Genomic DNA, 72,089 nt, shown 5'->3' with positions numbered 1-72,089 from the left:
GAGGTGTTGTTTATAAATTACTTTACTATTGCTTTAGGCCTGGTTCACATGTATGCGGGTTGGCGGTTGGCGGTTCGGTGACCCACATTTGCACAGGCATAGCAGCCCATTGATGTGAATGGGCTTGAGCTGCTATGCCTGCGTTTTCAGCTGAAAAAAGGTGCATGCAGAATTTAAAAAAATGCAGTGGCCAAGAAATCCATCCTTCTTTTGCACCATGCGACTTACCTGCCGTTGCTGCACACGCAAACTGTTTTTAAATGCCGTGCCCACGTATACAAAAAATGCAGAAAGCTTGCCAGAGCAGGAACTGCAGGTTAGTCGCATGGTGCAAAAGCAGGATGGATTTCAAGGCCACTGAATTTTAAAAAAATGCTGCATGCACCTTTTTTCTGCGGAAAATGAGGGCATAGCAGCCCGTTCAAATCAATGGGCTGCTATGCCTGTGCAAATGTGGGCCGCCAACCCGCATACATGTGAACCGCCAACCCGCATACATGTGAACCAGGCCTAAAGCAATAGTAAAGTCATTAATAGATAAAAACACCGGTCCTCCTGCAGGTTTAACCACTTCTGGATCGCAAGGATTTGCCCCTTTAAAGACCAGGCCATCGGATCAGAGCGCCAGGACCAGTCATCACCAGGTAGGCCAGACACTGCTTGATGGCTATATAATAATGTAATGTGGGCTGCTATGCGTGTGTGTGTGTATATATATATATATATATATATATATATATATATATATATATATATATATATATATATATATATATATATATATATATATATATATATATATATATATATATATATATATTAGAGCTGCACGATTCTGGCTAAAAAGAGAATCACGATTTTTTAGCTTGGAATAAAGATCACGATTCTCTGTGTAACAAAAAAAAAAAATTGGGATAACTTTACTGTTACGTTTTTTTTTTTTTTTTATTCATTAAAGTCTATTAATTGCGTTTGAAAGACTGCTGCGCAAATACAGTGTGACATAAAATATTACAACAATCGCCATTTTATTCTGTAGGGTCTCTGCTAAAAAAAATATATAAAATGTTTGGGGGTTCTAAGTACTTTTCTAGCAAAAAAAAAAAAACTGATTTTAACTTGCAAGCAACAAGTGTCAGAAAAAGATCCAGTCTTTAAGAGGTTAAACTTCCTTTCCCCCTGGCAGAGGGAAGGAAAAGATACAATGTAAACATTTTTGTTTATAGTTACTGGGAGAGCTGTGTGAGCCCCCATTCACACTAGGGCGACTCACGAGGCGACTTGTGTCGCCCCAGGTCGCCCCAGGTCGCTTGACATGACCAAACCAATGTAAATGAATCAGTGCCGTCTTAATTGCCGCTATTAAGGTCGCTCCGACTTCAGAAAAGGGTCCTGTACTACTTTCAGGCGACCAGTGATCCGACCTGTCCCATATACTTCAATGGGAGTCGCCTCCTTATCTTAATTGAAGCGACCTGTAATCCGACTTGTCATCCGACTTTGCTAAAAAATGGCAGTGAACAAGAAAAGAGCATAATTTTCTTGCAGGCATTAGCGGTCATTTTTTTAGGCAGGCATGTCATTTTTTGGATTTCGTTTCTGGGGGGTCTAAAAAGTGTCCCTGTCAAGTTTCAGCTCTGTAGCATGTCCAGAACCCCTAAAAAAAAAACATTTTTCTTTTAATTTTTTGTAGTGTCTTTACCAGCTGTCTTTTATACTTGCAGGCATTCATCAGCGGTCATTTTTTTAGGCAGGCATGTCATTTTTTGGATTTCGTTTCTGGGGGGTCTACAAAGTGTCCCTGTCAAGTTTCAGCTCTGTAGCATGTCCAGAACCCCTAAAAAAAATCATTTTTCTTTTAATTTTTTGTAGTGTCTTACCAGCTGTCTTTTTTTCTTGCAGGCATTTAGCGGGCATTTTTTTAAGCAGGCATGTCATTTTTGGGATTTCGTTTCTGGGGGGTCTAAAAAGTGTCCCTGTCAAGTTTCAGCTCTGTAGCATGTCCAGAACCCCTAAAAAACAGCATTTTTACTATATTTTCAGGAATACGGCTTCTCTGCGGCTGGCTTTTTTTCTTGCAGGCATTTAGCGGGCATTTTTTTAGGCAGGCATGTCATTTTTTGGATTTCGTTTCTGGGGGGTCTACAAAGTGTCCCTGTCAAGTTTCAGCTCTGTAGCATGTCCAGAACCCTTAAAAAAAATCATTTTTCTTTTAATTTTTTGTAGTGTCTTACCAGCTGTCTTTTTTTCTTGCAGGCATTTAGCGGGCATTTTTTTAGGCAGGCATGTCATTTTTTTTATTTAGTGTCTGGGGGGTCTAAAAAGTGTACCTGTCAATTTTCAGCTCTGTAGCATGTCCAGAACCCCTAAAAAACAGCATTTTTACTATATTTTCAGGAATACGGCTTCTCTGCGGCTGGCTTTTTTTCTTGCAGACATTTAGCGGGCATTTTTTTAGGCAGGCATGTCATTTTCTGGATTTAGTGTCTGGGGGGTCAAAAAAGTGTCCCTGTCAAGTTTCAGCTATGTAGCATGTCCAGAACCCCTAAAAAAAAATCATTTTTCTTATAATTTTTTGTAGTGTCTTACCAGCTGTCTTTTTTTCTTGCAGGCATTTAGCGGGCATTTTTTTAGGCAGGCATGTCATTTTTTTTATTTAGTGTCTGGGGGGTCTAAAAAGTGTACCTGTCAATTTTCAGCTCTGTAGCATGTCCAGAACCCCTAAAAAACAGCATTTTTACTATATTTTCAGGAATACGGCTTCTCTGCGGCTGGCTTTTTTTCTTGCAGACTTTTTACGGGCATTTTTTGGGTGTCTTTGGAGGCATGTGCTTCTTAAAAATTATAGGAAAAAAGCTCTTTTTTTTTTTTTACGTTTCTGGACAGACAAACAAAGCTATGTGAGACACACAACACTGCACACATGGGAAAAAGGAAATATATAAAAAAAAAAACACAGGAAAAGGAAATTAGGTCACAAGACATCAGATTGTGATTGGCCAAATAAAAAGTTGCCTCGCGATTAGGTCGCGTCAAAGTCGCGCTAAGTCGCGCCAAAGTCGCGTCAAAGTCGCGCCAAAGTCGCGTCAAAATCGCGTCAAAGTCGCGCTGGAAGCGACGCTACTTTAGTGGTAGCGGCAGTGTGAACCAGCACTGAGTGAATGAGTCATCCAGCTCACTGAAATGTATCAATTCACAAGTCAGACCCAGGAGCAGAGAAACTCGGTATTTTAAAAATGCCACAATAACAATACCGTGGCTATGCAATACCGCGATATATAGAATTACCGAAAACCGGCATATGTCTAGTCGTCACTAGTGTCCGCATATCATGCATTTTCATTATTATATATACTTTATGAGCCATATGTTTGGTTTAGTATGTTTGTCACCACACTATAATAACATACCTATGTGTCTAAACTTGAATTCATTATATAATATATATTCCTTTTTGTGGTTTTAGAACATACTCCAAATATGCGTGCATATACTATAGTTACATGCATGTGTCTTCATCCATTATTTTTCAATTTAACTTCTATTTTCAATTCACTGCATATGCATGTTCTCTTGTAGTTTTAGAACATACCTCATGCAAGTGCACATACACATATGTGTCCCTCTGCTACTTATATGCACACACATATGGTTCATACACATACACATTTTCTCTCCACTCACACGTATAATTTTCCTTTGTGGATATTTATTCGGATAAAAATGAAGGTCTACAATTTTATTTGACTTTATATATACTTTATTCTGAAACTTAATGTATATGCATATGGGAATACATAAGGATTGTGTGTACGCAAGTTATACATTCTTGTATTGCATTTCACTCCCTTTATGCATTTTGCCGATTTGGTTTTTCCTTGCCCTTACATGATTTTATTACAATGTTTATTTTATCATGTTCCTCCATCAATGTATTGTTGTTTAATTATGCACTGTCATGTTTTTTGTGTTGTGCTTCTGTATGAAGCGATTTCCAAATGTACTCCCAATAGTCTCAGGTGTTGGATTACGGAATAATTGGTTCCCCATTGAGGATAATGAAGTTAACAACATAAACCTGCGAGTAATCGCATCAATCAGTCAAGAATTTTTGTCTGTTAAAAGCAACCGATTTCCGTCATCCTTCACTATGGTTATGAGTAAGCGGCCGTGTGTGCCGTGAAACGCGTAAACCTGGACTACCTGTTCCCTGCACTGTCTGTCTACTTATGATTTTGAAGAATAAAGAGACCTTATTGTTTTCATTCACCTGAGTGCGGTTCCACTACTTCTCTTGGAGTGTCATAGCTGCACCATCTGGATAAAATGAGAATCACGATTTTTTTGCTTAGAATAAAGATCTCGATTCTCAGCGTAACATCATCTTTCACATTCTATGAAAAATTGGGTTAACTTTTACTGTTTATTTTTTTTTATTTTTTTTTTATTTACATTCACTAAAGTGTATTTTTTTCCCCAAAAAAAACAGTGTTTGAAAGACTTCTGCGCAAATACATTGCGACATAAAAGATTGCAACGATCTCCATTTTATTCTCTGCTAAAAATATATATATATATATATATGTGTGTTTGGGGGTTCTAAGTAGGGATCGATATCAAAGGCCGATATGCACATTCCCTGATATATCAGAATCGGCCCCGGAGGTTACCAATATTGCCGATATTTCGGGAAAGTGCTGTACTGGAGTGATGCCTGCAGCTAGAGGCATCACCCCGGTACCGGCGTCCATAGCCGACGATCGGCTGTCTTGTAATGACAACCAATGCGGCTGAGAAGCCGCTCGGCTGTCATTACAAGGAGGGGGAGGGGACATACCCCCCCCCCCCCACGCGGCTTGCCCGGGTCTCCCGTGGCAACCAGCCTGCACGAGCCGAAGACCCGACCAAAGCCGCATTCAGCTCTGATTGGGTCTCAATGCATAAACCCCTGAAGTGATGTTTCCGGGTACTCGGCACCAGATTAAAAAAAAATGACTGCATTTAAAACAGCCAAACTTGGCGTTTTGAATGCTTTTAAGTGCAGAGGAGGGGTTTGGTGTCTTTTTAAACCCCCAGATCCCTCCACAAGAGTACCTGTCAATTTAAAAAAAAAAAATTTAAATGTACGAAAATATCAGCCAATACCGATACTCAATGACCAAAATATCGGTATCGGCAATGAAAAAACGATATCTGTCGATCACTAGTTCTAAGTAATTTTCTAGCAAAAAATACTGATTTAACTTGTAAGCAACAAGTGTCAGAAAAAAGGCTTAAGCCCCTTTCACACATGTGTGACTTGTCCTGCGATTTGGGACTGCAAAGTCTCATGAAAATTGTACCCCATGATCTCCAATGAGTACCGTTCATATCTGTGCGACTTCAAGTTGCAACGACTTCAAAGTAGTCCCTGCACTACTTTGGTCTGACTTTAATGCGCTTCAAGTCCAGTCAAAATCACGGCAATAAAATTGCGGCAAAATCGCATGACTTTTAGGTCGCACAAGTGTGAACGGGGCATTAGTCTTTAAGAGGGTAAACTGCCCCCACTTAGTCCAGGTTCACATATATGCGATGACAAACATTGCATGTGATTCGGAGCGCACTGCTCTGCAAATCACATGGACATACACAGATTGTATGGCTGAATTTGCATCGGATTTGGACACAACTCGCACAGCACCAGAATCGGATCGCATGGGTGTTCACACCTATCGGATCCGATTCATGTCCGAACTGACAGTTCGCACTGCGATATGTGAACAGATCAGGGGTTTCAGTAACTTTGTATTCACACCTCCAGCGATTCGCATATGGCAGTGTGAACTGCCTGCGAGTTGATTGCAATGCGGGAACCCGCAGTGGATTCGCAGGATTCCCGCATCGCATATGTGTGAACCGGGACTTAGTGCCGGTTCACACATGTGCGGCTGCGGCGATCGCATGTAATGTCGGAGCGCACTGCTCCTTCATTACATGCGATTGGCTGTGCAGTGCGAGTTTAGCCATACACTTTGTATGGCTGAATTTGCACCGCACCCGCAGCAAAGACGCACATGACCCTTTTTTTCAGCCGCATCAGGATCGGATCGCACAGCGGTTCACACTTGTGCGATCCGATCCTGTGCGAACTGTAAGATCGCACTGCGATATGCGATCAAACTGGGGGTGTCGTTAAGATTTCATTGACACCCCCAGCGTATCGCATATGGCAGTGTGAACTGCCAGGGGTGCGTTTGCGATGCGGGAACAGGCTGCGAATTCGCAGCCTTCCCGCATCGCATAAGTGTGAACCGGGGCTTACAGACGGAAATTCATTCCTTTGATCTAAAAGAAGGAAATGATACAATGTAAAACATTGTGTTTATAGTTATCTCACAGCCTTAACAATGTTGATAAACATTTGCTGGAGGCTTTTTTTTTTGACAGCTGTGAGTGTGCAGAGAACGGCTCTGTAAGAATTGAGGACATGCAGCTTTAAGATCGTAAGGGGGGGTGAATCGAGATCGTGGTATTTTTTATTTTTTTTTAACGATTAATCGTGCAGCTCTAGTGTCAGATTTCTCCGCTGCAATGTCGCAGTCCCACTAAAAATCGCTGATTGCCGCCATTACTAGTAAAAACATTTTAAAAAAGTCCATAAATCTATCCCATAGTTTGTAGATGCTATACCAATCCAATATACACTTATTGGGATATTTTTTTACTAAAAATATGTAGCAGAATATATATTGGCTTGCATTGATGAAGAAAATTGATCGTTTTCCTTTTTTATTGGATGTGTTTTTTAGCCGAAAGTAAAAAATGATTGGTGTGTTTTTTTTTTTTTTTGTTTTTTTTTTTTCAAAATTGTCGTCTTTTTTTTTTTTTTTTTGTTTTATAGCACAAAAAAAAATTAAAACCACGGAGGTGATCAAATACCACCAAAAGAAAGCTCTATTTGTGGGGGGGAGGGCATCAATTTTATTTTGGGTACAGTGTTGCACAAGCGGGCAATTGTCAGTTAAAGCAATGCAGTGCCGTATCGCCAAAATGTCGTCTGGTCATAAGGGGGTAAAACCTTCCGGAGCTGAAATGGTTAATGGGATATTCATTTGACTATATTTTTTTTTTTTTTTTGCATTACCTTTTTACTTACATTATTGCTGTCATCATAATGACTTGTAGTAAACAGTAAAGATTTGTAGATTCCTCCTCTGTATGTCAGACAGTGCAGTCAGCTCCCTTTCTATCATGGAAAAAACAAATACAATATAAGAGCCCCGGGGGTGTTGGAGTCCAACCTGCGTTCAGTCTGACCTAAACAGGATTTTCTCGGTGATGAAACAATTTCGCAAAAACAAAAAAAATCAGATCTTTTTCCATGCACTTGCACAAAGAAAACAATTGTGAGGGACAATCGTTGTGCTGCACTGTCAAGCAAGAAAAACATGTAATGACATAAGGCTGCACCCATCTACGTCACATAGTCTAAACGGTTAGTTTACCTTTTCAGAAAAATGTAAAGGGTGAACTAACACCATGCACCCTCCCAAGTCCCGGCTGTGCATCAATGCCATCTTATCGAATGGGCATGCTGGGCAGTTGACCAGCGGCCCCACTTGCCCGGGGGGCCCCACCTGCCCAGTGACCCAGCCCCAGCTAAACATTATTCCTGAATTCCGTGTGCATCCCACCGCCGAACTTCACAGGTGGCAAGCGCCTGTCGGCACTGTGCTGCTGTCAGGCCACTTGGGCTGTGGAGGGGGAGCCCACAACTGCAGGAATGTCTGTCCACCTCTACAAAAACAGGCACACACAGGACAGTCGAGTCTGACTCCCGTCCGTGTGTTTTGGCACTGCTGTACCAATAAATATGGCCTTATCGATAATTTGCATTTTTATTCTCGTGGGTGATTGTGTAGGCAGGAAACCAGTGCACTGCATTGCCCGGGGCCCTTTTAATGCTCTTAAGATGATGCTGCTGAGTGTACCACCATGGGGGGCAGCACAATGGCTAAGTGGTTAGCACTTCTACCTAGCAGCACTAGGGTTGTTTGTTCAAATCCCAACCACGGCACTACCTGCACAGAGTTTTCATGTTCTCCCTGTGCCTGCGTGGGCTTCCTCTGGGTACTCAGTCTTCCTCCCACACCCAAAGACCACCACCACTCCAAAAGGAAGATCAATTGGCCTTTAGTGTGTGTATGTATAAGCCCTCGTTCGCATCGAATGTGGCTTTTAAATTGTGCAACTTCATCTGAAATTGCATGATTTCAAAGCCACGTCAGTGCAACTTTGAAGACATCTGTGCAGCTTCATGCACAGATACAAAAAAACCTAACTAAAGTATTAAGGACTTTAACAGTACCATTCAAAATATAGTAACATATCAAAATTGTATTTTAATAAAACCCTCTATTCATTTAAAATTCTAGAGTAATACATATAGTAATCACAAATAACCAAGCCTGTAATCTGTATCCTATATTCGTTTTCTCAACCACCCTTCCACAGTTGGGTGATAGGTTGCTTGCTGTGACTTTGACGCGTTTCACGGGTCAATGCCCGCTTCATCAGGAAGACCACTACAGCCAAGCTCTTCAATGATATGTAATGCATTGATCAGGATGAACTCTTGAATACATGTGTACTTGATGAAGACACACCTTCCATCAATAAGGGTGGATGCACAACATACCGGTCATACATAATGTGAAGTAATCATAGAAAATACAGCCAAGAGATACATCTGCCCTTATTGATGTAAGGTGTGTCTACATCAAGTACACCTATATTCAAGAGCTTGTCCTGATCAATGTATTTCTTATCATTGAAGAGCTTGACTGTAGTGGTCTTCCTGATGAAGCGGGCGTTGACCCGTGAAATCCGTCAAAGTCACAGCAAGCAACCGATCACCCAACTATTGAAGGACGGTTGAGAACATTAATATAGGATACATATTACAGGTTTGGTTATTTGTGATTTACTATATGTATTATTCTAGAATTTTAAATGAATAGAGGGTTTTAATGTTTGTATAAATAAAATTTTGATATTTTACTATATTTTGAAGTGGTACCCGTAAAGTCCTTAATACTTTTTAATTAGGTTTTTTTTGTATATGTTCTGTCTTTGGATGTGGTACCTGACACTGTGTCTAATATACAGAAGCAGTGGCGGCTGGTGACGTTTTAAGATGGGGGGGGGGGGGGGGGCAAGACCCCGCCCTTCTATTTTGACCCCTCCCATTTCTCAGAAGCCCCACTCCTTATAGACTCCACCCATTTTGTCCCCTGGATTTTGCTTGCGTGAACAAATTCTCCCAATATATCACATATTAAGGGGTCTCTCAGTACTAGTATATCCTATAATAGGAAGCAGGGGCCCTATTATGGGGGATACACTGACTGAGAGTGGCACAAACCCCACAGTACAGGCCCCCTAGCACAAACCCCACAGTACAGGCCCCCTAGCACTAATCCAACAGTACAGGCCCCCTAGCACAAACCCCACAGTACAGGCCCCCTTTCAATGCAGTGACCAGCGTACATGTCCCCAATGCAGTGACCAGCATACATGTCCCCAATGCAGTGACCAGCGTGCGTGCCCCCAATGCAGTGACCAGCGTGCGTGCCCCTTCAATGCATTGAACAGTGTACATGTCCCCAATGCAGATTTTAACGTGCGTGCCCCCTTCAATGCATATAACAGTGTACATGTCATGATGTCCCCAATGCAGAGTTTAGCGTGCGTGCCCCCTTCAATGCATTTAACAGTGTACATGTCATGATGTCCCCAATGCAGAGTTTAGCGTGCGTGCCCGACTGAGAGCAGTGCACTTACCTGGAGGCTGGAGCCCTGTGAGTCACGGCGGATTCACCCCTCTCCAACTCCGTCCTCTTCGTTCTGCGGGAACCGGCGGGAAGGTGAGCGGCGTCTCGGCCTCTCCTCTTCTTCGTTCGGTGGCGGGCGTCGGGAAGGTGAGCGGCGCTTCTCCCTCTCTGCCTCTCCTCTTCTGCTGCGGGTGGCGGGAAGATGAGCGGCGCTTCTCCCTCTCTCGGCCTCTCCTCTTCTGCGGCGGGAAGTTGAGCGGCGCCGGCTTCTTCTCGACTCCTCTTCGGCAGCGGGAAGGTGACCGGGCGGTGACGGTGAGTGACTGATGCACGCACCGGTGAGTGACTGATGCGGGCAAAACAATTGATTTTTTTTTTTTTTTTCTTTTTGGGGGGGGCGGCGCCCCTATCGGCCGGCCGCCACTGTAAAGAGCCCTTCCTCCCACTCACCATATGTTTCTTCATGCACAGATGTCTATACAAGTCGCACTTGAAACTGCCAAAAGTAGTGCAAGCCTACTTTTTCAAATCATTGAGGCACCACAAAGTTGGCATCGCATTAATTTGAGCATGGCCATTGCTGACAATAGGGTGTCATGCGATTTGACCTATTGCTCCGTGAGGGCAGGGACTGATGTGAATGTTCTATCTATATATATATATATATATATATATATATATATATATATATATAATGTGTGTGTGTGTGTGTAAAGCACTGCGTTAATTGGCAATGCTAAATACAGTGAGTACCTGTAGTTGAAATCTCTGCTCTTCTCCCCCTTCCTTCTGGAGGGCTTCTGTCAAAGATCAGAGAAATGCCCTGTGCTGGTGCTGACCAATTAAAATCGCTCTGATCTGTTCCGGAAGCCCTGTAGAAAGGTGGGGGAAGAGGAGAGGGATTACACCAGGTGCGTGGGAACTGACAGCTCATCACCCTCAGAGGCAAGTACAGCAGAAATTGGTGGGGAGTACAAAGGATGTGGTCTCCAAACTGTGGGCCGGATGCAGCCCTGTGCATGCCCTTTTCCGGCCTTTGGGGCACTGTTCCTACCACTGATATAAGGCACTATCCTGTCCACTGACACCAAAGAATGGGGCGCTATTCCTCCCACTAACACCAATCATGGGGCACTATTCCTCCCACTGACACCAATGATGGGACACTATTCCTCCCACTGACACCAAAGATGGGGCACTATTCCTCCTACTGACCACCAGTAGGACATTTTCGACTCCCTAGCCAAAGTCCAGCACTCCTAAAGACAGAGATACAGTAATCTAGCTCTTTGTTTATAAAATTTGGAGACCCCTGGTGTAGAGTGTTAGTTCGCCTTCTCAGTTTGTATGAAAAGGTGGACTTACACTTTAAACTGAACTCCAGAAAACAAAAGTTGCTAAATGCACAAGAGGAGGTAAATATACTGTATGTAAACTGTCGACTGTCTTACCTGACTGGGGTTTGTACTTCTATTCAGCCTTTTAATCCATCTATACCTACCACACTCCACTGCCAGGTCAGTTATAGCTGACTCTCTCACTCACTCTCCCTTGTCAGCAATCTACCTGTTTATTTGACAAACCTGTGTTCTTGCTTTGCAGGGGATTTTGAGAAACTAACATTAAAACAGATACATGCTGCAGATCCATTCACTCATTTCCCATTTATAATTTACCACTGGGATCGGCTCTGCTGTCTGTAGAGTGCAACAACTGCCCAAGGGGGTTTTCCCCATCTGTGTTTGTGAACCGTGCTAGGAAAATTCTACCGATTCCCCCATTTTATAAATATATATTGTTTTTTTTTTGTATTATACAACAAAACTTGGAATGAGCATCCTGACCAGACAAGTTTGCCATCTATAAGAAGGAAGAATTACAAGCTGTACTTGCCAGCAGTTCTTGCGTTTTGTAGAAAACAAACCAATAGTTGGAAAGCCTTTCAGGAAAATTCTGATGTAAGGTAAAGATATAGAGATCAAGGATATGAAATAAAAAGGTAGACCGGTTTAGAATGTGAGATGGATGGGGTTCCTATGGTGACATTTCACATTGAGTCCCGGAGGTGTCAATGAGATGGTCATCAGGGTGGGAATGAAAGCATGTCTACAGCCAAAACTTTAGAGTGAGATTTGATGATGTCTTTATTGTGGTGATCAATGTTCTCCTTGCTGGAGGCTCCGATATGAGGAAGCAAAGCCCTGCCTCTACTATAGATACCAGTGAAGGAGGATGGTAAAAAAAAAAACAGCTAAACTACCAGTACAAGTTTCAATCCTATCCTGAAATGACTCAAAAGCTATGTCCTTCTGTACACCTTGACTACTACGCATACCCTCCTCTGTGGCCCTCTACTAAAGAAAGTTTGGGCCAACTATCAGAAATTCTGCAGCTCAGGACCTAGAGTTGGAAATGTCTGGCAATGGACACCTAAGAAATCACCGAATATGGAGTGAAAAAATAAACTGCCAACATTTCAGAAAATATTACCTTCTGATTCGTGATTAGAAGCCGTTGTATGATGTACTGATAGACGTTTGAGGTAAACTGTAACTGATATTACAAGCAGATATCCAGCTAAAACAGAAACCTTAATAGCCCATTAATAGTAAAAATGTAAAAAAATAAAAATAAAAAACGCTTTTACTGCAACAGTGACCTTCAACCAAGAGTTATCTCCTGCAATATATTTTTATTAAATAGTTTAGCCATTATATATATATATATATATATATATATATATATATATATATATATATATATATATATATATATATATATACAGTGGGTACGGAAAGTATTCAGACCCCCTTAAATTTTTCACTCTTTGTTATATTGCAGCCATTTGCTAAAATCATTTAAGTTCATTCTTCTTCCTCATGAATGTACACATAGCACCCCATACTGACAGAAAAACACAGAATTGTTGACATTGTTGCAGATTTATTAAAAAAGAAAAACTGAAATATCACATGGTCCTAAGTATTCAGACCCTTTGCTGTGACACTCATATATTTAACTCAGGTGCTTTCCATTTCTTCTGATCATCCTTGAGATGGTTCTACACCTTCATTTGAGTCCAGCTGTGTTTGATTATACTGATTGGACTTGATTAGGAAAGCCACACACCTGTCTATATAAGACCTTCCAGATCACAATCCATGTCAGAGCAAATGAGAATCATGAGGTCAAAGGAACTGCCTGAAGAGCTCAGAGACAGAATTGTGGCAAGGCACAGATCTGGCCAAGGTTACATAAAGATTTCTGCTGCACTTAAGGTTCCTAAGAGCACAGTGGCCTCCATAATCCTCAAATGGAAGACGTTTGGGATGACCAGAACCCTTCCTAGAGCTGGCCGTCCGGCCAAACTGAGCTATCGGGGGAGAAGAGCCTTGGTGAGAGAGGTAAAGAAGAACCCAAAGATCACTGTGGCTGAGCTCCAGAGATGCAGTCAGGAGATGGGAGAAAGTTGTAGAAAGTCAACCATCACTGCAGCCCTCCACCAGTCGGGGCTTTATGGCAGAGTGGCCCGACGGAAGCCTCTCCTCAGTGTAAGACACATGAAAGCCCGCATGGAGTTTGCTAAAAAACACCTGAAGGACTCCAAGATGGTGAGAAATAAGATTCTCTGGTCTGATGAGACCAAAATAGAACTTTTTGGCCTTAATTCTAAGCGGTATGTGTGGAGAAAACCAGGCACTGCCCATCACCTGTCCAATACAGTCCCAACAGTGAAGCATGGTGGTGGCAGCATCATGCTGTGGGGGTGTTTTTCAGCTGCAGGGACAGGACGACTGGTTGCAATCGAGGGAAAGATGAATGCGGCCAAGTACAGGGATATCCTGGACAAAAACCTTCTCCAGAGTGCTCTGGACCTTTAGACTGGGCCGAAGGTTTACCTTCCAACAAGACAATGACCCTAAGCACACAGCTAAAATAACGAAGGAGTGGCTTCACAACAACTCCGTGACTGTTCTTGAATGGCCCAGCCAGAGCCCTGACTTAAACCCAATTGAGCATCTCTGGAGAGACCTAAAAATGGCTGTCCACCAACGTTTACCATCCAACCTGACAGAACTGGAGAGGATCTGCAAGGAGGAATGGCAGAGGATCCCCAAATCCAGGTGTGAAAGACTTGTTGCATCTTTCCCAAAAAGACTCCTGGCTGTATTAGATCAAAAGGGGGCTTCTACTAAATACTGAGCAAAGGGTCTGAATACTTAGGACCATGTGATATTTCAGTTTTTCTTTTTTAATAAATCTGCAACAATGTCAACAATTCTGTGTTTTTCTGTCAGTATGGGGTGCTATGTGTACATTCATGAGGAAGAAGAATGAACTTAAATGATTTTAGCAAATGGCTGCAATATAACAAAGAGTGAAAAATTTAAGGGGGTCTGAATACTTTCCGTACCCACTGTATATATATATATGTATATATGTGTGTGTGTGTGTATATGTATGTATGTGTATATATATATATATATATATATATATATATAGTGTGTGTATAGATGGATATATATAATGTGTGTGTGTGTATGTATATGTGTGTATATATATATATATATATATATATATATATAATATATAATTTTTTTTTTTTTTTTTTTTGGGTGGGGGGGTTTATAGTATAGTATTTTAGTATACAAATGTGAAACCCCTGTTAAAATGTTATTGCTCCACATACACAAAGTCGAAAGAGCACAAAGCAAATGGTCGAAGAGTCCAAAATCCTTTAATAATGATAATATTCTATAATAGAGGAACAAATGCAGTCAAAGTCGGTAATGGGAAAAGATGAGCTGCAGGGAGACCTTAGATCAGGGATCCTCAAACTTCGGCCCTCCAGCTGTTGCAGAACTACACATCCCATGAGGCCTTGTAAAACTCCAACATTCACAGACAGGACTAGGCATGATGGGAATTGTAGTTCCTGAACAACAGGAGGGCCATAGTTGGAAGACCCCTGCCTTAGATGATTTGTCCTTTGTCCTTTTTTGCTATCTGCTTGCCTTTTTTTAAGGCACCGCTTCCACAGTACAGGTCCACTTTAATGCTAAAATAGCTCTAACACTTAACCTAACCATAAATGTTAAACCAAGCTGGCATGGTATCACTCATAGTTTTTCCCCTGTATTCTGTACACTGAACTGCATCAAATGCCCACAATGCTGCAAGGATAACTCTGGGTCCAGAGCTGTAGAATTCCTGATAGGGGGCCTAAACTATGTTTATTGGAGGGCAACAGAGGAGGGTGCTTGTAGTAGTCGGGGTGTACAGAAGAGGAAAGCCATTTGAGTTGATTTAGGATATGATTAATGTTTGTACCATTAGTTCAGCTGTAGTGAACGCAATGTTAATTGGTTATTAGATTATTTACACTAAGCTGATTCCATTCACCAAAATCCAGCTGGAAAAGTACTGTAGATTCCCATAGAAACCAGAATTGGAGTCCTCATTTATCTGACCTCTCTGTCTTCACAGCGCTGGCACGGAGTACAGTCTGAAACCTCAAGGATGTCTCCATAAGTAGTCAATGAGCAAAAATAACATGGAGGAAAATGAGAAGGGTATGCTGGTGAGTGGTATATGCTTGTTAGTACCTACCTCCTCTGATAATTGTACCGGGCTGATGACACCTGTATGATAAAGTCCTATAGACTTGCCTTGTCACCTCCTCTCATGCTCGACTCCATGGCTTCTCCCATCCTTTGGAGCTCCCTAGCCCAATCTGTCCAACTGTCTCCTAATCTATTCATCTTTAGACGATCCCTAAAAACACTTCCCTTTAAAGAAGCCCACCCTATTCCTATTTATTGTATGCATTGTTTTTACTTTCTCCATTAACTCACCCCCCCCCCCCCCCCGAGCTTTTTTATCAATTAACCCTCCCTCTTAGATTGTAACCTCTAACGAGCAGGGCCCTCTGATTCCTTTTGTACCAAATTGTATTGTAACTGTAATAAATATAGGAAAGGGGTATAGGTGGCGCTGCCTAAAACGTGTGTGATCCTCATAAAAAATATATCTAGTAAATAAAAAAATATCCATAAAATTTAATAAGGGTGCTATCTCCTTGAAACAATTTGCACATAAAAACATAAGTGAGATATTACATACATAACCCAATATAGATCAAATATAACAAACTCCAACACACTATGTCCTATAAATTCAATAATGCAAAAAGTGCTCTCAGTGCAAAAAAAATGCAATACACAAATTATCACATAAATGTATAAATAAATATCATAATCCAAAAATTCATGAGTCCTCATAGGATAATAAAGGGGTAAGTGCAAAAAAGTGCAATAACAGTCTCTGGTGGTGAAATACAAGGTGAATCAATTTGTGCCCCCCACATTATATATCACTGTTGAAGCCATGTGCAATGAAAAAAAGAGGATATAAAACCATAATTCCATAAATATGATAATGTCCCACTGACGTGGGGATAGCGATCGTGAGCTGATGGGCGATAGAATCTCATAGAAATGAAAAACATGGTACTGGGTAAGAATAATATATATATATATATATATATATATATATATATATAATGCGTAAAATAAAACAATTGCAACTATAATGCTCGACGCGTTTCGAGACATAATTATCACTTCCTCAGGAAAGATGCAATTGGAATATTCAACTCGACAATCTTGGCACATGTATGTGGGACCAACTGGTAGCACCTCATTCAAAGACCCACCAATTTTTATTTTCTCTTTTTCATATCCCATGTGTTGGGATATGTGAGGCAGGCTGCAGCCTTGTTGCACACATCCCAGCGCAGAACTAATTATTTTGTTGTAACTGTAATGTCTATCTTCATGTTGTAAAGTGCTGCACAAACTGTTGGCACTATAAAGATCCTGTATTATAATAATAATAATAATAATAATTATAATATAGACTTGAATGGGACATTGCTCCTGCCATACAGGAATGTCCCATTCGAGTCATTAAAGTCTAAAATGGGTCTATGAATTTATGCAGGATCTTGTTGGCAGGGAGTGTTCAGCAAGATCATGAGTACAAATGGTCTGTAGTACATCCCAACTCAAACGGACATAGAAAAGTGACGGCAGAAAAAAAGACTGTCCGTCAGTTTTTTTCGTTTTATTTTATTTATTTTTTTCATGGTTTGGGTGCATTTTTTTTTTTTTTTTTTTCACTGTACGGGTAAAATGAGTAATTCCCTAGGCAGTGGGGCAGGAGAAGAATGACTGATGCCACCTCCCTTGCCTAGTAAATGACTCAGGATCAGGATGACATGTAAACATTAACATGTAGGCAGAGGCACAGAATGACCTCAGCCTTTAGTCAGCCATGATCGAAGGTTGCGTTAATTCTTCGCCTGCACCGCTACTGCCTGTATATTGTTTGTTTACATCTCTGCCCTGATCCTGTATTCACTAGGTAGCATCACATAAAGCATAGCCCCCACCTGTCCCTGATTCCGAGGGACTGTCCCTGATTTAGAACAAAGACCCTCTTTCCTCCTCATTTGTCCCTCATTTTTGTCTGATCTATATAATTGTATATAAAATGCACTATTTATCTTTCAAAAAGTGTTTCCAGTGCTAAACCTCTCATCCAATTTCTACATTTCTGCATTTGTACATTTCAATAGCCAATATAAAGGAATATTAAGGGTTAAAAAAAGCACTTGTTGGTTTAACCAGTCATAATTCTTTTGTAAAATTCTCCTTTAAGGGGGTGTGGCAGGGGGTGTGTCCTATGCTTACATACTTTTGCTAATAGGTGTCCCTCGTTCCCATCTTAAAAAGTTAGGAGGTTTGCATAAGGCCATGTCCAGTTATGCATGTAAAATTTCAAACAAATGTCTACATGCATACCATGTAAAAAAAACTGAATCAGACCTTGGTTTTTTTTTTTTTTTTTTTTTCGCCAGCCACTCTTCAGACCACTAGGGATGTGCACAACAGAAAAATTAATTTTAGTTTCATTTAGGTTTCATTCATTAAGTAAATTTATTTTGTTTCCTCGTATGATTGGTTTTTGGAACGATTCGTTATTTTGGGAGAGTATAAATTTGTTGTTTTCTAATCAATTTGTATTTTTGGAAGTTCTGTTATTCTTTTTGTTATTTTGGAAGATTGGCTATATTAACGTGGGCACTGAGTCATTCCTGCTAGTCCAACCCACAAAGCGAAATGGAATGAGCTGATTGGACAAGATCAACTGGAGTCATTTGCATGCCAAATTAAGAATGGAACTAAATTTATTTTTCAAATTTATTCATTATGTTATGATTGGGAGATTCTGATGAATCCACCGCCATCCAACCCAAACTCAATAAGTGGAAATCATCATCTTATTTCTCTTTTTATACCTTACTGTATTTATTGCAATATGTTTCCTTTTCACACGTAGTGCATTTTTTATGAAAAATGTTAATGCAAAAAGAATCTGTTGATTATCCAAGAGTGAAAGACTACCGCACCGCTCTCATCCAAATAAAACGAATAAATACAAATTACAAATTATTACCTATTCATTTGTTATGTTCAGTTGAAATCATTTCCTTATTCCCAAATGACTTTGGCCCGCACACATACAAATTAAATGAGTGGTCTCCCAAGTTTAATCCCAATACAAAAACAATCCTATTAGAATATTAACACTATGCTCCCTAGGATAAAAACAAATGGAACCGGGGACCTTGCTCCATATATTTTGGAGCTGTCCCAGATTGAAACAGTATTGGACTGAAGTGAGGGCCATAGCCCAACGGTTTTCTGACTTCCCCACACCTGAGGACCCTGCCTTCTTTTTACTTCATTGTACACCAATACCTCCTAAGAAATATAGAAAATCAGTTTTATGTCATCTGTTATTAAACTCTGCGAAATCGTGTATTTCTCAGTGTTGGAAAAGTCCAAATCCACCTACTGTTGTTTTATGGCTTAGGAAAGTTAGATCGATAAACGTCCTGGAAGATCTGGTATTAACGGGCCAAAATCGGCAAGACCAATATATGAGAACTTGGGCGCTTTGGGATATGTTCATCTATTCCGATGAAGGTAAAGCCTTACTAGGTGAGGCATTATTATGATGGCAGATCAAACTTTTAAGTGGGGGCAACCATTACAACTGTTACCCCCCTCCCCCTTTTTTTTTTTTCTTCTCCCCCTTTTTTTTCTTTCTCCCTTTTTTATTTTTTAACCTTTTAGTATAGTTTACTTTTGCTTATATTGCTCCCTCTTGGGGACTGTAGGTTTTCCCTCCATCCCAGTGGACGGGAGTTGGAATTATAGTTTTGAGATGTGTGTGATGATCTAAACTATCTGTGTCTTGATGAATATTTTTTTTTTTGGATATTGTAAATGATTTATTTCTATGGGTTTTTTTTTTTTTTTTTTTAATATACTTATCGGCTGCATGTTGATTGTTAACCACTTTACCACCGGAGGATTTTGCTGTCTTCCGTCCAGGCCACTTTTTGCGATTCGGCGCTGTGCGACTTTAACTGACAATTGCGCGGTCGTGCGATGCCGTACCCAAACGAAATTTACGTCCTTTTTTTCCCACAAACGGAGCTTTCTTTTGGTGGTATTTGATCACCTGTGCGATTTTTTACTTTTTGCGCTATAAACAAAAAAAGAGCGTTTATTTTGAAAAAATAATATTTTTCACTTTTTTTTTTTATATGAAATTCCCCCCCAAAAAATGTAAAAATCAAATTTTTTTTAAAATTTTTGGCCAATTTGTTTTATGCTACCTATGTTTAGTAAAAAAAATCGCAATAAGCGTATTTTGATTGGTTTGCGCAAAAGTTATTGCGTTTACTAACTAAGGGAAAGATTTCTGTCATTTTTGGTGTTTTTTTTTAACGCGTAATGGCGGTGATCTGCGATTTTTTTTTTTTTTTTTTTTTTTTTTTTTTTTTTTTTTTTTTTTTTGCGGGACTGCGACATTGCGGCGGACAGATCGGACCCTTGACTGACATTTTTGACACTTTTGGGGGTACCAGTGACATTTCTACAGTAATCAGTGCTATATATATGCACTGTTACTGTAAAAATTACACTGGCAGGGAAGGGGTTAATTTTATTGGAGAGGGAGGGGTTAATGTATGCCTGGTGCTTACTGACTTGTGGGGGGGGGGAGGTGACTGTGTGACAGAAGGACAGATCGGATGTCCAGCTATGCTGAACACTCCGATCTGTCAGTCCCTGTCACTATGGAGATCCGCCCGCTGTGTTTACACACAGTGGGCGGATCTCCAGACTCGATCCCCGACGATCGGGGCAGAGCAGCGGCAATCGCCGCTGCTCCTCCCCTGGCCCGACTCCCGCTGTGAATGAACACAGCGGGAGCGAGCCTCCGGCGGCGCGCGAGCGCCGCCCATAAGGGGCGGAGTCCAGCGACGTAGGTCTACGTCGCTGGACGGGATCGCGGCACTTTGCCGCAGTAGCCTCCATGTGAGCGGGGCTAAAGTGGTTAACGGCAGCTCTGTTACCTGTATGATTTTCTCTTTTCATAAATAAAGAAAAAAAAAAACAAATGGATCCGAATCAATTCGAATCATTCGTTATGTCGTTACATGAACACCGTACATACAGTGCCTTTTCATTGGGATTTTATGTGATAGACCAACACAAAGTGGCACATCATTGTGAAGTGGAAGGAAAATGATATATGGTTTTCAAAATATTTTACAAATATCTGAAAAGTGTGGCGTGCATTTGTATTCAGTCCCCTTTACTCTGATACTCCTAACTAAAATCTAGTGGATCCACTTGCCTTCAGAAGTCACCTAATTAGTAAATAGAGTCCACCTGTATTTAATTTAATCTCAGTATAAATATAGCTGTTCTGTGAAGCCCTCAGAGGTTTGTTAAAGAACCTAAGTGCACAAACGGCATAATGAAGGCCAAGGAACACACCAGACAGGTCAGGGATAAAGTTGTGGAGAAGGTAAAAGCCAGTTTTCCCCACATCTAATTCAAATGACAGGAGAGTGTGACTGGTTCACACACCTCCGAGGTGGCCGCGGTTCACACTGGAAGTGGGTCCTGTGCATTTTTGCTCCGTTTCAGGTCTAAATTCAGGCAAAAATCTGGACCAGATTCACACCTGAAACCAGAACAGGGACGCACCGGACCTTCTGCTGTGTGCCATGGCCGCAGCTAGTGTGAACCCGCCCTAAAGCAGGGTTGGAAGAAGGTGCTCTGGTCAGATGAGGCCAAAATTGAACTTTTTGGCCTAAAAGCAAAACGCAATGTGTGGCAGAAAACTAGCACTGCCCATCACCCTGAACACACCATCCCCCCCCCCCCCAACGTGAAACTTGGTGGTGGCAGCATTATGTTGTGGGGATGCTTTTCTTCAGCAGGGACAGGGAAGCTGGTCAGAGTTGATGGGAAGATGAATGGAGCCAAATATAGGGCAATTTTAGAGGAAAACCTAGTTAGAGTCTGCAAAAGACTTGAGACTGGGGTGGAGGCTCACCTTCCAGCACGACAACGACCCTAAACATACAACCAGAGCTACAATGGAATGGTTTAGATCAAAGCATATTCATGTGTTAGAATAACCCAGTCAAAGTCCAATCCTAAATCCAATTGTGGCAAAACTTGTAAAATGCTGTTCGCAGACGCTCTCCATCCAATCTGACAGAGCTTGAGCTATTTTGCAAAGAAGAATGGGCAAAAATGTCACTCTCTAGACGTACAAAGCTGGTAGAGATATCCCCAAAAAGACTTGCAGCTGTAATTGCAGGGAAAGGTGGTTCTACAAAGTATTGACTCAGGGGGGCTGAATACAAATGCATGCCACACTTTTCACATATTTATTTGTAAAAAAGTTTGAAAACCCATTTATCATTTTCCTTCCATTTCACAATTCTGTGCCATTTTGTGTTGGTCTATCACATAAAAACACCAATAAAATACATTTGCGTCAGGGATATGCAAACTGTGGCCCTCTCGATGTTGCAGAACTACAAGTCCCATGAGGCATAGCGAGACTCTGACAGCCACAAGCATGACACCCAGAGGCATGATGGGACTTGTAGTTTTGCAACAGCTGGAGGGCCACAGTTTGCATATCCCTGATTTACGTTTTTGGTTGTAACATGACAAAATGTGGAAAATTTCAAGGGGTATGAATACTTTTTCAAGGCACTCTTATATCTGAAAACAGCATATTTTGGGCTTATATGTATGAACCCTAAAGCGGTCTCGTTTAGTCTGCAGATAGTCCTTTTTATATTACATTTTTTTAGAAGTTCCAAAAGCTGTAGGAAGGTGTTCAATAAGACTGCAGACCTTCTAATATAAATAAGCATTTACCTGGCGATGTTGCATAGACAGATACTCGTGTGCCATGGCTGTTAAAACATGTATTCCGTGACATGGTCTGTTATTAAGAGCTTGATGTGATTTACCCGATGCTTCTACTAATTCGCTGATAATCTCGTGCACTGTTTGATGATCCCCTTTCCAACTTGACAAAGTTTAATGCCCCCAGTTATCCTGTGCAGCTAATAAAACAATTTGGTTATAACATGCTCCTCAAATGGGGGGGGGGGGGGGTAGATGACTATTTAAGCCCTAAGACTAGAAAATACCATTTTGAATTCCTAGTTGTAGACATGGGCAGGAGATGTGCCTTTTTTGTGGTTTTTGTTCATCTAATTACAATCTTATACAGTTGTTTTTTTGTTTTTTTTCCACTCTAGTCGTCAACAACCGATGATGAGATAAACGATAATCGCGAAGGAAATGGAGAGGTCTGGCAGTGGGCACCAAAGAAGAAATCACAGGATATGGAGTGCGAAAAAAAACTGGTAACATTTCGGAAAATAATTCCATTCTGAACAGTGATTGGAAGCTGTTGAATGTTGTACTGTTAGACAGTTGAGGGCAGAGTTGTATAAAGTACTCGAAACCCATACTTGAGTAAAAGTACAAGTGCTCGATCAAAACGTGACTTGAGTAGAAGTGTAAGTGCTCGATCAAAAAGTGACTTGAGTAGAAGTACTAAAGTATTCAACATTTTTTGTACTTAAGTATTGCAAGTAGTTTTTTTAAAAATTTTGCTACTCAAGTACTGAAAGTAAAAGTACCAGTAGTTTTGAAAAAAAAATTGCTACTCGTACTGAAAGTAAAAGTACAAGTACTGTGTTATGTAGTTATTAAAGAAAGAAGTCAAAAGTTTGAACATCATATTGTTTTTTATTATTTCAAATGCAGCTTTTATTTATACATACAGTAGCTTTTATTTTCGTATGCGCTGATAATACACATGTTTTGTGCTTCATGAAACCTGCCATCTACTGTTCTGGCAGTGGTAATTTTTATAATTGGAACGAGTAACTATGCAGCACAAAAAAAAATATCGGAGTAGAAGTATTGAAATCATTGAAAAAATGTAGTGAAGTAAAAGTGTAAGTAGGAGAAAAAAATTCTACTCTAAGAAAGTACAGATACCGCATTTCGGTACTTAAGTACAGTAGTGAAGTAGTTCTACTTAGTTACTATACATCTCTGGTTGAGGGATACTGTAATTGATCTCACAAGCAAATCTCCAGCTAACGAAACCATTAAATTAATAGCCCATTAAAAGAAAAAAAAAAAAAACAGCTTTTACTGCAACAATGACCTTCAACCAGGAGATATCCTCTGCAATATATTTTATATTAAATAGTTTGGCCACATTTTAATTTTATTTTTGGCATATAGTATAGGATTTTAGCATAGAAGTGTAAAACCCCTGTTAGGATTTGATTGCTTTACATAAAGTTTGAGAGTGGATACAAATACACTTGCGCCAAACAATTTGAAAAAAAAAATATAAAAAAATAAATACATTTAGAACTGCTGCTGCTTCAAACCACCATGGGTCGTGCAATATGTGAAAAAAAATGACCGCAAAGATATATGCGATCAGCAGCGCACGTTCAAAACATAAATACTCCACCAATCATAATCTGAATATGAACTGAACAAGCAGGATCTATTGGTACAAATAGTAATTAAAAAGTGCTCTGTGCAATTAAATACATAAAAAAAAAAAAAAAAAAATGATTTGGTATAAACACTAAGGCTGCATTCACACTTGAGCGTAGCGTTTTTTACCGCGATTTTTACCACGATTTTACCGTGATTTTACCACGATTTTACCGCGATTTTTTTCAGGCGTTTTTCATTGACATCTATCAAAAACGCTGGTAATCAGCCCAAAAAGAAGCTCATGTACTTTTTTCAGCTACAGGCGTTTTGCAAAACGCTCAGATGTGAACAGGGGCCATTTAAATGAATGGGGTTTTACTTGTTGGGCGTTTTGGAAGCGTTTCTTTTGAGCGTTTTTGGAGCTGAAAACGCCCAGGTGTGAATGGAGCCTAAAAATATGCAATAACAATCCCCAAAAACAGTCCAACATTAGCAATGTGTAGATTCCTTTCGGAGTTTGGACTTTTTGAAGAACTCAAACTCCCCCTTTTTCAGGTCTTGGGTATTAGATAGCTTGGAGGACCCAATATTAGCACAGTACCAGGATTAATTATAGTATGGGCTATATGGTAAGAACAAGCAAGCATTGCTGAGTCAGCAAGCCATACCGTGAAAAGGTTCTCCTTCCTACCTGACACATATTGCCCTTTTCCTGTTCTTCTGTTATGAATTGTTATCAATATTTAAAGCCTAAGGGGTTGATTTACTAAAACTGGAAAGTGCAAAATCTGCCGCAGCTCTGCATAGAAACTTTCAGGTTTTTTTTTTTTTTTTTTTTTAGTCAAAGCTTAATTGAACAAGCTGAAGTTGGAAGCACTCTCCAGTTTTAGTAGATCAACCCCTATGTGTGGCTAAAACAAAAAACAGAAAAATCAGCACAATGGACAATACTTCATCTGAACGTGTCCCTTGTGCTGATTCTTCTCTTATTAGAAACTTCCTTACCTGTCCCTGCACCCCATCCCCCCCCCCCCCCTGCCATAAACTTCCAGTGTGGAGAGATGCATTAATACAACTAAGGGACTCATCCCTTTCCACCCACCTGGTCCATTCATAGAGGCCATTACTTCTATGAACGAAACCGGATCTCTGAATGGAGGTTAGACAGACGATTGTTTGGTCCGCCCCCTCCATTCATAGACCCCTGTTCCATTCATAAAAGCTGTAGTACAGCTTCTATGAAATGGAGCAGCTGGAGAGACAAAGTAGGGATAGTCAGGCTCTCTTGGTGACCCTTTACAGCCCCTTAGTTGTATTTAAACCCTGACATACTGAAAGATTGTGGCGGTGGAGGGACAGAAGAGGAATCCGAACAAGGGATACATCCAAATGACTAAGTTATGTCCCTTGTGCTAATTTTCCTGGTTTATTTTTTTTATTTTAGCTACACTTGGGCTTTAAATGATTTTGGACTCTTAAACATTCCATTTGGTGTTCTCATTCGACCTTGTGTATGTGGGTCTTCAACTTCAGGTCCCAGAGGGCACCCCCTCTGTAGTTTAACAGCCTCCCATGAGCCACTGCACCCTGTCCCAGTCTGATACACCTACTAGGAAGTTGAATCCAGCACCGTGTCACTGTTGCAGAAAAATGTATTCATCAGGAACAGGAGATAAGGAGACATAATGGGTACATCTGTTCCGTTGTACCTGCCTAAACATGCCTTCTGAAATGGGAAGGAGGGACACTTTTTTAAACATGATTTAGGCAATAGATACAGTACACTCATGACACACTCCCTGATCGTATGGACCTTGGTGGATTAAAGCAGAAGAACGATCATTAGGGCTGTCATAAACCACTTTTGGCCGTAAAATAGACACTTGAGAAGGATACAGGCAAAGGGGTTTGGTCCAGATATGGAAGCTTGAGAAGTATTCCAGTAATATGAGTCAAATAGTGGTGGCAAACCCAAATTCCATAAGACATCAAAAATGTTGTGATATGGGGCTTTTTAATTTACTAGTGGTACTTGTAGATGTCTGATCTTCAGGAGGGGAGGACGATATTCAAGACTTCAGTAGTACAGTAGAGGTGGCACAAATGGTGTGGTGCCAAGTGCCTTGGATAGGCAGAAGGAAAGAAAGATCAGAAAGTGTGGTAGATGAGTGCGCATATCGTGGGGGATAAGGAAAGTAGAAAAGGGCTGGGGGGGGGGGAGAGTGGATAAGTCAAAGGAAAAAAAGTGGGAAGAAAAGCGAGAAAGGGGAAAAAAAAAGATGGGTAGAAGCAAGAAAAGTGTTGATTTAGGTTTCTTAAGCCCCATACACACGCATTGCTTATTGGCCGTGAATTTTCGGCCAATGTCCGATTTTCGGCTTGTTAGTATGATGCTTCCGACAACCGACTCCGACTTTTCAGCCAAAAAAAATCTGGTCTGCATGCTATAAAATTTTCGTTGGCCGTCCGATTGTTCCTCAGTCAGTACAGATTTCGGCAGACAAAAATCTGATGAGCAAGACTGGGCATGCTCAGAGAAGAAAAAACACACGGAAAGTAAACCAGCACATGACATCACTTATGAAAAATTCGTGTGCAGTCTAGGCACATTTCAACCAACAAAACACCACTCTGGACAAAAGTCGGACGATCGGTCAGCCGATAATCGTTGCGTGTGTACGAGGCATTGGTCTTCTTGTAGATCACCAATAAAACTGATGGTTCAGGACCTATGCAGGCGATTTGATTACTGATGGATAAGGCTCACACCAGTGATTTGTTTGTTTCAAAAAGCTGATTCAATATATTTACTATTAACCTAACTGTCTATAGAGAGCAGGTATTTGCTGATCTGAGTTGTTAATAAGTTACCCCATGACAATTCTTTCAGCTTAGATTTATTTGCAGACTAGAGACTACCGTGAGCCGACTGTGTCTACGAAATTTGGTGACTGATCTTGCTGTAAACTATTGCAAGGGATTGTGGACAGAGATAGATATAAATAGTGCGCAGCAATATTTATTTATTTAGATTGTGGACACAACCTACTGCTTATCAGTACATCCCTATAGTACACCAACCAGGCGGGGGGTGCATCTCCTCCTCTGCTGGTTTTCCAAAAGTCATCCAATACAACCCAAGCAAAAGACCACAGATTATAAACACCAGAGTGGAAAAATATCTTGTTTTCTTTGGTTAATCAAGATTTGTGTACACGGGGTTTGAATATGTAATATTCTAGTCATCAGAATTGACTTCATCTGTCTGCAGACCCTTTTTGGTGGTTATTTTTCTTTCTGCACATCAGTAATAAATATAACAGTATGTGGTGTACAGCACCGTGTGACGACAATAATTCACACAGACAGGTACAATATACAACCAATAACAGTTCACAACAGAACCATGGGGGGGGGGGGGTTAACGGGGTAACTGCCCAGCTGGGTACACTCGTGGTTTTCAGCAATGAGGATGAAGTGATGCTCTGCTAGATGGACAGCGCATGTAAAAAAAAGCAGAATGCTGCCTAGCCATCTTCTGCCCAATCAGGAAGATGTCCAGCGGAATCGCAGGCCCTATGCTTTCCCTGCTCATCAGGAACCTTTCCCTATTGCTAGTATTGTCCCTGACAGGTGGGGTACCTCTCCCTATGCTACCCACTCACACAAAGCAGGCCAAACCTGGGAGCCAGGGCCTTAACCAATATGGCTTCTAGAGTCTCATGGTGTGGCAGCATCCAAAAGAATAGCTTCCCCAGTGACCCAAGGAATCTGCGTGTGAACCCTGTTCCTGTTAAGTTCCTGCTCCTACAACAGTGCGGCTGCAGGAGTACGCCACCTGTTGTGGAGAAAGTAGCCTGCACCTGTCTATATACCATGTTCTTCAACCAGACCATAGCCATGCTTACCTGATACTGCATTAATTTTGCCCCTTGATTTTATTTACCCCCCTCTATTATTTTTTCCCCAAAGAATGTTATATCTAGGCCTTTAACGTTTCTTTTTTGTCCCAGTAAGACTATTCATTTATTTTTATTTGTTGATGACTAATCATAATTTATACAGGATTTAGTCAGCACCAACAGTTTGACCGTGCTTTACAGAATAAAGGGAGACAGTACAGTTACAATACTATTTGATACAAGATGATTAGGAGGGCCCTGCTCCTTTTTAATAGACCAAGTTGTTCAGCAAAAGTGGCAGTTGGTGGTTTGAGACCAACCATTTCACACAGGCATGGGTGCTTACAATTTTATTCATACTCTATATCAGTGGCGGCTGGTGCTCAAAATTTTTGGGGGGGGGGGGGGGGCGCAAAAAGAAAAATGTAATTGGTATTGATTCGCGGCAAAAAACGCGGTAAAAAAATTGCATGAATTTGAGGTCATGGTACAGGCATGGCACAGGTGATGGTACAGGCATGGCACAGGTGATGGTACAGGCATGGCACAGGTGATGGTACAGGCATGGCACAGGTGATGGTATAGGCATGGCACAGGTGATGGCACAGGTGATGGTATAGGCATGGCACAGGTGATGGTATAGGCATGGCACAGGTGATGGTACAGGCATGGCACAGGTGATGGTACAGGCATGGCACAGGTGATGGTACAGGCATGGCACAGGTGATGGTATAGGCATGGCACAGGTGATGGCATAGGCATGGCACAGGTGATGGCATAAGCATGGCACAGGTGAGGGCACAGGTGAGGGCACAGGCATGGCACAGGTGAGGGCACAGGTCGGCTTCAATCACTTACCTTCTGACGGCGGCGGGATTTCCGGGAACCGAGACGAGCAGCGCCGTGGACGTCCTCCTCTTCAGTCTTCCGTCTTCCGGTCTGGGCGGCGGGAAGGAGATCGGGCGGTGACGGTGCGTGACTGACTCACGCACCGGCACAGCCCCCATTGCGAGTCAGCGATGTCCTGGATGATCATTGGTCCAGGCTGGAGACCGGACCAATCACAGCCAGGATATCACGAAGGTGGGGGTGGCTCAGCGCTTTTTCCTGCGCCCAGGTTACGCCCCCAGAAGGCAGCCAATCAGCGCCTCTTCTGGGTTGTAAACCCCCCCCCCCCATAGCCACCAGGCCCAGCGCATAGGCCTGCGAACACAATTTTTTTTTTTTTTCAAAACTTTATTTGTTCTTTTTGTAATTTTTTTTTTTTTTTTTTATATATTTCTTTTTTTTTAGGGGGTAGGGGGGGCGGCGCTCTGGCGCCCCCTATGCTATATATGTTAAACCTTTTGAAAAGGGGAAAAAAAAATTTTTGCTATAATTGCCTATAAAGTGTTAGCTGGAGATCAGCTTCAATTCATTAGTCAAGTCCAAGTCTATTTTTTTTTCTTTGTTATATCTATTCATTCAAAGTTATTTCCTGCTTGCTGTGTCTGCAGATAAATCATGAGCACAATAAAAAATTTAATGGACACTTTAGATCAGAGGGGTCCAACATGTTGACCTTCCTGTGCCACATTGGAAGAAGAGGAATTGTCTTGAGCCACACATAAAATACACTAATAATGATAGCTGATAAGCAGAAAAAGTCAGGCAGATCACATCACAACAATCACTATTGGAAACGATCGCTGATATAGATAAAGTAATAAAACTTAATCTTATTTTATTATTATTTATTATAAAAGTAAAAGAGGGCAACATAAAACTACTGCAATATTTGACACTGTTTTTGATAAACGAACGCATCAATATCTGGTTGGATGGATGGAGTAGCAATTCTAAATGTATTCTCAAGGTGCTCATCGGATATTTTGGTTCTAATGTTTGCCCTTCGTGGTTTTCATCCTTGAAAAGGGTTGCTCACAAAATATAGGTGCTGCCGAACACTGATGACCTGAATAAGGTGTGATTGTGAAGAATGGATATTTTTTTCTTTGGGAAGATATAGCTTGTTAAAGTCCAGTAAAAAGACACTGTCAAATGTTTCTTCGGCCACTTGTGTTCGCTAAGTGTAAATGCATTTTTACAAAAAAAAAATCAAAGTTTTAAATAAGTTTACGATTTTGTGTTGGGCCGTATTCATATCCATCTTGGGCCACAGGTTGGACACCCATGCTTAGATCTTCTTTCTTTCTTGAATTTTTATTTGTGTCTGTTTTATTTGTGTGTGTAAAACCGTGGATGGAGGTATCTGATAAGAGATAAGTCACCGCTCTACATTTATTTGTATGCGCATATTTTAGCTTGATCTATTGAACTCTTAGCTTGACCTATTGAACTCTGTTAAAAGGCTTATACAACAGGTGGTAGGAAGACAGAGAAATGTGTGATAAGAGCTCCACTTGCTGGCCTTATATGAAACTAGATAAAGTAAAATGAATATGCAATATCTCCGCAAAAAAAGTTTAGCTCTGTCTCTCCCCCCGCATTAGTAATGGGGGGGGGGTACCTATTGTGTGGGTTTTTTTTTTTTGTGGCCTCACCATATTCCACTATCCTGGCCTAGGCAGCCCCTTTGTGGCTATAGGGGGAATATATTCAATTTTGTGTCTTGGGTTCAGCTTTAGGTGCTGTTACTAATGTATACTAATGTACAAATTGCACTATCTAATTTGTATCATCACGTTTATACTCTATAGAATATCGATTTACAGTTGAGATCCGACAGCCCGGATTCTAACAGCCTGGATCATGACCGTCTGGAAAGGGCAATCTACTATGATATGATTGATTGGGACTCTGTCAGCTCCTCCCACAGGACTTCCTTTTTTCCAAAATGGCACTTACCAGTGAAAATGGCATTTTGGCTGGCACTATTTATGTTCACGTATACATTTCTCAGAGAAGTATTGCACCCCTATGTTACGAAGAGTAAAAATGAATTCTATAGAGTTCCAATATTGGTGGTCAATAAAGTTTTGCCAGTTGTTGCCATCACTCTGCTAACCATGGCCTATTTGCCTGGAATATTTGCCACGGTCATCCAGCTTCACCGTGGCACAAAGTACAAGAGATTTCCGTCATGGCTAAACACGTGGATGCTGAGACGCAAGCAGTTTGGACTCCTAAGTTTCTTCTTTGGGGCAATGCATGCCATCTACAGTCTGTCATATCCCATGAGGAGGTCTTACAGATACAAGCTCCTGAACTGGGCCTATGAACAGGTATAGTACTAGAACATGCACAGGAATTGCAAGTACAATAAGAGGAATTTACTAAAATTGGAGCAGCTTTGCATGGCAACCAATTAGCTTCCATCTTTCATTTTGAAAGCCTAACTGAACAAGCTGAAGATAGAAGCTGATTGGTTGCCATGCGCAGATGCTATAGTTTTAATAATGTCCACCTCTACTACTCAACTCCTCTACAGCATGGGCTCTCTTCACACCAGCATGAACAGCAGATATTTGGAAAATATAAAAAAATCTAGAATGTAGGTAGATATAAAAACACACATATATTGTAGCTCTGTATTTATTACTACATCCTTGTTTCGGTTTGTGCTCCTGCAGTGCTGGAAGGGGTGGATGTATCCACAGCAAGGTTTAGGACGTTATTAAAATCTCCTACCACCAGAACTGGGATCAGTGGGTACTGAGCCATAAACCTCGAGCGTTTCTTAAAAATATCATGGTCAGAGGCGTAACTAGAACCTTCAGGGCCCTGATGCAAGAAACCATGAAGGGCCCCCCAGACCCCTGGCCGAGGCCCTTACCTTCAAGCCCAGGGCTCTTCCCACTAATCCTGGGGCTCTTTACACTCATTGCATGGCCTTTTATTACGGTCCCGCAGCAGGATTCTTTCACAAGTTCTGCAGTGGGCCCCCTTCCTGCAATCTTGGGGCCTCCCCACAGTGGTGCAATGCCAGGGTCCGGTCGCAAGTGTGACCTTTGCAATCCTGGAAGTTTACCCACTGGTTTGTTACCGGGCCCCCTGGAGCATGGGGCCCGGTAGCGATTGCAACCCCTGTAGTTACGCCCCTGATCATGGTTATAAGGTGGAAACACTTAAATATAAGCCCCAATAAAATGCATATGACCAAGAATACACACCAGAAATATAAAATGACCCTCTGAATCTAACAGACTTTGTCTGTTGGGGGGGCTATGCTGATGAGGAGACCAAAACACTCACCCTCCATGTGTAGGTGGAATAGGTTGCATAGTGCTGGGTTTTGAACTTTGCTTTGTAAAGGAGAAGGGTGATGTCCCCTACCATGTGTGTCTCCTTGAGAGAAACAATAGCTGGGTTGTAGAACAATAAAGTAGAAAGTACGACTTGTTTCTTCACACCATCTCCCAGTGCCCGTATGTTCCAGGAGATCACCACATTGGGTAGCCGTTCCCTACCATGTGTGTCTCCTTCAGAGAAACAAAAGCTGGGTTGTAGAACAATAAAGTAGAAAGTACTAAATGTAAAAAAAGTGGTTGAAAAGGGGAATTTCCAAACACTCGCCCAGCACTTAATGTTGCAAGGGATAAAACACACAATAATAAATATAAATTTTAAAACATCATAAAATTTGCTGATCGCAGCCGCTGTGATAATAAAACAGTCTGTAAAAAATGTAATAAATACTAAAACTAAAAAAGGTTCAGCACTAATTACATATAGCAGCACTCAATATGTGGTAGCATATTAAAGATCATATAGTCCTCATAAACGAGTGATGTAATCGCCAAAACCAGTTGTTTAAAACAAAGCCAGCTATTCCATGTATAAGTGATTCCCCCGCTGCTTGATGTATATAATCCGGTATTCACCTTCACCACACCATGCGTCACCCCTTAAGAATGGGCACTCACCAGAAACACTATGGTCATACGCCTGTAAGCATTGGTTGCTTGGACCCTTGACACTCCGGAATACCTCTGTTAGCATCAGATGACCTCCACACACGAGTATCAGTCAGGGACCAGATCATACCAAGAAAATGAAATAGGGGGCACAATAGTGTGATACCGTCTTAAAAGTTTTATTAAACATAACACTCCAAAGTAAATCCCCCAAATCCAATATGCTTACATCAAAAACAACGTTTTCAAGCAATAAAATGACAATCCAATGGTTATGGCCGGCTCACCACTGCTGAATGGTTCTTTCCCAGCTTACTCTGTAGGTGAGATCCGGACTCCAGCCATGACTCTTAAGATTATCAAGGAGACAGCATGCCTGTGTCCTTATGCGTTTCGTCATATATGACTTCTACTGAGGATTGTCATTTTATTGCTTGAAAACGTTGTTTTTGATGTAAGCATATTGGATTTGGGGGATTTACTTTGGAGTGTTATGTTTAATAAAACTTTTAAGACGGTATCACACTATTGTGCCCCCTATTTCATTTTCTTGGTATGATCTGGTCCCTGACTAATACTCGTGTGTGGAGGTCATCTGATGCTAACAGAGGTATTCCGGAGTGTCAAGGGTCCAAGCAACCAATGCTTACAGGCGTATGACCATAGTGTTTCTGGTGAGTGCCCATTCTTAAGGGGTCATGCATGGTGTGGTGAAGGTGAATACCGGATTATATACATCAAGCACCGGGGGAATCACTAATACATGGAATATCTGGCTTTGTTTTAAACAGAGATTGGTTTTGGCGATTACATCACTCGTTTATGAGGACTATATGATCTTTAATATGCTACCACATATTGAGCGCTGCTGTATGTAATTAGTGCTGAACCTAAAGTAGAAAGTACGACTTGTTTCTTCACATCATCTCCCAGTGCCCATATGTTCCAGGAGATCACCACATTGCTTAGCCGTTCCATTCCATAGTCGAATTGAATAGATGTTTTTGAGGAAAAGATAAAGAGGGGGGCTTTGGATGGACCCTCCTTAACATTACGGCATCCTATCTTTTGCCAAGAAAGTACATCAAGTCCCAACTGATGTTGCATTCATGTATACTGTCAAAACACATAGATCCAGGTTTTAATGATGCTAGAGTCTTGAGCATACACAGCATGGCAGATCAAGGCACTTTGTTGAGTGGGTCAACATTTGAACTCTGCTGTGCATCTACTCCCAACAATTTCACAAACCACAACAAAACTTCTAACCGTCTACAAGGGACACACACCAGGGGGCTCTCTGGTGGTTGAGGTGGAGCTAACTGTTAATGTAATAATATATATCATGTCAATTGTGTTCAGAGCAAGGGATCATGACATAACCCACTAGTCCACCTATGTAGGATTTTGTATGGGCATCGGGGGGCGCTAAGCCATTATTTATTTGTTTCAGGTACTTCTATAGCCGGTCAATTCACGCAGCGCTTTACATATCAATTGTGCATTCACATTCACATCAAGTTACTATCCTCAAGGAGCTTACAATCTGAGGTCCCTAACTCACATTCATACATGCATATACTAGGGCCAATTTAGACAGGAGCCAATTAACCAAAATCAGTGTACCAGAAAAATAAATCGAAAAATAAATTCATCACTGTGCTGTTTCAGCTTCACTTTCCAATCACAAACTGGGGGGTAGGTTCATGACAGCCTGGGCTCAGAAGAAGTAGGTTAAATTATTTTGACCTTCATTTCTCCCATGACTGAGGACCTCTTGTGGCAAGAAAGAATTACTGTGGGGGATAGCTCTTGACCAGTGATGGCAAACCTTGGCACCCCAGATGTTTTGGAACTACATTTCCCATGATCCAAAAACACACTGCAGAGAGCATGAGCATCATGGGAAATGTAGTTCCAAAACATCTGGGGTGCCAAGGTTTGCCATCACTGCTCTAGACTGAACATGAGGACATAGGATAAAATGCTTGCTCGGGCTGTCCCTAGTGCACACTCATTTAATCCCACCAACTTCATGAGACTCACATTTTTTTGCTAGTGTTCTTATGTGATGGATCTGTTCTCCGCTGAATGACTTTTTTTCCTTTTATTTAAACCATTCTATTTTCAAACCATTTTATTTTTTGCTTCTGCTTCTATCAAGATCTGACTGCTTTAATTCGCTTTGCATAATCTTGCCAATGTAAGTAAATGTGTTGGTACCTATTTCTTTTTGAGAGATGAGCTTTCATGCTTTGCGTCACTGCGCTTTAATTAGTATAATTAGTATGCTGCAAGCAACATCACAGGATTCAATAGGTGATGAAGCCTGTGAATTACCCCTACTGCTACTTACTGTAGATTTGATGATGAATCCCTAAAATATCCTACATTTGAACAGTTTAATGTAATTTCAAAAGTTTTTTTTTTTTTTTTATCCTTTTTTAAATTTTGCAGCTTTTATTAAAAAAAATATCTATCTATCTATCTATCTATCTATCTATCTATCTATCTATCTATCTATCTATCTATCTATCTATCTATCTATCTATCTATCTATCTATCTATCTATCTATCTATCTATCTATCTATCTATCTATCTATCTATCTATCTATCTATCTATCTATCTATCTATCTATCTATCTATCTATCTATCTATCTATCTATCTATCTATCTATCTATCTATCTATCTATCTATCTATCTATCTATCTATCTATCTATCTATCTATCTATCTATCTATCTATCTATCTATCTATCTATCTATCTATCCCTCTTGCCCTGGTCCTTGCTCCTTGTGCCTTGTTCAGCACTTACCATTATAGGGTGACTCTTGTCTCCCAGTGCTGTGGTGCTCCTGCCTTGTATCCCTGTTGCATGCTGTCCTGGTGGAGATTACAAGTGGCCATGCACACACGACACGGTCCACTGTTGTCACAACCAGGAAGCTGTGAGGTACATCTGATGCTGAAACTAAAGATTCATGTAAAAAATACACACAGTACTGTGCAAACGTTTTAAGGCAGGTGTGAAAAATGCTGTAAATTAGGAATGCTTTTATAAATAGAAGTGCTAATAATGGTTTTATTTTTAATTAATTAACAAGATGGAAAGTAAATGAACAGAAGATCAATCCAAATCAAATCCATATTTGTTGAGACCACCCTTATGCCTTCAAAACAGCATCAATTATTTTAGACTTGCACACAACTTGGCAGGTAGGTTGTTTAAAACATCTTGGAGAACTAACCGCAGATCTTCTGTGGATGTAGGGTGCCTCAAATCCTTCTGTCTCTTCATGTGATCCCAGACCGACTCCATGATTCAGAGATCAGGGCTCTGTGGGGGCCAATCCATCACTTCTAGGACTCCTTGTTCTTCACACTGAAGAGAGTTCTTAATGCTATAGGCTGTATGTTTGGGGTTGTTGTCCTGCTGCAAAATAATTTTGAGGCCTTTCAGATGCCTCCCTGATGGTATGGCACAATGGATAAATATCTGCCTGTGTTTATCAGCATTGAGGACACCATTGATCCTGCCCAAAGCTCCAACACCTTTTGCAGAAATGCAGCTCCAAACTTGCAAGGAATCTCCATCGTGCTTTACTGTTGCCAGCAGACACTCATTATTGTACACCTCTCCAGTCCTTCACCAACAAACTGCCTCCTGCTACAGCCAAATATTTCACATTTTGACTTCTCAGTCCAGAGCTTCTGCTGACATTTTTCTGCACCCCAGATCCTATTATTTCATGCATAGTTGTGTTGCCTATGGTTGCTTCTATGTCGGAGGATTCTTCAATGAAGGCCACTTCTGGCCAGACTTCTCCAGACAGTCCATGGGTGTATCTGGGTCCCATTGGTTTTCTGTCAGTTCTGTGCTGATGGAACTGCTGGACATCTTCTGATATTGAAGTGAAGGAAGCACGATATGTCTTTCATCTGCTGCATTAAAGTAGAAGTCCATCCTAATACTAAAATCCCTGCATCTATAGACTTTCACGTTCTAACACTAACCTATCTAGCCCTGTAAAGAAAAAAACGGTATACATGCCTTTTTTTTTTTAAGCTGCTCTGACCTGATCCAATGCTGAGCTGTCATCTGCGGCTTCGCTGTGGAAGCGGGTACAGAGGACACATCCGACAATGGAAGTCCCATAGTAAGTCTACGGATGACGTCAATCCCCCATTAATTTCACAGCTGTTGTTGGCTGTGTCCTCTGCAGAGCTTCCGCTGCCAGAGACCAGACCAGATCGACTTCTAAGGTACGTATACTGATTTCTTTACAGAGCTAGATAGGTTAGTGTTAGATCGTGGAGGTCTATAGATGCAAGGACTTTAGTTTTAGGGTGGACTATGTCTATGGTCCTCAATCATTTCTTCGTGCTTCTTCGAAAAAGCTTGAACAGCACATCTTGAAACCTCAGTCTGCTTTGAAATCTTTGCCTACGAGAGACCTTGCTGATGCTGATGCAGTGTAACTGCCTTGTGTCTTTTTGCTGTGCTCAGTCTTGCCATGGTGTATGATCTGCGACATGAAACTGTCTTCCACAGCCTCACCTAAGTAGCAGAGTTTGGCTGTTCCTCACCCAGTTTTAAGCCTCCTACAAGACTGGGTTTTTTTTTTTCAGTTAATGGCTGTACTTTAATCTATATATGAAATTCATACTCATTAGCAGCTGCTTGGTATAATTTAATAATCGTACATTTGACTTTGTGCAAGTGTGCAAAATGATGCTGGTTACTGATTTTATTTTAGCCTTTTCTCCTGTTTGCTCATTTTGCATTTAGTAAATTAATAAAAAAACAAACAATGAAAATAAATATATATTTGGAAAAAGCATTCATACTTTACAGAATTTCTTTACACTTCCCTAAAACTTTTGTACAGTACTATATAGGAATGTCATAAACCATTGTTTTTTCCAATGGTGTTTGTTTTTTTTGTTTTTTTAAACCTATATATTCTTGTATTTTGCATATGACGTCATATGACGTATCCATAGTGCAATTTAAAGTAAATGAAGGTAATCCTTAGAGCAGCCATGGCCAACTAGGGTTCCTCCAAAGGTTGCCTTGACCTGTGGCAGAGTGAACTCCCATTTGATAGTGCCAACACTATTTAGCAAAATTAGCAGCTTGAACTAATTGTCTTCTCAGCTTTTTGGAAGAGTGGTGTTTCTTCTTATTGACCAACAATGAAAGGGAGATTTCCCCCAATGAATTGGCTTTTGGTAAAGGCTCCCCATGACCTGAAAAATGATATTAGTGGTTCTTCTGGGGAAAGAAGAACAAAGTATTACTGCACGTTTTTTCTTTTGTGATAGCGTGGAGGGATTAGCACACCTGTCAGTGCCGGTTCACATTTGTGCGGTTTGCAAGATCGCATGTAATTCGGAGTGCACTGCTCCTAAATTACAAGCGATCTCATGTGCGGAATGCGAGTTCAGCCATACACTTTGTATGGCTAAATTCGCAGCGCATCCGCAGCAAACTCGCACATGAGGCTTTTTTTGAGCCGCATCAGAATCGGATCGCACAGTGGTTCACACTTGTGCGATCCGATTCTGTGCGTATTTGCAGATAGCACTGCGATATGCGATCGCAACTGGGGATGTCGTTAACTTTTAATTGACTCCCCCTGCGTATCGCATATGGCAGTGTGAACTGCCAGATGTGCGGATGCGATGCGGGAACATGCTGCATATTTGCAGCATTCCCGCAATGCACAAGTGTGAACCGGCACTCAGGTATTTATTGCTCATTTGAAAAAAATGCAAAGTAAACCATAATACACCTCGCACCCTTTTTTATGGTGACGTGGCAGCCCCTTGAAAAAGGGGGCATCGTGGCTCTGAAACATGGTGTGTTCCGGTTACAGTTTACTTTTGCATATTTGACCATTGTTCTTGCAATATGACCTCCATTAAAACCGGAGATTAATGGCTGAGCCCTGGCTTTTTCTTCAAATGGTCATTGACTGTCCACACGCTTCAAATTAAGGAAACAAAAAGGGTCGGGTGCTCGATGGATTTGTAGTAATCCTTTTTTTTTTGCTGTCTGTTCCCCCCTTAGGGAGAGTCATTCTTTATATATATATATATATATATATATATATATATATATATATATATATAATATATATATATCCTGTTTACCATTTTCTTTAAGAGTGAAAATAGAAGAAAGTGTCACATTTTGGGTGTTACCATCTCGAACCGGAATAGAGGGGAAATCTTCCAATCGAGGCACTGGTTCTGGTGACCCTGGTGACAACCAGGGATTTTCTAATTTTTTCCAATTTTGGGATTGGAAATTATGGAAATTCTCCCCAATGGGACATAGATGGGGAAAAAATTGATGGGTTAGAACCCTGCCTTACTCCATCCAAGTTCTACTTTAAGAAAGGCTGCCCTGGAATATGAGTGTCTATCATTGCCATGTATTATGTATTATACTATGTACTACTACTCCTACTTCTATGTTCTACTTGTACTATATATTCTTTTAACAGGTGAAGCAGCAGAAAGAAAGCAGCTGGATTGAGCATGATGTGTGGAGAATGGAGATCTACATATGTCTGGGCATTATATCGCTCGCTATTTTAGCCACATTGGCTATCGCATCAATTCCATCAGTCAGCAATTCTTTGTCTTGGCGAGAGTACCAGTTCATACAGGTATGGTTCATTTATTACCCTCCTATCAATAAATCACTGATGTATTGTACAGCACTAAAAATAAGTGAATCCACCTGCAAACCTCCTCCTTTTCCAGCAAACTGAATTTCCAGTTTGCCTTAGAGATAATGTATAGAAGGTTGTACATATTTTGTGTATTTAAAACCTATTTGTACCCGCAAAGATAAAATCAGTCTGTATATGCAGTAAAGCATGCTTGTCATACTAACTGTGGAACCAAAGGGGTAATTCTCTGCATTGTGTAAAAAGGCTGTTTGATCCTGTCTTCCCTGATCCTCCCCTTCTTCCACTGTCCCCAAGCCATCTCCTTCTAAGACTGAGCCTTTGGAGTCACTCTGCACTTGCTTATTTTGGTGAGTATTGCTAAAGTGTGTTTTTTTTTTTTTTTTTTTTTCTTGGGAGGGTGCATGTTTTTAGCACAGGGCCAATCGGCACTGTCCAGACAGAGGGTCAGGGATCATGCAGCCTTATAGGACAGGCAGAGGAGAATAAACTCCTTCTACAAGCTTTAACCAAACACTAATAGTAGTCACAAGACTGCTATAAATTGCTGATGGTAAAAGGTATTTAGCAGTTTATATTTACTAAAATTTCCATGTACTGTGGGAGACCAGATCTAGTGAATGCAGAGTCCTGGGTTTAGTAATACTTTAAGGTGGTTGTAAACCCTTACATATACCCAGTGAAGTGACTCGCCTCAGGTGATTCATAGAGATAAAACAAATCATCCTACATAAGTTGTACCTGTTTATTTGCATTCTTCTCTCCATTCATTCAAAGTCAAGAATTCACAAAGCTTGTTTGAGCTGGCAAAAAAGGGGGGTGGAGAGCCAAAATCAGATTCTGCGGAGCTTAGCGAGGAGAGCTCTGAGAGCTGATTGGAGGAAATGGACACCACACACACCCCTCGCAGAAACAGAGCTGAAATTTAAAAAAATCAAAATTTTTTTTCATCATTTTAGGCCAATATGTATTCTGCCACGTATATTTTTGGCAAAAAAAATCCCAATAAGCATATATTGATTAGTTTGCGCAAAAGTTATCGCGTCTACAAACTAGGGGGTAGCTTTATGTCATTTATATTTATTCAATTTTTTTTTTTTACTAGTAATGGCGGCGATCAGCAATTTTAGCGTGATTGCGACATTGCGGCGGACAGATCAAACCCCTTACTGACACTTTTGAGGGGACCAGAGACAATATTACAGTAATCAGTGCTAAGAATAGAAATGGAAAAGGGGGCGCACTGGCCTAGGGCATTATCCAACAGATTTTTTTAAAGATATAAATAAAATCATGAAGAGGCTCTGAAGAAGGCCAGTCCTTCGAAACGCCTGAGGGGTCTCATCCAGGACCCCCCCCCCTACTCCCAGGTTCTGTGATTTGAGCAACTGATGAGAGATAGCCACACATGTGGCCTGACGAGCGTGGTTTTAACTTATGTTTGTGAGTAGACCTCTTTATGATTTTATTCATGTATTTTAATCAGTTGGATAATGCACTAGGACTGCATTGTCAGGACAACCCCATTCCTAGAGGGCAGCAAAGAGATCATCCATGCTTTTACCAGGCACCTGTGACACTACAGTCAGGTGACTCTAGTGCAGGGGGAGGGTGTTCTTTTCTGTAATTATTGGGGGGGGGGGGTGCTGCACACAGAAGGCTTTTTATCTTAAAGTAATTGGAAAGTCTAATTTTTGTTTTTTTTAAATAATAAACATGTTATACTTGCCTGCTCTATGCAGTTGCTTTTGCACAGGGCAGCCCGTATCATCCTCTTCTCAGGTCTATCTTCGCTGCTCCTAGCCCCTCCCTCCTATCGAGTGCCCCTACAGCAAGCAGCTTGCTATGGGGGCACCCGAGCCGAGCTGTAACTCCGTGTGTCCATTCAGACATGGAGCTGCTGTTCTGCCCCGCCCCTCTCTCTTCTGATTGGCTAACTGACTTTGACAGCCGCGGGTGCCAATGACGCCATGGCTGTATCTCAGCCAATCAGGAGGGAGAGTCCCTGGAGGGCAGAGGGACTCATGGACAGGGAGGGGGCACAGGTAAGTATTAGGGGGCTGAGGAGAGCTGCAGAAGACATTTTATCTTAATGCATAGATTGCATTAAGATTAAAAAAAACCTTCTGACTTTACAACCTCTTTAAAAAGTTTGGAGACCCCCTGTTCTATGCTACAGAATACTAAGAAGAAATGTGACAGCCAGATAACTAGCATTTGTGGAAGTGCCAAAGTCATACTCCAGACACAATCTATTTTTTTTTTGGTGGCTATAAAACCGAAAATATACTTACCGGACGGTAATTTTCAGTTCCTAATGCATAAGCATGACAGCATAAACGTATGGGTATAGGCTCCGCCCCTCGCCCAATCAGAACTGGTTATACTATATAAATAAGTCACCTCCCCCAAGGCGGCATTCTCGTAACTAGACTCAAAAGTGAACCCCCAAGGGAGGGAGCTGTCATGCTTATGCATCAGGAAAGGAAAATTACCGTCAGGTAAGTATAAAATATTCAGTTTTCCTGACACAAGCATGACAGCAAACGCGTATGGGATGTAGCACGTCCAAAAAAAAAAAAACACAAGGGAGGGTATGCTGAAGTATTTTATTCATTGTTAACTTTGGCCAGTACAGAATGACCAAACTCTACAGTAGTTAAGGCTGCTGGATCTACTTTATAGTGAGTCAAAAATATGCTATATGTAGACCATGTTGCGGCTCTACATATTATTTATGGGGATACACCCTTGAATTCTGCCCAGGATGCTGCCAGGCTTCTCGTCGATTGAACTCTAACACTGGTTGGAGGTTCTAAACTTCTTGCCTCATAAGCCCTCTTGGTGGTCTTGACCAGCCACAAAGCCAGTGTTCTGGTAGATGCTGCTAGCCATTTTCTTGTCCCACCTGGGGTGGCGAACAGGTTTTCTGTTCTTCTGAAAGAGGCTGTTCTCTGTATGTATACTTCCAAGATAGACCCGACATCTAACTTGTGTGTCTGATTAGATGTGTCTCTCTGCATTGTTGGGAGAATGAGGTCTTGTTTCTGATGAAATGGTTTGTTTACCTTCGGCAGATGTTGTGGCAGAGTTCTTAATATCACTCTATCCGGTAAGTGGCAACAATAAGGAGGTTTGTATCCTAAGGCTGAATATCTGATATTTTTCTTCCTGATGTAATGGCAGTGAGGAAAATTGCTTTCATCGTTGTATTCCATAAGGTTGCTTGGTCACCTGAAAAAGGAGGTTGGGGCAACATCTGTAATACCACCTGTAAGTCCAACGGATGAACAAACGACCTTCTTTGAGGACAAACTCTACTGCAAGCTTTCAGGAATTGGTGTACTAACTGCTGGGTAGCCCATCTCACCTCTGACAAGGCCGAAAGGGCTGAGACTTGGATTGTAAGTGTGTTTGCCTGTAGGCCTATTTCAAGGTCTGTTTGAAGGAATCCTACCCCCTGTGATTCCCATGGCACTAATTGGTCGAATCCTCTGGAATCTGCAAAGGTGGCAAACTTTTCCTATATCCTTGAGTAGGTACTGTTAATAGTTGCCGCTCTTGCTTTCAGCAAGGTTTCGATAACTAAGGCCGATCACCCTGCCTCCCCTAGCCTTCTCTGAGTGGAGTTCTACTTTGTTCCTGTAGGTATCTAGGATTGCCCCCAGAAACGGCATTCTTTACGTGGGCACTGGTTTACTCTTTTGCCAGTTGATTATCCATCCTAGACTCAGTAGGGTTTGGACCAGAATCTCCCTATGTTCTGTCAGGATTTGCAGGTTTCGGACTACTAGGAGGACATCATCCAAATAGTGGAACACTTGTAGACCTCGTCTGCGCAACATGGCTATGACCGGGAGTAGCACCTTTGGAGAATATCCTTGTGACGTTGACAGGCCAAATGGTGGGCAGATGAATTGAAAATGGTATTCCATTATCGCAACACGTAAATATGTGACATTGTTGATGAACTGGGACATGTAAGTAGGCATCGTTCAAATCTAAAGATCACATCCACTCCCCCGTCTGATGGTTTGTATGACTGACTGCAGCCACTCCATTCGAAAGCTTTGCACTTGGATGTACTTGTTCAATTTCCGAAGGTCTAATACTGGTCTTAGATTGCCTGCTTTTTTCTTTATTAAGCAAAGAGAATAGAATCTTTGATTTCTTTCTCACATAGTGACTGGTTCTATGGCTCTTTTTTTGTAGGAGCAATTGAACATATTCGAACAATATCTGTATCTTCTGTCGACACTGATGCCCCGTACACACGTGCAGATTATCTGAAGACTTTTGTCTTCAGATTTACCTTTTCTATGTAGTGCAAGGGCCTGCCGGATTGCATACAAATTGAAAGTGTTTAGGTTTGACCTCATATTATATGGTTTTGGTAAGTCTACAGACAAAAGTCTTCAGATAATCTGCACGTGTGTACGGGGCATAAGAGAGCTTTGTGCAGGTAAAGTGGGGAGCCTTCGGGAGAGCCACAAACTCCCAGTGATGACCTTCCTGGATTATCTTTAAGGCCCAAGGGTCCGTGATTTGATCCGACCAGACCAGCGCAAATTGGCATAGTCTGCTACCAACTGGACCAGTCTGGACAGAGGGACCTTCAAAAGGGTTTCTGCGTCGTGCTCTGTCTTGATTTATTCAACCAAACCCCTGATGTCTGGGGGTTCTTCCACCCTCTTTTGGTATCTTTGTTTATTCTAAAGGATCTTGTGTCCCTTATCTTACCCGTAAATTATCTCCTTTCTGGCTGGCGCTGGCGTCTGTGTCTCAAATCTTGGGGAATCAACCCTGACAAACCTTCATAATAGCAGTTTCCAATTTGCTGCCAAACATGGCTGCTCAGTCAAAGGAGGTATGGCACCAGTTGGATTTTGACAATCCGTCTGCCGTCCATGGCTTGAGCCATAATGCTCTTCTCGCCATCCCTGATAGCATTACTCTGGCTGAACACTGCAGTGTGTCGATCCCCGTTTCACCTACAAAATCGCCCGCCAGTTTGATCTTGTTCAGTATTTTCAGTACTGAGGCACTTCCTGTCTCTGCGGATAACTCTGCTTCTGCGCAGTCTGCCCAGTTGTTATTGCCTTGGTTGCTGATGTCATTGCCAGTGATGGCTTGCAGGCACTTCCTGCTGATGTATATATTTTCTTTAGCTCTATAATCTATCTTTCTTTCTGAAACATCTTTGAAGGAAACTGCATCATCCATAGGTAATGTGACCAGTCTGGCCAATCTAATGACGGCTGCATCCACTAGTAGGGGCACCACTAGTACATGTACTTCTTCCTTGAAGGGATACATCTTCTCAAATCTGTTGGATAAGGATGGTTTTCTGTCTGTCTTCTTTCACTCATCATAGACCATATCCTTCACCTCCTCAATCAACGGAAAAGGGTACCAACCTTTAATTGTGGATAATATTTTCTAGTTTTTACGGGTTGTGTGATTTCCTCCTCCCATTCAAGAGCTTCTCTTATTGCTCTTACCAGGTGAAGTCGAAACCGCCAGACAACTCTTCTTCTACTGGGGACTCCTCTCCCCACCCTGGTGATGGTTCCCTTTAAAAGAGATTTTTTTTTTTTTAAAGCCCGTAGCGTGTGAAACACACTCAAAAGACTTCACCCGGTGCATAAAAAAGTGCACACACACAAACGTGAGGAGAGATTTTCTGAGCTAATGGTGGGCTTGCCCCCGCTGTCTCTGGTTGGCTGGTTTTGACCGCCATTTCTTGTAGGGAATCCTTATCTGTTTATTTAATTAGGGAGATCATATCTGCCTTTTCTGCTTCCTTATCTGTTCCTGCTTCTAGCAGACAAGACTGATAAAATCTTCCTAGGTAATGCCTTTAGGCCATAGCCCAAACATTGATCCTCCGCCCCTTCCTCTGTGTTTCCACCATTGCTTGCCAGCCTTCTCGGGCTTTTGAATGGCTTGCATCCATAGAAGGGCTTCTGTCTGCATGTCATTAGGGACGGTGCTGGCGGTGAGGGCTAGAAAGAGATTAAAATTTCATTAGCCATGCTACTTACCTGACCCTCACCTTTATATTGTGTGGATGGTCTCTGTGAGAGCTCATGGTATGCCTTTTAAGAATCTGCAACAAACAGTTGTATTAAACATACTTTCTCTTACGTCCTCCGACAGTCGCCGCCTCTTCATATTCGTCACATATGGGGTATTAGACTTTGCTCCGAAGGAGTAGCTAGGCAACAGAATATGTTAACAATAAAGCTTTAACATATCCCACCCTCAAGGGGTGGTCCCCTCAGTCAATACCCTCCTACTTCCTGCAACCATATCTCAGTTTTAATGTCTAGCTTGTCAGGAGTGGCTGGCTCTCTCTGTGCTGGGACTTTCTGTCCCAGACTCTTTCTTCTTTTTAATATTTTGTTTGAGTTTTTCTCTCTACCTTTTATTAGCTGTTATTTTGTCAGCGTTAGTTAGTTCTTCGGACGAAGAGGATCATGCGGACTGGGTCTCGGGCTGATCCCCCTGGTCGCAGGTCGTGGGTCAGTGGCTTCCCAGTCTGCCATCGAGCGTTCAGCCAGGTAACGCTCCTGGCATAGTGAACGACCCATCCCTGTTCGGTGCAGGGATGATTGGTGAGGTGGCTACCTCACTGGACGCTGTGCGGTTTCTTAACCCCCATTTTGTGCGTCTTGAATTGCGACTCTCCCTGCCTCATGTGCAGCGGCTTGTTCGCCTGTGCGGGTCCCCCACGCCATGTGAGGTAAGTGTATTTATGTGGGGACCTGTCTGTCTGGGGGGGTGTCAGTCTGGGACTGTGTAACCTGCCTCTATTCACACTGCTTGTCTCCCTATCTCTCGGCTGCATGCTGTGGGCTGCAAGGGGGGGGGGGGGAGCTGTATGACACTGTGTGTGTCAGGCTGGGCAGTGTGAGAGCTGTGTGCTGTGGGGCATGTTTTTTCTTGGCATGTTTGGGCATATACAGCGATCGCTGCGGCGATCTAACATGTATCCTTATGTTGGATTGTAATGTGTGTTTTAATGCACTGTGGAGCGGCGTTTTCGGCGCCAAACGACGCCATTTTGCCTGCACCCGCTCCGGCCGCATGGTTTACATGCATGGCGGCCATTTTCTTGTAGCCTCCATAGGCTTACATAGAGCGCCCTGGCAGCATCACTTCCTCTTTCCAGGAACACCGATCGAGGCAGCAGCGGCGGCGAGGGTCTCCTCAGGTTTTATCCTTCTGTTCTTGCTATCCATTGCCTGTGTTCAGTTTGCATATTCCCTGTGGGGGTCTCATTGTGCTTGAGTGTGGTGCGGTGGGCTGCGCTTGCCGCGCTTGCTAAAAAGGGGCAGTTAACCCTTGGTTGTCTGGCATTACAGGGGCAATGGATTCTCAGGAGGGCAAATTTCCTACAGTATTGGTGAAAAGCCAGGGGACCGCTGTTTCCCCCCCAGGGGGGGATTTAGCCACTATTGTGGCTGGCCTTGCTGCTCAGGTGCAAATGCTGGTGGCTGCTCAATCTACTAAACGGCCCAGAGTTGCTCTGTCCTCTGATTCTGAGGGTGAAGGTGATGGGGCTGTTCTGGCAGGGACCTCCTTATCGGGGTCCCGCTCCTCTCTTGATCTAGTGGGGTCTGAGGTGGAGGCTGAAGTTGAGGGGGTCGATAATTCTCCCCCTGGCTCGCCTGAAGAGCTTGCAATCATGGATGAGTTGATTGCTTCCATTAAGCAAACGCTGCGTTTGCAGGACGAAGTGTGTCCCCCCGCTGCCTTGGCGGCTTATGGGACGCAGAGAAAACGCAGGACGCCGCAGGTTTTTCCCTGCAATGCTGATTTTCAGCGCGCTGTTAAGGATCAATGGCGCGATCTGCGCAAACCTTTTGCGGTACCAAGTAAATTCAAGCTGCGTTATCCTTTTTCGCCTGCCACTGATGAACGGTGGTGTGTGCCTCCACCAGTGGATCATGCAATTGCGGTTTTGAACAAAGCCACTGCGATTCCTGCAGAGGGTTCCCCTGTTTTCCGTGATGCCACGGATAGGAGACTGGAGTCTCTTGCCCGTCATACTTATTCTGTTACGGGTTCTATGCTTAAGGCTCTGTTTGCTTCTCTCATGGCGGCCCAGGCGATCGCAAGTTGGACGCAGATGCTTAGGCGCGTCCTAGTGGCCGATTCGGCCTCGGCGGCGACCCTGGATATGGTGGATCAGATCCACCAGGGTGTCATGTATCTGTGTGATGCGGACCTGGACTTGATTCCGTTGGCTGCACGTGTGCACAGCGTGGCGGTGTTGTCTCGCCGCCTGGTTTGGTTAAAATGTTGGTCGGTGGACCAATCTTCACGTAAGACCTTAGCCAATCTGCCTTATGATGGGTCTCGCCTTTTTGGGGAGTCCCTGGATGTGTTGATTAAGGGGATCACCGGGGGTAAGAGCACTCTCTTGCCCCATTTCCCCAAGGCTAAGGGGGCTTCTGGGAAGAAGCATGCAAATTTTCGGCCCCCTCAGGGGTCCTTTCGTGCCTTTCGGCCGCACTACAAGGGCAAACCGTTCAAAGGTCAAGGCTCTCAGAAGAAGCCCTGGTCTGGGAAACAGAAGTCCGGCCAATCCGGACCTGCAGCCCATAACAGTTCGGCCTGAAGGGGCGCCCTCACCCAGTTTTGGGGTGGGGGGACGCTTGCTCGGTTTTCTTCAGCCCTGGTTGGCCCGTGTGCGGGACAGATGGGTTCTGGAAATCATTCGATCTGGTTAGAAGATCGAGTTTCTCTCTCGGCCGGAGAGCAGATTTTTTTCCCTCAAATCTTCAACTGTCTCCAGAGCGCCTGCGGGACCTGCACCTGGCGGTGCGGGACCTGAGGGCTCAGGGAGTGGTGGTCCCGGTGCCTCATCGGGACAGGTTTCGGGGGTTTTATTCCAATCTGTTCACCGTGCCCAGAAAGGAGGGCAAGGTTCGTCCGATTCTGGACTTGAAGGCTCTGAACCGCTCTGTGCGGGTTCGCAAGTTCCGCATGGAATCCCTGCGGTCGGTGGTGGCTGCCCTGGTTCCGGGGGAATTCATGGCCTCCATCGATTTGAAGGATGCGTACCTTCACATCCCCATATTCGAGGGTCATCAGAGGTACCTTCGATTTGCCATTGCGGAGGATCACTACCAGTTCGTGGCGTTGCCCTTTGGTCTCGCCTCGGCTCCGCGGGTCTTCACCAAGGTGCTTGCACCGGTTCTGGCATTATTGAGGGCCCAGGGCATTTCTGTCCTGGGGTATCTGGACGACATTCTGGTTCGGTCTGCGACCAGACAGGGTCTGGAGGAGGACCAGTCTGTCACAATGCAAACTCTGCAGGAGTTTGGTTGGACGATAAATTTTCCAAAGTCGACACTGAGTCCGTCGGTTCGTCTCCCCTATCTGGGAATGATACTGGACTCGGTGCAGGCGAAGGTCTTCCTGCCGGAAGACAAACTCAGGACTCTCCGGGAGGAAGTCAGGTCCCTCAGGGACGTTCCGAACTCGTCTCTGCGGACGTGTATGAGATGTCTGGGATTGATGGTCTCGGCCTTCGAGGCGATTCCTTTCGCACAGTTTCACACGCGGGGTCTCCAAGCGGAGATCCTGTCCAGGTGGGACGGGCGACCTCAATCTCTGGATCTTCAAATATCGTTGAGTCTTCGCATCAGGGAAAACCTTCTGTGGTGGCTCCAGTCCCCGTTGGTGTCCGGGGGCAAGTCGTTTCGTCCGATCTCGTGGACGGTGATCACCACGGATGCCAGCCTGTCGGGCTGGGGTGGAGTTCTGGGCGTTCTGTCCGCTCAGGGGACTTGGTCGGAGGGGGAGTCTTCCCTTCCGATCAACATTCTGGAATTGCGTGCGATAAGGCTCTGTCTTCATCGCTGGACGGACCGGCTGCAGGGTTGCCCGGTTCGGGTGCAGACGGACAATGCCACGGTGGTGGCCTACATCAACCACCAAGGGGGCACCAGGAGTGCCCGAGCGGCTCGAAGTGGCCGACATTCTGTCTTGGGCCGAGACTCATGTCCCGGCGATAACGGCGGTTCACATTCCGGGAGTGGAGAACTGGCAGGCGGACTATCTGAGTCGCCAGACCCTGGATCAGGGGGAATGGTCTCTCCATCCGGCTGTCTTCCAGACGTTGTGCGCGAAGTGGGGTCTTCCAGAAGTGGACCTGTTCGCGTCTCGCCTCAACAACAAGGTGAAGAGGTTCGTGGCAAGGACGCGCGACCCTCGGGCAGACGCGTCGGACGCGTTAGTGGCCCCGTGGCATCAGTACAGGCTGATGTACGCGTTTCCACCGATTCAGTTGCTGTCCAGGTTCCTTCGCAGGTTACACTCGGAACGCAACACGGTGATTCTTGTGGCACCGGACTGGCCTCGCCGGTCCTGGTACGCAGACCTCGTGAATCTGGCGGTCGACGCCCCGTGGCGTCTGCCTCTTCGAGACGATCTACTGTCTCAAGGACCGATATACCATCCTGCGTTACAGTCGCTGGCTTTGACGGCCTGGCTGTTGAAACCGAGGTCCTGAAGGAGAGGGTCTCTCTCCGGAGGTCGTTCATACTTTAATCAACGCGAGGAAGTCTTCCTCGGGGAAGGTTTATTACCGTACTTGGAAGGCCTATTTTGCCTGGTGTGAGTCCAGGGGGTTTTCACCCCGCACGTACTCGGTGTCCCGTGTGCTGTCTTTCCTTCAAACGGGTGTTGATCAGCGTTTGGCGCTGGCTACGATAAAGGGTCAGGTGTCTGCTCTGGCCGTTCTGTTTCAACGTCCCGTGGCTTCCAATCCTTTGGTTGGCACCTTTGTTCAGGGTGTGCGGCATCTGGTTCCCCCGAGGCGGGATCCTCTGCCCCCTTGGGACTTGAATCTCGTTCTCTCTGTGTTACAACGTGCTCCTTTTGAACAGATCAGGGAGATCTCGTTGTCTATGTTGTCCAAAAAGGTCGCCTTTTTGGTGGCGATCACTTCGGCTCGCAGAGTGTCGGAACTGGCGGCTTTGTCCTGCAAGTCTCCGTACCTGGTTATTCATTTGGATAAGGTGGTCTTGCGACCTAATCCTTCTTTTCTGCCGAAACGAGTTTCGGAATTCCATCTTAATGAGGATATTGTCTTGCCTTCGTTGTGCACGAAGCCTAAACATCCAAAGGAGGTGAGATTGCACTCTCTGGATGTTGTTCGGGCGATAAGGGTTTACCTTAAATCGACTGAGTCTTTTCGAAAGACGGACTCCTTGTTTGTTCTTCCAGAGGGTCCTCGGAAGGGCATGGCGGCTTCGGCCTCTACCATCGCCAAATGGATCAGGCAGACCATTGAACAGGCCTATGCCTTGCAGGGGAAGGTTCCCCCTGTGCCTGTGAAGGCGCACTCTACTAGATCTCTGAGTACGTCTTGGGCCTGTCGTCATGGGGCTTCTGTAGCCCAGGTGTGTAAGGCGGCGACTTGGTCGACCGTGCACACTTTCACAAAATTCTACAAAGTAGATGTTCAGGCATCGGCAGATGCTTCCTTTGGCCGCAAGGTTCTTAGTGCGGCTGTTCCCTAGGGTCCCTTGTTGGGGACTCCTGGCTGTTGGGATAAGTTTTGTATCCCCTGGTTTTTTGTCTTTTCCTGGGTTGTTGCTCCTGTTGAGCACTTATTTTTGCTGTTGCCCAGCTGGTTTCCTTCCTTTGGTAAGGTTCCTTTCTTTGATGTGGAGACTGCGTTGCCTTTCGGCGCGGATGCGTTTCCCACCCCTCATGTTTGCACTGCTTTGGGACGTCCCCATATGTGACGAATATGAAGAGGCGGCGACTGTCGGAGGACGTAAGAGAAAACTGAATTTTTGTAAAATCTTACCTGTAAAATTCCTTTCTCTGAGTCCTCCGACAGTCGCCGCCCCCGCCCCTCTTTTGGGGTTTGATTGTATACTCTACTGCTATTCCACTAAAACTGAGATATGGTTGCAGGAAGTAGGAGGGTATTGACTGAGGGGACCACCCCTTGAGGGTGGGATATGTTAAAGCTTTATTGTTAACATATTCTGTTGCCTAGCTACTCCTTCGGAGCAAAGTCTAATACCCCATATGTGACGAATATGAAGAGGCGGCGACTGTCGGAGGACTCAGAGAAAGGAATTTTACAGGTAAGATTTTACAAAAATTCCGTTATCTCCACTCCTGCATGTAATCAATAGGACATGTCTTACCTCCACAGGAGCTCTGAACAGGAATGGCACAAGACTGGCACAATCTGTTCAAACAAGGAAGATTCTTACAACCTGTATACCACACATTTTATGCTACCCAGCAACCCTGGATCCTCTCCCCTTACCTGGCCTTCACAGCTTGCACCTTCTCCTGTCTTATGCACCTGGTTTGTCTTGTATTCCCCACTATCAAAGGGGGGAGAGGGGGGCCTGCCCCCTCTCCAGGTGTCCCCCAATTGCTGCCTGAGCGTCTCCCAGAGCTTTCCGGGCCACCAACGGCAAACCGCAAGTCACCTGTCGCCATCTTGGTGCACCTCTGCCGACCGGAAGTCCTCTGGCCATCATTTTGGATTAGGTAGCCTGCAGCACGGCCGCTGGGAGTCACTGGACACCATCTTTGAAATGGGCAGCTTTCCTGCTTGACAGTCGTTTGCGGGCTGCTTGGTATTTAAACCCCCAAACAGCACATTCACGACCCCAGCAGCCTGAGGGAACCTTGCCGCTATGGAGAGCCAGGAAGAAGCAGAGAGAAACCCATGTCACCGGAGGAGTTCCTTACCTGTCCCCAGAAACCAGTATCCTACCCCCAGTGCCTGGACCTGGAGGAGGGTTCCCTCGTATAGGCAGTTTACACGCGAACAGAGGGAACTTTGACACAGGAGAGGCTGAACCTGTGCAGCTGGCCAAATGAATCTGGCAAGGTAAGGTCAAAAATTAAAAATCTTCTTTTCATAGTAATAACCGGTTGAGCATTTGAGGAACAAAAAGACTGGCGTCTTGTGGGAGGCGACTCGTTTATATAGTATAACCAGTCCTGATTGGGCGAGGGGTGGAGTCTATACCCATATGTGTATGCTGTCATGCTTCTGTAAAGAAAGCTGAAAATCCCCTACTATTGTAGATTTTCTGGCCAGATATTTCTTGGCAGCGCTTTTTTCCAGGTGCTGCAAGATTGAATCCGCATAAGTCACGTGTTTTGTGCAGATCACTGTCTATTGATGGAGAGTTCTGGCTTTTTATCATTTTATTTTCCAGCGATGCATACTAGATGAACACAGTGTACTATAGCCGGAAGGGTGTACTGCCATTCATTACTAATATGAACCTTTATTTCTAAATGCATTTACTAGGCTTGCATTAAAATAAAATTTTTAAGGTGGATCTTCTTCTATAAAATGCAAATGAATACATAGCTCCCAACTGTCCCTAATTTTGAGGAACGGACCCTGATTTGGCACAAAGTTCCTCTGTCCCTCTTTCCTCCTCATTTGTCTCTCATTTTGGTCTGATCTATATAGTTTTATATAAAATGCACTTATTATCTTTAACCTCCTCACATCCGCGCTACAGCCTATATACGGCTGCAGCGCGGACTCGAATTTTCGGGAGGCCGTTTTTAAACGGCCTCCAGTGACACGCCCCCCCGCGCGCTCCTGCGAGCACGCAGCGGGGAGAATCTGTGTCGGCCGTGTCCCTTGGACACGGCCGATCACAGATCGTGGTGAATGGCCAATCACAGCGGCCATTCACCACGTGATCAAGCCGTCCAATGAGAGATGATCTCATATGTAAACATATGAGATCATCTCTCATCGCCGGCGCTCCTTCCTCACACAGACACTGCAGTGTGAGGAAGGAGGGGGAGCCGACAGCCGCTGGGGACACAGAGACATGTAATCAGGGCACTGATCACCAGTGCCCTGATTACTGAAGGTAAAAAAAACACACACATTGCCCCCCCATCAGTGCCCACCATCAGTGCCCCCATCAATGCCCACAATCAGTGCCCATAGTGCTGCCAGTCAGTGCCCATCAGTGCCTGCTCATCTAGGCACTGATGAGCACTGACTGGCAGCACTATGGGCACTGAGTGTGGGCACTGATGGTGCTGCCCATCAGTGCTCATCAGTGCCGCCCATCAGTGCTCATCAGTGCCACCCGTTAGTGTCCATCAGTGCCACCTCTCAGTGCCCAGCAGTGCCACCTCTCAGTACCCAGCAGTGCCACCTCTCAGTGCCTATCAGTGCCACCTCTCAGTGCCCAGCAGTGCCACCTCTCAGTACCCAGCAGTGCCACCTCTCAGTGCCGCCTATCAGTGCCGCCTATCAGTGCTCATCAGTGCGGCATATTAGTACCTCCTCATCAGTGCCCATAAGTGCCACCTCATCAGTGCCCATAAGTGCCACCTCATCAGTGCCCATAAGTGCAGCCTATCAGTGCCCATAAGTGCAGCCTATCAGTGCCGCCTCATCAGCGCACATCAGTGAGGGAGAAAAATTTATTTTCAAAATTTACTCGCAGAAAATAAGAAAAACTTTTTTTTTTTTTTTTTTTTTTCAAAATTTTCTGTCTTTTTTCTTTTTTTTTGTAAAAAATAAAAAACCCAGAGATGATTAAATACCACCAAAAGAAATCTCTATTTGTGTGAAAAAAATGATAAAAATTTCATATGGGTACAGTGTAGCATGACCGCGCAATTGTCATTCAAAGTGTGAGAGCGCTGAAAGCTGAAAATTGGCCTGGATGGGAAGGGTGTTTAAGTGCACAGAAGGCAAGTGGTTAAAAAAGTTTTTCCCAGTGTTAAACCTATCATCCAATTTTTAAATTGCTGCATTTGGTAGTGGTAAAGTAGTGGTAAAAAAAAAGCACTTGTGGGTTTAAAAAAAAATTATATATATTATGTATGTGTGTGTGTGTGTGTGTGTGTGTGTGTGTGTGTGTGTGTGTGTGTGTATGTATATGTGTATATATATAATATATATGTATGTATGTGTGTGTGTGTGTGTGTGTGTATGTATGTGTGTGTGTGTGTATATATATATATATATATATATATATATAATATATATACACACACACGTGTGTATATATACACACACAAATATATATGTGTGTGTGTGTGTGTGTGTGTAAATATATATATATATATTATTTTTTTTTTTTTTATATAATTCTCCTTCAAGGGGGTGTGGTAGGGGGTGTGTTCTATGCCTGAATACTTTTGCTAATAGGTTTCCATCATTCCCATCTCAAAAAGTTGGGAGATATGTTAACCCATCATTAAATGTATTGTTTTCTGTTATGGAAGCAGTGTAAGTATCCAAATTTGACTTTGAGAAATCAGCCAATCAGCCAGATTGTTGGAGGGAGAATAAGCAGCCAATCAGCTGTGCTGGAGTGCAAATAATATGCTGATAGAAGAAGAGAGCAAAGTGACTGACTGAGAGATGGGTTTATTTTTGAGTTTCTTTCACTGGCCAGTTACAAAGTACAAAACTGGAAATCTGGTCAATAAGCCATTTAACCACTTCAATTCCGGGCACTTTTATCCCCTTCCTGCCCAGGCCAATTTTCAGCGCTGTCGCACTTTGAATGACAATTGCGCTGTCATGCAGCACTGTTCCCAAACTACATTTTTATCATTTTGTTCACACAAATTGAGCTTTCTTTTGGTGGTATTAATCACCATTGGGTTTTTTTATTTTTTTGCTAAAATAAATGAAAAAAGACTGATCATTTTGAAAGAAAAAAACACATTTTCTTTGTTTCTGTTATAAAATGTTATAAATAAATAATTATTCTTCATAAATGTATCTTAAAATATATTCTGCTACATTTCTTTGGTGAAACTAACCCGAATCCATGTAGATTATTTAGTCTAAAAAAAAGGTATAGAGTCCACAAACTATGGTATATATCTGACAAGTAATCAATTCTGATGTACTGACACCCTCATCTAATTTCTTGGCCTAAAAATGTCATGACAGTACAGATCCCCCAAATCAGGGGCGTAACTACAGGGGATGCAGGGGTTGCAATCGCTACCGGGCCCCATGCTCCAGGGGGCCCGGTAGCAAACCAGTGGGTGAACTTCCAGGATCGCAAAGGTTACACTTGCGACCGGACCCTGGCATTGCACCACTGTGGGGAGGTCTCAAGATTGCAGGAAGGGGGGCCACAAGATTGCAGGAAGGGGGCCCACTGCAGAACCTGTGAAAGAATCCTGCTGCGGGACCGTAATAAAAGGCCATGCAACGAGTGTAAAGAGCCCCAGGATTAGTGGGAAGAGCCCTGGGCTTGAAGGTAAGGGCCCCGGCCAGGGGTCTGGGGGGCCCTTCATGGTTTCTTGCATCAGGGCCCTGAAGGTTCTAGTTACGCCTCTGCCCCAAATGACCCCTTTTTGGAATGTAAGCAGTCCAAGGTATTTAGTAAGAGGCATGGAGAGTTTTTTTAAGTTATTTATTGTCCTAATTTTTTGGAAATATTAGGAAATGGAAACATTAAAAAATACAGTCGCCAGTGAAGTACAACTTCATTATATAACTGGTGTGGTGGTGATCAGGGACACTAACTGGTGAACTTACGAAAGAAAAAAAAAAATTACGATTTTTTTTTTTTTTTTAACCGTTTGATCAGAGGAATATATTGCTACCATAGTAACATTGTAGTACTCTGGGGAAGTGATCAGCATTTTTTTTACACATTGTTTGCTTATACATGCAGGCATTTTACTGAATTAAATCGATTAATTCAGTTTGTTTTGTTGTGATTAGATGTGATTGGCCACAACTGATCACATGGCACAGATGAGTTGTGAATGGCACAGTTTGTACCATGTGATCACTGACCAATCACAGCTAGTAACACAATTGTACACAATAAATCGCTCGAAAGAAAGCCATCAATTGTTTTACAACTGTCATGTGACCTACTGTGACTGGTTACAGCAGTCACATGGTATCGGCAGTCATCCGCTGTGTCCTGTATACTCATTCCTTGAGGCCTTAAAATTTCAGGACAGTAGATATACCCCCCCAAATGATCCCTTTTTGGAAAGTAGACCGTGCAAGTTATTTAGTAAGAGGTATGGTGTTTTTTTTAAGTTGTAAGTATTTTGGAAAATGAAGAAATAATGAAAAAAATCTTTTCACAATTTTGTTTTTTTCTCACAAGTGCAGTACAGCATCATAATATACCTGATGTGGTGGTGATCAGGACACTGACTGGTGAAAGTACAAAAAAAAAATTATAATTTAAAAGAAAAAACATTATTTTTTTTTACTTTTTCATGCACTGTGATCAGAGCAATATCATGTTAGCATACTAACATTGTACTACTCTGGGAAAGTGATCAGGATTTATTTTTATTTTTTTACACATTGCTTGCATATAGCAATGGATTACATTGTTATAAGCAAGCATTTTACTGAATGAAAAACGGAAAATTGTCTATCAAATACTTAATTTTCTTTTCCTGATGGACTCCATGGCAGCACGCCTCCACTCCTATCCTATAGGACCCCACTCCCATAAATCTTTGCTCCCATTCAGCATTCGTGTTCTGTAAGTAGCCTACTCAAGTATTTGATAAATAATTTTCAGTTTTCCTGACAGACTCCATGGCAGCGTACGTTTGGGAAATAACTCGCCATACACACCCGGGTGGGCAGATGCTGAACAGAAAAATTTTAATTGACACCGTCAACCGACAGTACTTGTACACCAAAGTTAACAGAAGATAAAGCAGCCGGCTCAACACAATAATGGGTCAAGAAAGTAGTGATAGCCAGGAGGCTTCCCTGCAGATTACTTCAGGGGTGACGTGCATTGAGACCGCCCAAGATGTTGAGACGCTTCGTGTCGAGTGCACTGTCACTGCTTCCAGAGGTACCAAGCCCTTTGCTTTGAAGCCCCACTGAATAGCCTGCACGAACCATGCAGTAATTGACCTTGACTAAGCACGCATCCCCTTGTTCTTTCCATAAAAGAGAACAAATAGGTACTCAGACTGTCGAAAAGGAGCCGTGGCTTCTAGATACTGCTTCTAGGGTATTGCCCACATCAAGAGGATGGACTACAAAATTTTCAGTTGATCTGAAGGTTGGGAGAACAATCTCCTCCTAGTTCTCATGAAAAACTGAGGTAAGCTTGGGGTTTGCTCCCAGCATAGGAATTAGGACCACTCTATCCGGGAAGAAGGTTAGGAAAGGCTAGTTCTCTCTGCTGATCGCCACCAGGAGAACTGATTTGAGAGTAAGTTGTTTTATCGAGAGAGGCTTGTCTGAGTAACGAGGAGAAATCAAGGACCAGGAAAATATACAATTCAAGGAATCTCCGTTTTCTCTGGGGCCTTATGCCCCATACACACGTGCAGATTATCTGCAGACTTTTGTCTGCAGACTTACCTTTTCTATGTAGTGCAAGGGCCTGCTGGATTGCATACAAATTGAAAGTGTTTAGGTTTGACCTCATATTATATGGTTTTGGTAACTCTGCAGACAAAAGTCTGCAGATAATCTGCACGTGTGTATGGGGCATTAGCCTCACTGCCCCTTTAAAGAACTGACGTACTAGCGTACTGCTGGCCCAAGACAGGTGAAAGCTGAAATAGCCGATGCCTGCACCCAGAGCTAGCTAACTGACAGACGGGTCCAGGCCCGACTGTAGGAAGCTCAGGATACCTTGGACCATAGAAGCCACCCACGGGCTGACTCTGGAGGGCAAATGGTTTGTGAGCTTGGACCATATCCTCTCATAGACTCTATAAGTGCTCTTCCTCCTGTCGTTCAAGAGTGTAGGGATGACCTCTTCTGGGCAACCTAGAACCTCCAGCCCCCCTCTCTCAAGATCCAGACCTTCAGGTGCAGATGAGCCAGAGATGGATGTAGGGAAGAGCCCTGGGACAGCAGGTCCGGTCTGGTAGGCAGAGGGATCAGATCTCGGAGCTGAGTAGCGTCAGCAGGGGGAACCAGGGCCTGTTGGGCCAGAATGGAATTATTGCCACTATTTCCACCGCTTCTGTCCTGAGCCTCCGCAGGAACTGAAGAACAACCGGAATCGGACGGAAGGCATAGGCTTTGCAAAACTTCTATTGGTCCGTGAGGGCGTCCACCCCGAAGGCCTGGGGATCTTGGAATCTCGAGTAATATCTTTCTAGCTTGTTGTTGCATTGGGACGCAAAGAGGTCAACCTCTGGGAAGAACCACAGGGACAGGACCCACTCTAAGACTTCCCTGTGGATAGCCCACTCTTTGTCCAGCCGGACTCGAGAGAGTCCGCCTGCAGGCTCTGGACTCCGGGAATATATGCTGCCAATAAGTTCTTCTGCACCCAGGTCATAATTGGCTCCACCTTCCGAAGCAGGGACAGGCTAAGAGTTCCCCCCCTGCCTATTCACGTAGGCCATGGCTGTTTTGTTTTCCAGTCTGAGCATCACTGAACACCCCATGTCAGATGACATCCAAGCCTCGCATGGGCAGACTGGCTGCGAAGCAGCGGCTTAGAACGGAGAGTGAAACAGCCGCCATTGCCAGAAGACACTGACTCCAGGGAAAGGAACAAACCTGAAGAAATATAAACACAAAAGCAAACTGCTGCCATGGAAAAAGGTACATCTTACTGTATATGCACAGCCAATCTTCAGGGCCAGGCATCAGGGTTCACACCGGACTCCAGGCAAAACACGGCCACCCGCAGCAGCTGGCCATACACCGTTCATACATGTTCGCCTGCCAATGGCCAGGCATAGGCTCTTCTGTTTACCCACTCCATACCCTGCTTATAGCAAGGGCTTAGCAAAGTATAGTGACCCATCTTCCTGCGGTCGCCACACGCCAGGCCTCAAATCTTGAACTCCAAGGGTAGGAACAAGGCTCCCTACAGGTACTCCGGAGGAGGACAAAAAAGAACATGGATGCTGAATGGGAGCAAAAATTTATGGAAGTGGGGTCCTATAGAGTAGGAGTGGACGCGGGGCTAAACCCAAATGTATGCTGCTATGGAGTCTGTCAGGAAACGATTAATTCAGTCTGTTTTGTTGTGATTAGCTTTACCATGTGATCACACTGACCAATCACAGCTAGCAACACAGTATACACACTGGATGGCTTAAAAGGAAGCCATCCATTGTGTAAAACTGTCATATCACCTGCTGTGATTCGTCACAGCAGTCACATGATACTGGCAGTGAGCGGTACTCTGATCAGTCGACGGGACACTGCCGATGCCAGATTGCGCCACTGCATGGCCCCGCGGCCACACAATCCGAACGTCCTAACAGGACGTCCTATGATGTCCAGTCAGAATGGGAAAACACCTGCCTGGCCATCAATCTGCTATTGGCAGGGCGGGAAGCTGTTAAAGCTGAATTCCAGGAAATCAGCCACTGTGTAAAAAGTGCAAGCACACTGAGTGAAGTCCAAGGAGATGCATGAAATCTCCAGACCTTGTCTCTATTATTTATATCTGACAGATTTATGGCTCTGTTGGGGCATACATTGACACTGGGGGCTGTGAGAGAGGAGAAAGAGAGAGACAGAGAGAGAGCAAGGCACATTCAGAGAAGCCTTTGTATTTTGTGAATGAGTTCACATAATACAAAGGCTTCCAGATTTGGCAGAAGGGGCGAGAACAGCAGCTGCACCAACTCTTAATGCTTAGACTTGAAGCATCAGCGTCAGGCTCCCGGAAATAGTGATAGCCGTCCGTTGGTAGTGCAATAAAACTGTCAAATGTAAATAATATGGATGTCATGCACCTCCTTGGACTTGCCTCCAAAGTGTGCCTTCACTTTTTAGAAAGGAGCTGAATACCTAGAATTCAGTTTTAAAGTGATTGTAAAGTCTCATTAAAAATAAATAAATACCAAACATGTTATACTTGCCTGCTCATTTGCTTTTGCACAGAGCCGCCCGGATCCTCCTCTTCTCAGGTCCCTCTTCTGTGCTTCTGAACCCTCCCTCCTGTAGAATGCCCCCATAGCAAGGGCACCCGAGCCGAGTCATAGCTCCCTGTGTCTATTCAGACATGGAGCCGTGACCTGGCCCGCCCCCTCTTTCTCCTGATTGGCTGACTGACTTTGACAGCAGTGGGAGCCAATCACGCTTCTGTCTCAGCCAATGAGCAGGGGAGTCCAGGGCAGCTGAGAAACTCCTGTAACATCGCTGGATAAAGATGGGCTCAGGTAAGTATTGGTGGTGGGGGGGGGGGGGGGGGGCTGCTACATAAAGGAATTGTAAAGGCAGAAGTTTTTAGTAATGATGAAACTGTAGTAGAGCGATCAGGTCCATTTCCCTGCCAAATATGACTGTGCTGTTTACTGGAGCTGTGTAAATCCCACAACTGGATGGACAATAACACGTTTTTGGCAGGTAAAACAGAGCCCATGTATTACTTTGTGTGTGTATTTAGCTGTTTGTCTGGTATTAGGAAACTTTCAAGGCATGTAAAAATGAACTTTGTCCCCCATGTCTTTGATGAAAAATAGAACCAATACTAAAGGAACATGACCCATTATGATGGGAAGACTAGATGTTCTCCTGTTCATATGTGGAAATGGTCCGAGCGTTTCACAGAATATTAGTGACATCATCAGAATCCAGGAAAATCAACACAGACTGAGCCAAAACTTTGTATAGCTGCTGAAATCCCTTCTGACCACAGTTGCAATTGTTCTGCTAATCCAGCGAGTCAGCAGCTGCTGCAAATAAAACAATATGAAAAATTGGGCGCACTGAAGCCGGACGGTCAGAATGAGAAATGATTGTACACACAGGGCTGTATACTGGCCTTGTACAGGCAACGGCCACTGACAGGCAAGCTGCTGCTTGGGAGGAGAACTACAGAGCCCAGGAGTATGAACCTGGTAACTTGGCAATCATTGTGTTGCTCAGGGTTTTGTGTGTCGGTTCCAAAAAGTTTTGGTACAAATTCTACTACCAGCATGTGATGAACACAAACCAACAATTAAAGCGGTTTTAAAACCAAAAACCAAAATGTATTATAATGCAATTTACCAATTCTATTATATGATGGTTGCACTAGTTTCCTTCTTTTTTTTTTTTTTTTTTTCACCTGGTGATCCAGCCAATAAGGCTGTTGTTTTTCAGCTTCCTTTCCCGGGCCAAGCTCAGCAAAAGTGGCAGTATAGAGTGTTGAGACAAACCATATACCACTGACAGGGGTGCTTACAATGATCAACTTTTATTCATTTATGTAAAATCCTAATCCCAAAGGGATAAAAACATTAAAGTAACTGCTTTAAAATTGTTCTGCTTTAATGTGTCCATCTAAGTCTCCCCAGACTGGCAATGCTGCTGTTCAAAGGTTGCTACATTGCTCCTCCATCCAGAGTAGAGACACCCTAAGACAGGAAGTATATCAGGTGCTTTTAGTAGCTTTTCCCATTGGCGTTTATTGCACGTTTGGCAACATTGGCTTTTAGCACCTTTTTTTCTCCCTCCATTCAAAATCAATGGTTGCCTAGGAGCTGTAATTGATACGGCTTTCAGCCCATTGATTTGAATGGAAGTCGCATCGCAAGTCGGATCATGATGATCCGACTTGTGGTACTACTTGCACTCTGAGGAACTCCACGTCCCCCCCCAAAATCCATACCAGACCCTTATCCGAGAATTCAGCCTGACAGCTCAGGAAAGGGGAGGGGATGAGCGAGCAGCTTTGGGGCAGGGGGAGCTCTTCCCGACAACCCTGGGCGGTACCTGGGTGGTAACAAGGGGGGGCCCCCCTGATCCCAAGCCCCCTCCCTATGTAAATGGGTATGTTTTTACCAAAGAAATGTAGCAGAATACATTTTGGCCTAAATTTATGAAAAAATGTTTTTTTTTTTTTTTTTTTTTTTTTTTCAAATTGTTTTGTTTTGATCTTTTTTTGTTTCATTAGCAAATTAAAAAAAAAAACAGTTGGGGTAAATACCACCAAAAGAAAGCTTTTATGAGAACAAAATGATAAAAAATTTAGTTTGGGTCTAGTTTTGCATGACGGCGCAATTGTCATTCAAAGTGCGACAGTGCTGAAAGCCTATCAGTGCCACCCATCACTGCATATTAGTGCCTTCTCATCTGTGCCACCTCATCAGTGTCGTCTCATCAGGGCACATTAGCGAAGGAGAAAATGTACTTCCATTACAAAAAATTTTAACTGAAATTAAGTAAAGCGTTTTTTTTTTCAAAATTTGCAGTCTATTTTTTCATATGTTTAGAAAAAAATAAAAAACCCAGTGATGATAAAATACCACCAAAAGAAAGCTCTATCTGTTTCAAAAAAATGGTGAAAATTTAGTTTGGGTAGAGCGTTGTATGACTGCGCAATTATCATTGAAAGCTGAAAATCAGCCTGGTCAGGAAGGGGGTAAAAGTGCCCGGTATTGAAGTGGTTATTGCATCCTGTTCCCTTTGACATGTAGTTATTATTCTTTCTGTTGACCTCCACAGAGCAAGATGGGCTACGTGGCATTATTACTGAGCACAGCGCACACCTTGGTGTTTGCCTGGAATAAATGGGCAGATGTCAGCCAGTTTATTTGGTACACGCCCCCTTCCTTCATGCTGGCGGTGTTCCTCCCCATCCTTGTCCTTTTCTCTAAAGCCATCTTTCTTCTGCCGTGTTTCAGCAAGAGGATCCAGAAGATCAGATGTGGCTGGGAGGCGAATAAACCGATGAAGAACTGTGTCCTCACTCATATGTAATATGGATCACAAATACAGTATTTATAGCCGTGTGTTGGTTCTTTATTTGTATGGATTTGGAGTTATTATTAACCAATAAAGTGCACTTGTCCTTAAAATTTACATTTTACATTTTTTATTTCATGAGCTATGCAATACCAAATCACAATATCGACTAAAAGGCCCCCTTTCTTGCCTTAAAGGAGATCTATGCTCACAGCATACACTTTCAAATGACCCATTTCTGACAATCTAATATAAGTTACCTGAAAAATCTTCTTTCAGAGTTCTACCTGTCTGCTGGCTGTCTCTTTCCACAACTTCCTGAATACCCTGCATGCTCTGTATCTTCTCGGCTGTTTATCAATTTCTAAGGACTACATATCCCATGGTACTTTGATAGCTGCAAGCAGTTATTCCTGTACTGACTCCACCTCCTGAAACTCCTCCTCTCAGCACCTCTGTAGTGCAGAAGGCAGACTGTGAAATGTGTGACACAGCAGTGCGTCCCAGCGCAGAATTCAAGGAAGTAAATGTGTGGGGATCCTCGCAAACAGAGGCGGCTCTAGGCTTTGTGAGGCCTTAGACAAAACTTAAATATGTGACCCCACTCATGCCCATAATGGAAAAAATAATTTAAGTGATAGAAATTAACTGTATAAATTGAGTATACTAAGAGCCGTAAATCCTACAAACTATACCTATCATCCATCAGCTACGCAGCAGGACTTCCCAGATTTGAGATCTTCAGTAGGCCTTCCCAGCTTGAGATCCTCATGCGGGGGATGGGAGGGGTGACGTGCATAGACGCAACATCTCTCTTTATTGGCTGGTAGGAAGAGCTCCAGAAGTCTTCGCCTAGGTTCACACATGTCCAGTGCAAATTCCCTGTCCATTTTCACTGCGAATTTCCAAAGCAGCGGTTCAGCTGCTATTTTCACATATACGGTTCGGATGTGAATTTTCAGAGCCGGCAGCCACCAGAGTCTTTAACAGTAGCTGGTTGTTAAGGAGCGGGACAGAAAGCCGACCATCGTGTCCTTAACAACCGATGACTCATCTGTCAGCGGGTTTCCCCGCGGACAGTTGAATGTAAACCAAAGTGTAGATTCCTCCCCTCCCTCCCCAATCCATACCAGGCCTTTCGGGTCTGGTATGGGTCTTAAGGGGAACCCTATGCCAAGAAAAAAAGTTGTAAGGTCCCCCCTCAAATCCATACCAGATCCTTATCGGAGCATGGCAGACCAGGAAAGGGGGGAGGCGAGCAAGCACCCCCCCCCCCCACTCCTGAACCATACCAGGCCATGTGCCCTCAACATAGGGGGTGGTCAAGGTTGTGGCGAAGAGGCTCTTGTCCTCATCAACATGGGGGGACAAGGTGCCTTGGGGGGGAGACCCCCCTTTTCTGGCCTGCCTGGCTGCATGCTCCAAATAGGGGTCTAGTATGGATTTGGGGGGGGGGGCACCACACCATTTTCTTTTTTGGTGTGTGTTTTTTTTTTTTTCCTTTATTTTTCAATGCCGGCAATTCTTTGGTTTTACATTCAACTACTGAGTCATCGGTTGTTAAGGACGCGGTGGGCGCTGGCTCTGAGCCGTATGTGAAAATCGCAGCTGAACTGCTGAACAGGTTTGAAAATTTAGAAAATGAGCCCCGGCCCCCTGTCCTTCAAAACGGGTAATGCATTAGGCAGCTGCAAGGCCCCTGTGAGCTTGAGGCCTTAGACCACCGCCTAATTTGCCTAAATGCAGAGCGGACTCTGCTCACAAAGTATGTTTACAAACTTCAAGATCATTCAGGCTGGAAATAATTGGAATACAATGTAAAAATATGCACTGTATATGATTTTACATTTTGACCAGAGATGCACTTTAAATAGGAAATTTTAAGCGCTGCTTTGTATTAAAGCCTAGACAGAAGTAACATGCTTTCTGGTTTTCAGAGCATTGTGGATGTTTTACATAACCAGAGACTGCAGAAGGTCTGTTGTTTTAAATCCGATGCAACCTTCATAGAAGACTGGCAACCATTTTGCAGCATTACAGGAAAGTAACACCTGTATATGTGACCAGCAGATATCGAAGTTCCAAAGTTTTATGAAAAACTATACATAGAAAAGTTTTTTTAAAGCACATTGATGAAGTTATTGATTCAGTGGATCTATGTCCCCTGTGAAATTGAACATGAAAGGAATGAAGTTCCTCCTAAATTTAAAGAGCACAGCATACCACTCTTTTGTCCCTGCCCCAGAGGAGCTTTCAATCTAATCTGCCAATCAATGTCGCACACAATCTAGAATTTCCGTTGTTCAGAGCCAGGTTCAGATGTGGAATCCAAAGTCATCTGTCATTCCTGGTTCAATGAGCTGTGGACGAGGGGTTTCCCCGTCCACTAAGCTGACATATACAAAGAGGAGGGGATGCTTGTGACATCAATGGCCTAATATGGCCATGTTAGGTTAATAATGTCACAAGCATCCTCTCCCTTTTGTATATGTCAGCTGTGGGGTGGGGGAACCCCTCGCTCACAGCTCAGTGAACCAGAAATGACTTACTGGAGACCTCCTTTTAAAGCCGAAGTGCACTAAAAAAAAAAAAAAAATCAGCACAAGGGACATAACTTACAGTCAGTGGAATGTGTCCCTTGTACTGATGCCTCTTCTGTTAGGAGAAATTCTCATCCATCATTGGCATCCCCCTTCCCCTACTGCCATAATATTTTTGATGTATCAGGGGCTAATAGAACTGTGGAAGGTGTCACAGTCTCTCATTAAAAATGCCCAACTATGTCCACCCAGCTCCACCATTCATAGAAGCCATACTACAGTTGCTATGAATGAAACACAATCTATGAATGGAGGACAGGCGGATGAATGAAAGCTGTGTCCTCTTCATTTACAGATTACCTTGAATTCATAGAAGCTATAATACGGCTTCTATGAATGGAGCAGCTGGGCGGAAAGGGTGTGGAAGCAGAGTGAAGTAGTTGGGTGCTGTCCCAGCCGGGGAGAAAGGAGTTAAAGCCTTTCCCGGTTCTTTGGTCTTTTGGTGGGTTCTTCTCTTGGTCTGGCCCACTGGTTCTGTGTGATGTGGGATATAAAAAGGACAGTGGCCCGGGGAAGGGGGGCAGAGATCCAAGTTCCATCCAGAGAGTGGAGAGGTTAGCCTCTGCGAGAGGAAGCTATAAACAAGACCCGTCAAGGAGAGAGACGGAGAATGATACCCACAAGGAGTAGAAGGAGGTCCTCTATCTACACCAGGAGGTAAAGTCATCTGAACCTAGGGTTTGCCTTGAAGACACCAGCACTGGAGCATGCCTCTAAAGGACTTGTTTCTGCATGAGTTTGCCTCTGAAGGACTATAATTGCTGAACTTCACCTTTGCAGGTATGCCGCAACAGCACAAGCCTGTAGTTAGGAGTAGGGATGTGGGAATAACCTTGCATTTGTATATTGGATTGTGGCATGTTCATTTTTGCAGCTTTTTTTCCAAGTACAGTATTGAATTGTTGTCCTTGCCTGGTCTGAAGTTACTAAAGGGATGCATCACAAGTATCCGACACTGGTTTCTCAAGTGGGTCTTAACACATTGGGGGTATGAAGTTAATCGTGTGGAATGGAGAAATGTGAAGACATTAGTGGTTTCCGAGAGTAATGGAGTTTTAACAAGCAGCCCGTCAATAGCATGTACATGTTATAGGTGGAACGGCCTCTAGTAGCAAGGGAGATGTTGTTGGAACCCCTTCCATCAGCGGTCTGTCTCCCAGAGCAACTGGAGCAGATTTTGTGATGCAGAGGTTTGCCATCCTGTACAGAGTCTTAAGTTTTAAAATAATTGTAAAGTCTTGTGTTTTTATACTTACTTGCTCTGTGCAATTGGTTTTGCACAGACCAGCCTGGATCCTCCTCTTCTCGGGTCCCTCTTTGCTGCTCCTTGTCCCTCCCTCTTGTCAAGTGCCCCCACAGCAAGCAGCTTTCTATGGGGGCACCCAAGCTTAGCTGTGTATTTATTCAGACACGCAGCTGTGGTTCAGCCCCGTCCTCCCTCTCTTCTGATTGGCAGACTGACTTTGATTGGCAGCCGCAGGAGCCAATGGTGCCACGGCTGTGTCCCAGCCAATAAGGAGGGAGAGTCCTGGACAGCCAAGGGACTTGTGGCCATCACTGGACAGAGATGGGGCTCAGGTAAGTATTAGGGGTGCTGGGGAGGCTGCTACACACAGAAGGCTTTTTATGCATTAGGATAAAAAACCTTCTGACTTTACAACTCCTTTTAAGTTAGGTGCACATGTGGAGCCTGCGCAGAGGGCATGGCGGGGCCCACTCTGCTACTGAGAAATGGTAGTGGAAAATGCTGGACAAATAGATGTGGACATTGGCTCAGCGTGTCCCTCCAAATTGCAGATTATAGAAAAGGTGTACATTGTCATGGGGACCCAGGGTTAACTGCAGAGCAGTTACAGTGCCAGTGTGCATAGTGTATGTTCATCTCTAAGACTAGGGGTCCAACTTAAGGTTGAGTATTCCCCCACAGCAGCCTTAGCCTTGTCCCAGGGCATTAATTAAGATGGCAAAAAGTAAAGGTACCCCATGTGTGGTGAAGTGACCCTTTACGTTGTGCCTAGAAGAACCCACCCTGGGGTAGGCCTCTTCTGTGATTCATGTGCTTGGCACCCAACGAGAAGGGAAACATGGAGGACGTGACAAACAACCACCACCCTACCACTTATAGGTGGGCATAGTCTGACTTTTTTCATGAGAGCCTGTGCCAGCTCCCACAGTTCTGTTAACCCCATGCTACATCAGAAGATTACAGCAGCTGGGGGTAAAGTCGATGGAGGAGGATTTTACCAAGTAGAACAGGTATCAGCTCAGGGGACACATCCTATTGACTGTAAGTTTCATCCCTTGTGCTGTTTTGTGTGTTTTAGTTTGACTACATTTGGCTTTCATTTATTACTTGTAATGAGTGCGGAATTACACAAGATTTGCTCTGTCTTTAAGTTCTATTTAGGTACTTCCATCCATTATAAATGAAGAACTAATTACACTATCTGACTAGAAATAATTAACAACTTCATATATTTGTCTATACAGCAAGACAGTGGTATAGGAAAGTGCTTGAGATTGATGGGGAATTTGCTGTTCTCAACCAAACCACTGACCCAATTCTAACATTACCAGCACACAGTATGTGAACCTGTACTGTAGTTAATCTATTACCTATATCAGTTACCAATGAACATATGTTATCTACCCACTCATCAGTATGTGACCCCCTGCCTTGCCATAAGTGTCCGACTAAAAGCTGGAGACCTAATCAGAATCATTCACAATCATCACAGTCATCATGGAAGCATAACATTGTCACAAGTAATTGATATTGCACAGATTTTTAACCGGCATGTGGAGGATCTATCAACCAAACTGGTAAAGAGGGTTGCCATACCTGGCAATGGGTTGACATGGCAAATCTTAGGGGTTTATTTATAAAAAAGAATTCACGTATCCATTTGTCCAGCAAATCTGAATGTACATCATTTTGTTGAGCGAACTGGGCAAAAATAAATGTTTTTTCGGCTATTTTCTCGTCTCTGAATTATAGGCAGCAGTAAAAGACCACATTATGGGCACTAGATGAAACTGGAGAGCTTAAGAAATATACAAATCTTTGTATTTAGAGACACAATTATGGAGAACACTAGAGGGAATTGGCACCATTTGATTACATTTATCTACTAATTTCCTCCAAGGCTTGGTTCACACTTATGGGGGTAGGGGAATGCCTGCAAATCACACACATTCTGGCACCCGCAGACACATGGAGGTGCCATTTATTCTTAATTCCACTTTAACTACTTGACCCCTTCATGACCAGGCTGTTTTTTTTGCGTTACGGCACTGTGTTACTTTTACTGACAACTGCGCAGTTTTGCGACACTCTACCCAAATAAATAGAACTTTCTTTTGGTGGTATTTGATCACCTCTGCGGTTTTTATTTTTTGCGCTATAAACAAAAAAATAGCGACCATTTTGAAAAAAGAAAGAAAAACAATATTTTTTTAATTTCTGCTATAAAATATATCCAGTAAAAAAATCTAATTTCTTCATCAATTTAGGCCAATATGTATTCTGCTACATATTTTGGTGAAGAAAAAATCCCAATAAGCACACATTCTTTGGTTTCCGCAAAAGTTATGGCATCTACAAACTATAAAATATATATATATATATATATATATATATATATATATATATATATATATATATATATATACATACACACACAGTATCTCACAAAAGTGAGTACACCCCTCATATTTTTGTAATTTTTATATTACTGTCTTTTCATGTGACAACGTAAAGTATTGAGTGTACATCTTGTATAACAGTGTAAATTTGCTGTCCCCTCAAAATAACTCAACACACAGCCATTAATGTCTAAACCGATGGCGATAAAAGTGAGTAAACCCCTAAGGGAACATCTCCAAATTGGGCCCAATTAGACATTTCCCTCCCCAGTGTCATGTGACTCGTTAGTGTTACAAGGTCTCAGGTGTAAATTGGGAGCAGGTGTGTTACATTTGGTGTTATCCCTTTCACTCCCTCATACTGGTCACTGGAAGTTCAACATGGCACCTCATGGCAAAAAACTCCCTGAGGATCTGAAAAAAAGAATTGTTGCTCTACTTAAAGATGGCCTAGGCAGTAAGAAGATTGCCAAGACCCTGAAACTGAGCTGCAGTACAGTGGCCAAGACCATACAACGGTTTAATAGGACAAGTTCCACTCAGAACAGGCCTCGCTATGGTCAACCAAAGCAGTTGAGTGCACGTGCTCAGCGTCCTATTCAGAGGTTGTCTTTGGGAAATAGATGTATGAGTGCTGCCAGCATTGCTGCAGAGGTTGAAGGGGTGGGGGGTCAGCCTGTCCGCACTCAGATTATACGCCGCACACTGCATCGAATTGGTCTGCATGGCTGTTGTCCCAGAAGGAAGCCTCTTCCAAAGATGATGCACAAGAAAACCCACAAACAGTTTGCTGAAGACAAGCAGACTAAGCATATGGATTACTGCAGTGGTCCTCAACTCCGGTCCTCAGGGCCCACTAACAGGCCCGATTTTAAGTATTACCTTGGGGAGATGTAGACTAGAGTACTGCAATCACTGAGCAGCAAACGATATCACCTGGGATGTATTTCAGTTATCTTGCAAACCTGGCCTGTTAGTGGGCCCTGAGGGCCAGGGTTGAGGACCACTGGATTACTGGAACCATGTCCTGTGATCTGATGAGACCAAGATAAACTTATTTGGTTCAGATGGTTTAAGGCGTGTGTGGCGGCAACCAGGTGAGGAGTACAAAGACAAGTGTGTCTTGCCTAGAGTCAAGCATGGTGGTGGGAGTGTCATGAGGCTGCATGACATGGGTCTGGGGCTGCATGAGTGGGTCTGACACTGGGGAGCTACAGTTTATTGGGGGAACCATGAATGCCAGCATGTACTGTGACATACTGAAGCATAGCACGATCTCCTCCCTTCAGGAGATGGTGCCGCAGGGCAGTATTTAAACATGATAATAACCCCAAACACACCTCCAAGACGACCACTGCCTTTCTAAAGAAGCTGAGGGTAAAGGTGATGGACTGGCTAAGCATGTCTCCAGACCTAAACCCTATTGAGCATCTGTAGGGCATCCTCAAACAGAAGGTGGAGGAGCACAAGGTCTCTAACATCCACCAGCTCTGTGATGTCATCATGGAGGAGTGGAAGAGGTCTCCAATGGCAACCTGTGAAGCTCTATGCCCAATCCAAGGCAGTGCTGGAAAAAAGGGTGGCCACACAAACTACTGACACTTTGGGCCCAATTTGGACATTTTAACTTAGGGGTGTACTCACTTTTGTTGCCAGCGGTTTAGACATAAATGGCTGTGTGTTGAGTTATTTTGAGGGGACAGCAAATTTACACTGTTATACAAGCTGTACACTCACTACTTTACATTGTAGCAAAGTGTCATTTCTTCAGTGTTGTCACATGAAAAGATATAAAATATTTACAAAAATGGATGGGGTGTACTCACTTCTGCGAGATACTGTGTGTGTGCATATATACTGTATGTCTATATATATATATACTGGCGGTCCCCGGGTTACAAACATGATAGGGACTGTAGGTTTGTTCTTAAGTCGAATTTGTTCGTAAGTTGGAACAGATACATTTTTTAAGTTTAGCACCAGCCAAAATAATAGTTTTTACATTTTTTGTCTAGCATAGGGAAGGGTTAACACCCTTGCAACCTTTGTTTTATTGTTTGTACCCCTGTTCAGAAGATTTCATCTCACTTTCTGTCCCTATGACAACTGTATTTTGAAAATTTGGGGTTATTGTGGAAACAAGGATTGGTGATAAAGCTTCAGTGGAGACACCTTTTTCCCATCCCTTCCTAGGGGTAGATTTCTCCTCAGTTCCTGTTGTCTCCCTCCGTTTGTAACTAGGAGTTGTTTGTAAGTCGGATGTTTGTAACCCGCGGACCGCCTGTATACTATATATATATATGTGTGTGTATATATAAATTAAAACAAATGTATTTAATGTATTATTCTCATGGGGAAAATTTTAATGGGACCTCAAGTTGTAAAAAAGAGCAAAGGTCTGTTTCAAGAAAATGTCCAGGTTTACAGTCACTTTAAATAGTTTCTTTGGGCCAAGTTGTATGTCCGTGCATCATATCAATCAAATGGGTTGTCCACTGCCCGGTCATTGCCCCCTTTTGGGGTGATGTATGGGACCAGATCTGGTCCATTCTCGATCTGGACGTCCCGTCCAGCCCCCTCCACTTTCTCCTGCACGTTCCCTGTATGCCGCTCAGCCGATACCGGCGTAGCTTACTGCCTCCCCTTCTCAATGCTGCTAGGAGGCTGATCCCAATTTACTGGAAGCGGCCGCAGGTCCCGGGCTGGTCAGAGTGGAAGCGTTGCGGTGGACAACATAAAAGATGCAGAGGACTGGGTAGCTAAATGTAGGGGGACGGTAGAGCGCAATAATGCGAAGTGGAGACCGTGGCTCGATTATCCGTCGACCTGGCTGTGCTTCCTTCGAGCCTAGATCAGGCCCTGCTGGTGCTGGCTGACCCATCCTTGGGTGGACTCCCCCCCCCCCCCCCCCCCCAAGACCATCTCCAGTGTGGTATCTTAGGCTTCTGAATGGTATGGACGGCCTCGTAGGAGTGTGGCACACGGTGGG

The 72,089-nt window shown here is 43.4% G+C and overlaps 1 protein-coding gene across 2 annotated transcripts; it reads left to right on the top strand.

Annotated features, from left to right (window-relative positions):
* The first annotated feature begins 15,302 nt into the window (after nucleotides 1–15,302).
* STEAP1 (STEAP family member 1) lies at nucleotides 15,303–62,902 on the top strand. Of its 2 annotated transcripts, XM_082259365.1 has the most exons (5): nucleotides 15,303–15,396; nucleotides 22,531–22,638; nucleotides 30,345–30,869; nucleotides 39,017–39,181; nucleotides 62,616–62,902. In XM_082259365.1, exons 1-5 carry the CDS (start codon nucleotides 15,355–15,357, stop codon nucleotides 62,868–62,870), a joined length of 1,095 nt encoding a protein of 364 aa, XP_082115491.1. In that variant the 5' UTR covers nucleotides 15,303–15,354; the 3' UTR covers nucleotides 62,871–62,902. The 2 variants fall into 2 exon arrangements, with proteins under 2 accessions (XP_082115491.1, XP_082115492.1); XM_082259366.1 differs by lacking the exon at nucleotides 22,531–22,638.
* Nucleotides 62,903–72,089: the final 9,187 nt, after the last annotated feature.

This window comes from Pelophylax lessonae (assembly GCF_965119305.1).
Source record: "Pelophylax lessonae genome assembly, chromosome: 5".
Classification (NCBI taxonomy): Eukaryota; Metazoa; Chordata; class Amphibia; order Anura; family Ranidae; genus Pelophylax; species Pelophylax lessonae.
This window is presented reverse-complemented; position numbering and strand designations above follow the sequence as displayed.

Coding starts and splice junctions, on each gene's coding strand:
- STEAP1 (XM_082259365.1), top strand. CDS start 15,355: ATGAGCAAAAATAACATGGAGGAAAATGAGAAGGGTATGCTG. Junction 30,870..39,016: donor TGAACTGGGCCTATGAACAG/GTATAGTACTAG, acceptor TTCTTTTAACAG/GTGAAGCAGCAGAAAGAAAG. Junction 39,182..62,615: donor GAGAGTACCAGTTCATACAG/GTATGGTTCATT, acceptor TGACCTCCACAG/AGCAAGATGGGCTACGTGGC.